This window comes from Mya arenaria, chromosome 3, assembly GCF_026914265.1.
Source record: "Mya arenaria isolate MELC-2E11 chromosome 3, ASM2691426v1".
NCBI lineage: Eukaryota > Metazoa > Mollusca > Bivalvia > Myida > Myidae > Mya > Mya arenaria.
The window spans coordinates 88,370,663-88,435,075 of record NC_069124.1 but is presented as its reverse complement, the minus strand read 5'-3'; the positions used below and the strand labels follow the sequence as shown (position 1 = coordinate 88,435,075).

General features: G+C 38.2%; 2 protein-coding genes and 1 long non-coding RNA gene across 3 annotated transcripts; 1 reads left to right on the top strand and 2 right to left on the bottom strand.

Annotated features, from left to right (window-relative positions):
• Nucleotides 1-6,915: 6,915 nt before the first annotated feature.
• On the bottom strand, nucleotides 6,916-10,579 carry LOC128226932 (uncharacterized). Its single transcript, XM_052937050.1, has 3 exons — nucleotides 10,245-10,579; nucleotides 9,792-9,932; nucleotides 6,916-9,567 (listed from the first exon to the last, which is right to left on the bottom strand). The coding sequence occupies exons 1-3, from the start codon at nucleotides 10,437-10,439 to the stop codon at nucleotides 7,450-7,452; spliced, it is 2,454 nt and encodes an 817-aa protein (XP_052793010.1). The 5' UTR covers nucleotides 10,440-10,579; the 3' UTR covers nucleotides 6,916-7,449.
• Nucleotides 10,580-13,080: 2,501 nt separating this feature from the next.
• Nucleotides 13,081-31,516, bottom strand: LOC128228676 (nucleoporin p54-like). Its single transcript, XM_052940120.1, has 10 exons — nucleotides 31,360-31,516; nucleotides 27,765-28,217; nucleotides 27,431-27,648; nucleotides 26,362-26,549; nucleotides 22,671-22,867; nucleotides 20,390-20,538; nucleotides 19,510-19,617; nucleotides 17,552-17,671; nucleotides 17,190-17,300; nucleotides 13,081-15,180 (listed from the first exon to the last, which is right to left on the bottom strand). Exons 1-10 carry the CDS (start codon nucleotides 31,415-31,417, stop codon nucleotides 15,070-15,072), a joined length of 1,713 nt encoding a protein of 570 aa, XP_052796080.1. The 5' UTR covers nucleotides 31,418-31,516; the 3' UTR covers nucleotides 13,081-15,069.
• A 20,163-nt stretch (nucleotides 31,517-51,679) lies between these two features.
• LOC128228800 (uncharacterized) lies at nucleotides 51,680-57,097 on the top strand. Its single transcript, XR_008259984.1, has 4 exons — nucleotides 51,680-52,157; nucleotides 52,390-52,504; nucleotides 53,041-53,197; nucleotides 53,936-57,097. It is a non-coding gene; the product is annotated as an uncharacterized LOC128228800 (long non-coding RNA).
• Nucleotides 57,098-64,413: the final 7,316 nt, after the last annotated feature.

Sequence of the window (64,413 nt, the reverse complement as noted above, 5' to 3'; positions counted from 1 at the left end):
GTTTCTGTTTAGATTTTAATAACATCAGAAGTTGTTAGGGGGGAAGACCTCAGTTTTGAGGGTAAATACTGAAAAAAATGGCTTCTTAAAGCTGCATTTAAAAAAACAAAAACCTGAAGCTTTTTTCGCAAAAGTTGTGTTTTTTTTCTGGCTAAAACTGCACAAAGGTTCGCAATTTTTTTTTATTTAAAACGCAGTGCTTCTCAAAAGCTGCGCTTTTTCCCCCAAATAGGCACAAAGCTTCGCAAAAGCTGCGCTTTTTCAAACCAAAAAAGGCCAATACCGCACAAAGCTTCGCAAAATCTGCGCTTTTTTAAACAAAAAAGGCAGCTTTTGCGAAGAGCTGTGCTTTTTTGGCCAATACCGCACAAAGCTCCGCAAAAGCTGTGCTTTTTCAAACAAAAACACAGCTTTTGCGAAGAGCTGCGCTTTTTTGGCCAATACCGCACAAAGCTGCGCTTTTTCAAACAAAAAACACAGCTTTTGCGAAGAGCTGCGCTTTTTTGGCCAATACCGCACAAAGCTGCGCTTTTTCAAACAAAAAACACAGCTTTTGCGAAGAGCTGCGCTTTTTTGGCCAATACCGCACAAAGCTTCGCAAAAGCTGCGCGTTTTCAAACAAAAAACAGCTTTTGCGAAGAGCTGCGCTTTTTTGGCCAATACCGCACAAAGCTTCGTAAAAGCTGCGCGTTTTCAAACAAAAAACAGCTTTTGCGAAGAGCTGCGCTTTTTTGGCCAATACCGCACAAAGCTTCGTAAAAGCTGCGCTTTTTCAAACAAAAAACGCAGCTTTTGCGAAAAGCTGCGCTTTTTGTGGCATAAAGCTTCGCAAAAGCTGCGCTTTTTTTGGCCAATACCGCACAAAGCTGCGCTTTTCTGGTAAAAAAAACCGAAGGAGCTTCGCAAAAGCTGCGCTTTTTTAAACAAAAAAGGCAGCTTTTGCGAAGAGCTGTGCTTTTTTGGCCAATACCGCACAAAGCTCCGCAAAAGCTGTGCTTTTTCAAACAAAAACACAGCTTTTGCGAAGAGCTGCGCTTTTTTGGCCAATACCGCACAAAGCTGCGCGTTTTCAAACAAAAAACAGCTTTTGCGAAGAGCTGCGCTTTTTTGGCCAATACCGCACAAAGCTTCGTAAAAGCTGCGCGTTTTCAAACAAAAAACAGCTTTTGCGAAGAGCTGCGCTTTTTTGGCCAATACCGCACAAAGCTTCGTAAAAGCTGCGCTTTTTCAAACAAAAAACGCAGCTTTTGCGAAAAGCTGCGCTTTTTGTGGCATAAAGCTTCGCAAAAGCTGCGCTTTTTTTGGCCAATACCGCACAAAGCTGCGCTTTTCTGGTAAAAAAAACCGAAGGAGCTTCGCAAAAGCTGCGCTTTTTTGAAAAGCTGCGCTTTTTCAGTGAACAATTTAAAAGCTTCGCCAATACCGCATCGTTTTGCGAAGCTTTTAGGCTTTAGCGTCGTTTTGCGAAGCTTTTAGCACCGCTTTTGCGAACTTTTTTTGACACGGGCGGCTGTCATTTCGGTCCATGCTATTTCATTCAATTGCCCAAACATTCCTGACAACATGGCGCTCATTGGGTATAATGTTTGACAAACGTCTCTTGTTTTTATGAACTTCTCTCCTCTTTACATATAAATTAACAAATAATATAGTATCATTACAATACACATACACATTATATACTTTTAAGCAAAGAGCCATTCTTATATAAAATTATTAGAGACGAATGTAAAACAATATATGTATTAAAATTGTATGTACATTAAAAGTAGTTCAATGAGTGGAGGAGATAGCTCCACCCATTCGTAAACTGACTAGGTTTTTTACCTTATAAAATACTGAATTACATTTAAAATGTATCGACATTCTAGTTTCCCGTAATAGTAAGTTAATAACATTCATAGAAATATGTAAATTATACAAACTTTCTTAACTACAAGTTATTATATTGTATTAAGTTTTGGAATCAATTCTAATTACATTAATTGAGTCACAAGCCATCATGCATGATCATTTTACAATATTGTTCATGGTTTGAAAGTTAGCATATGTAGAATTTAAAATATCTTTTAGGATTTCATCATATATTGGACAATTTAAAAGAACTTTTTTTTAGATTTTATACATGAATTACAAATGAAACAAACACGTTCATTTTCAGGAATATTTTCAGCATATCCGGTTTCATTGGTGCTAAGCCGCTTCTAAATATTGAACAAAAATTGAGCATTGAGCATTCTAAATATTTTTCTTAATTAAAATGTCTCTATATGTTCTATATATTATACTTATGTGCGAAATTAGTTAAACCCTTGCCCACATCTACTTGATGTAGCATCTATTTCATTTTCCCACTTTTCAGTATATTCAATCTGCAATTTACGGTGTAGACCTTAATTAAGGGCCGTTTTATCGGGTGATACAAATTGGTTTTCTAGTCCCTATTTTTAGCTCACCTGAGCACGAAGTGAGCTATTGTGATCAGTCTTTGTCCGTCGCCCGTCCCTCAGTAAGTCCGTCCATTTGTTCGTCCGTCCATCCGTCAACAATTGCTTAAAAAACTTCTCCTCTGAAACTACCTGGCCAAATTAAATGAATCTTTACAGGAAGCTTCCTTGGGTGACCCTCTACAAAAATACAACAAGGGGTCAAGATTTATCAACAACAACAAGAACAAAATGGCCGACTTCCTGTTTCGCTTTAAAAACATCTCCTCTGAAACTACCAGTCCAAATTCAATGAAACTTTACATGAAGCTTCCTTGGGAGACCCACTACAAAAATACAACAAGGGGTCACGTTTGATTAACAACAAGAACAAAAAATGTGCAACTTCCTGTTTTGCTTTGAAAAGCATCTCCTCTGAAACTTCTTGTTCAAATTCAATTAAACTTTACAGGAAGCTTCCTTGGGTGACCCTCCACAAAAATACAACAAGGGGTCACGATTAATCAACAACAACAGCAACAACAACAAAATGGCTTACTTCCTGTTTTGCTTTAAAAAAACATCTCTTCTGAAACTACCACTCCAAATTCAATGAAACTTTACAGGAAGCTTCCTTGGGAGACCCACTACAAAAACACAACAAGGGGCCATGATTGCTTAACAACAACAACAACAAAATGGCCAACTTCCTGTTTTGCTTAAAAAACATCTCGAAAAACTACCAGTCCAAATTCAATGAAACTTTACAGGAAGCTTCCTTGGGTAACCTTCTATAAAAAAACAACAAGGGGTCGCGATTGATCAATAACAACAACAATCTGGCCAACTTTCTGGTTTGCTTTAAAAAACATCTCCTCTGAAACTACTAGTCCAAATTCACGGAAACTTTACAGGAAGCTTCATTGCATGACCCTCTACAAAAATGCAACAAGGCATTGGGATTGATCAACAACAACAACAACAACAACAAAATGGCCGACTTACTGTTTTGCTTTACAAAATCTCTGAAACTACCAGGCTAAATTCAATGAAACTTTACAGATAGCTTCATTGCATGACCCTTTACAAATATAAAACAAGGCATCGTCATCAGTAAAGATATGTTTGAATTGCATTTTTTTTTATTAATGCTTTATCACAGAGTTGTGGCCCTTTGCTTAGGTGAGCGTTTTAGGGCCATTATGGCTCTCTTGTTTACTACATTGTACATTGAAATATCAATTTTTTACTACTTCCTCCAGATTTATTATAAATCTATTTGAACGAAAGTAACAATGTTTAACGTCAACCATTCACGTGAGAGAAAAACAACAGAAAACCACTGCGGTATGACGCAACACCAACATTTATTTTACCATTGTAAAGCATTTTTAAAGTTAATGTTAAGTTAATGTGGCTTTTCATTTCAAAGAACGTTATAACTACTATAAGCTAGTCACGCTGCAGAAAGTTCTGGAAATATACAAACAAATACAAAGCTTAGTCTGTATCTAGTTGTAAAGATGTTAATATTGATGGCTCTATTGAAACGCGAGACAGGTGTTCTACAAGGATCCATCATCGGGCCATTGCTATTTATTGTATTCATTAATGACTTTGTTAAACAAATTCAGTCAGCAATACGTGGCTTCGCGGACGATACTAGCTTATATGTTGTTGTCGACGATCCTGTTGCCGCCTCGATAACTCTTAATGCTGACATTTCAGAAATCTCACAAAAGGCAGAAAAAATGGTTAGATTCAATCAATCCACAAAAACAGAATCCTCCAGTTGTTACAAATAGCACACACATACAAGAGGCAATCGCAAGAATACAATCATACACGCATAAGGACCCACTGTAGTACCCTTGGAGAGCATTTGTTATCAAAAAATAGTGTTCCAGGTCCACACTGTCAATGTGATAAAATCGAATCAACAGAGCATTATTTCGTTCACTCTCAACTCGACCACCACAGATGCAAATCTTTTTTCAAAGTATTCAACAAACTGAACATGTTATGTTAAAGAAGTATATATAACTATATTTAGTGTGTGCTCTAACTAATTATTGCGACACGTAATGTATGTTATGTTATAGAGGTATATATGAATAAAAGAACTACACTGAGTGTGCTCCAATTATTAATTGCGACATGAATAGTACGGATCCTAAACTAGAACTGCTAGCATGCGGTATTGCTTAGGTATTTAACTAAAAAACTCTCCCTGAGCATGTGACACAATATGGCTCAGTTATTTCGTTGTTTTTTTTGTCGCTTTCTATCATTTCTTTGTTAGACAATGAGCTATCTAAACTTGAATCAGCTTGCACAATTATAATTTATACGATTTTCTTTTGAACTCATAAAACTCGCCTATTGCGGTAAAATATGACTTTTTGTAGTTTCGATCACAAACGATCGTTCGTTGTGCTCATCAATCACAGTAGCTCTTTTCAAGGTCTTATCCTAGCTGTGTCAACTACTTTTAAATGTTGTTGCTCTCTAGCATTTCTGTCTAATTTCTTTCTAATGCTTTAATCCAACATACTGTCAGATATATTCTCTTTGACAGTTTTACACGGTGGAGAACGTGATTTCCTGGTTAAGTGCATCTTAAAGCCTAACTGCATTTCTACTCGAGGTATCCGCTACATGATGGAAGTTTCTTTCCTGATACATATTTGAACTCAAAATTATATGAATTGCAAAACATGCGCTGCAAACGCATTGGGATTGTGTGCATTGGCTTTTTAAATATTGATCGCAAGAGCAAATGGTCATTTTCCACTGTTATGACTCGCGCAGAACAATATTGATGGCATATATTGCATCCAAAAACAATTGGCAGCATTTCCTTCTCAATTTCACTCTTTTGAGATTGTGTCAAACTACGTTAAGCATTAGCAGGCTGTTCTTGAAACAAAACAGCTCCCATTCTATGACTAGAAGCATCGCATTGTAGCGCTTACGGCTTCTTTGGGTCTTCATAGGGCAAATACCGTGTCACTACATATGAGTTCCTTCATTATCTCAAATGACTGGATCTGTTATTTCCCCACGTAAAACCTATGTCTTCGTTCAGTAATTCACTAAATCGGGCTGAGATAGCTTATATAAAATACCAGATAGCTGGTTTGGTATGAACCTTAAGAGGTAATAAATCATGACAAGAACTGGTTGTGGGTGTCCTCATGTTCTGAATTGCATTCATTTTCAAGAGTCGGCCTTCTAGCTCTATGATGTAAGAACATGGCCGAAGTATGAGATTTTGGTGGACCCAACTTTTCTTGGAGTTAAACCTAATTCCTATTTCAAGACCTCGGTTAATGCCAGGTCTCAAACTCTTGTCGTGACTGCCTTGTTGGCCCATATATGCAAATGTCATCAACAATGGTTACACTACCTTGCAACGCTTCCTCTAGAACATGCACGAGAAATGCACCCGATATGATCAAGCCATATGAACAAGTACCTGAATGTACCGAGCGGACTGTTGAATGCAGTCAAATGTGACAACTCTTCAGATACTTTGATAAATATGCGAACGTTAAGGCTAGCTTGCTATAAAAGTTTGCATTTGCAAGCTATGGCAGAGCATCAACAAGAGTTTTGAGAGGACAAGACTCTCTTTAAAATGAACGAGGATCCAAACATAATCGAATCTCACCGCTCGCCTTCTTTTCATTTTTTTTATTATTATGTATATAAGTTTGTGTCACGGCTTGGCCATATAACTATTTATACCATTGGAAATGGCCAAAGGCAAGATGCCGATTTGACAATAAACTTCATAATTCCAGCATTAACTGTTAACCGACGTACAAATGTAAATAAAAGGTCCCGATTCAGGTAGGATATTTTTTTATTTAAAGACCATAAGCCCCGCAACAAATAGCACTTTCCACGGTTATATAGAACTTTCTCTAAAATCGTAAACCTTTTCTGATAATCTTGACCAACTGATTTATCGTAGTTAAAATTGGGGTTAGCCGTAAGTTAATCATACGATAATCATATTTTCAGCAAGATTTATGCATTTTGTAGGTTTCAGAGTCTATATGGTTTTATTTCTTTTAGTTATTTCAAAGGAAAAATGAGCTAAAAGAAAATTGATAAAGTGCACGGACATTTTATATTTATATATTTTATTTTCTCCAACCTTCAGTCCATATTCTTATTATTTTACATACGGGCGCTAAAATGAATTATTATAAATATATTTCTACTCTGAACAACTCGTAATTGAACTAGGTCTCTGTTCGAAGCAGACGCCTTGTAATACATTCGGACTTACGGAGTCACGGCAACTGATGAGCTATTTTTCATGTAGCAATAAAAATGTGTTATTACACTAAAATCCAGTCGCGTCTTTCAACAATACAATCGCAATTTAATCGTGAATAAGAAACCACTCTAGCTTTGCTCCGCTCCGCTCTCTAAGGCTACTTATACACGAAGAAGTTTATTAATAAACTCTAACCTATACTTAAACACTATTTATTTTTTGATTCGACTATTCCATTTTACTAAATAACTATTTTGAAATACAGCAGTCATGAACACTGGTAATACAGTCGCCATTTTGATTCTCTTTTGGAGTAGGATCATTCCATTCGCCTACTCCCCCTGGAGCGCTCTGTGCGCATGATTAGAATGAACTCACATGGTATGGGACCGCATTAACAGTTTGTACACTTTTGCAGTTAGGAGTTTATTTGTAAATAAAATATAGTTAAGGACAGTTCACGCATTATTACAATAACATGAATGTAAATGAGGCAGTTTAAATACCCTTTCCCTCGACATTAACTCACAAGTATAACACAGCAAATACGATAACATTATTTTTACAATTCCAATTCAATGTTTTCTGCCCGTAACTTTTGTCATAATTTCCGTTGTCCAATTTGATGTAACACAGCGCAAGCGTTCTCTACTGTATATAAATTGCAGCACGCAATATACAATTTATAAGAGCATTATGATCGCAATCCACTGGCGCCCTGCACCCGTCCGCTTACACGAGCCTGTATATCTGCACGTAGTTCTGACGTGTGGCCGTTGTCTCGGTGACGGCAAACCGCTCTCCGAACGGCTCCGTGCAGATGGCCAGCGGCTGGTTGAGTCCCTGCAGGATGATCTTAATCAAGGCACCCCCTGGTGAGATCTGGTGCACGTTTGAGGAACGGTAACCTGTCACATAGATGTTACCCTGGTGATCCACCGCAATCCCACCGGCAGACTTCAAGATGTCATTGGAGTACGAGTACAGCACGTCGAAGTCAACTTTATCGTCCTGGTCTCGGTCGCTGATGGTTGACCTGGAGTCAACCCGTTCTATTGGAGAGGCCCGCGCCGTCCCATCCAGGTCTAACGTCTTCAGGGAACCCTGGGAGGAAGTGTTCCTCTTGTCCCTCTGCGGTGTCCCTTTAGATTGCAGCTCGTAGGAGTCTTCCAAACGTTCATCAAACGCATTGTCCATCATGTTGATCGGGGAGCTTACCGAGTCTCTCAGTTTTGTCTGGCCTTTGTTGTGATCCTCGAAAATTGGAAGTGTCTTAGACAACTCGCTTCTCGCTCTGTTATCAGAGGGTTGGTCTTTTCCATGTCCGAGAACTGTACTTGATCGAATTTTTGGTCTTGCATTCAAATTCCGTTTTGGACCCTGATCTTCCAGAATGGCTGGTTTGTCAAACCTCTTCCTGAGCACGAGAGCTACGACAGTGTCCTTGGTTCTGTCAGTGACGTAAACTTCCTTTCCAGACACGTTGGTTGTGACATAGTTTGTCTTGATAAACAGTCTCCTTCCTGTCGGATCGTCCTCTATCGTATCGATTTCCACACCGTCAACAGTCAAAAGTTTCAGATTGCCTTTCTCAGGCCCGATGCCACCTACTATCAAGTTGTTTTTCGCGTATGTGATCCCCCAACATTCGTCCATCATCCGAATAGTTTCCAAGTTCTTAAGTTTGTCTCCAAGATAGAAAATCTCGACCTTGCGCTCTTTTGGAAGGGTTACAGCAATCTTGTTATCGCCAATCTCGGTAAAATCACGCGGCCAAGTAGTGAACGTCTGTTCGTAGACAAGCGACCCATCGTCCATGAAAAGTTTAATCTTCTGGTTATTCTGATCAGCAACGAGCAGTCTCCTATCGGACAGGAATAATACAGAGGACAAACAGCAGTTGCGCGTATCCGAAGGAGTTTTGCAATTGAATTCTACTTCTTTCTCTGCAGAGCGATCTCGCAATAGCTTGAGTCCTGGGGCCGACGGTATCCACGCACGACGGCGATGTGTGCGGATGTTTCCAAACGTTTCGACGGTGATTAGCGACTGCAGAAACATCTCAAACGCAGAGTCGATTTCAAAGCTGAAATCAATCAGTTCGAATTTCTCCGACTGTTCCTTAGCCAGTTGATCCTCGTACCTGATTGAGCGCTCGATGCACTGCTGCACAGTGATGAACACCTGGGCATTCGAACAGTGCCTGTTGGTGACCGTGAGTACGGTTTTCGCATTCTCCACCGCGCTCGTCATCGCCTCACACCAATCAACCTCTTTTTTCAGCTTGCTCGTCTCTTTCAAGTGGATTGTCTCGAACTGTTCGGTAAGCGTTGTCTCCAGTTTTTCCAATAGAAGTGTGACGTTTTCCTTGTAGTTTGCTATCTGTTCTAGAATCTCGTTTTTCTTATTGTTCAGTGCATCAACATTTCCTTCACGGTCTGCCTTCATAGTCTTCAGGTGATCCAGGTAGGAGTTGAGCTTATCGACAAGCTCTTCGGTTACGGCGCCCTCCTCAAGCTGCTTCGCAAGTTTTTCAATGGAAGCGACCTTCTCGCATCGCCGGTGTTCTGTGGCCACGCACATGACGCAGCAGAGCGTGTTGTGGTCCGCGCAGAAAAGCTCGATGTCCTTACCAACGTGGTCCGGGCACGGCTGCGGCACTGACAGGATGCGCTTCGGATGTCGTTTGATAATGTCCATCTCTTCGATCTTGTGTCTGCGAGAGATCTTCATTAGCCTGTGATACTTGAGACAGTTGTCGCACAGGGGCTCGGCACAGTCCCGGCACCAGTACGAGGCCAGGGTGTTGTCCCCGCCCTCCTCACACGTGCCGCACAACTTGTCGTCAACCTGCCATATACCACAAGAGTTCTTTTTAACATCACAAATACATTTGCTTAAAATAAATAGGTCTCAAAGAATATAATGAAATAAAAAGTACTATGTATAATATGAAGTCAAACTGCGTTTAAATATCTGGGTATTCGACAAGGCGGAATATTCGTTTTGCATATCCATCTAAATCATTCTGGCATCATTTTCCTGTGATACCATGTAATAATTCTGGCCCCGACCTGGAGTGATATGGACTCGAGGAGCGCCTCCATCATAGTGTTGGCCGGAAGTGTGTCAGCCCACTTGTCCAGCGGCAATTCCGGCTTCACCACATTCGTCATCGTGTGGCATTTCGGGCAAGGAAACTCGCGGTGACTAACCTACATAGACGGAGGACGGTTTATGAGAAGAAACGATTATAATCGAGAGAAAAGAGAAAAAATATTGACGGTGGATATACTTTTGTATTTTATTTGTTCGGGATTAACTTGTGAATCATGGTGTCAACTAGCAGGATAACATATTACGCGCACTTTGTCTTGATTTTGCGTTATACAATGCCATTCAAAATAATAGTTTCAATGTTGTGTAGCTTACAACGTTAACAGACGAAATTGAAGATCTAAAAAGGCATATAGTGATCTGTTTTTGTTAATTAAATGCCAAGTTTTATATTGACTGTGCGTACGTACTTGTTTGTTCCTTGCTGCGTGCTGTATGTGGACAGTGATGCAGTGTTCACACAGCGTGTGGAGACACTTGAGCAGCTTGGGCCTCGTGTAACGCTCTAGGCACATCGGGCACTTGATGAACGTCTCATCTACTGCATGCGCAGTCAACCCCAACACCGCCAGCTCCTTCTGACGAGATGCGGACCGCTCACCCATCACTACCGCCGATATACCAAGTCAACACAACTATTGGCCTGTAGAAAATCTAGTTGTGCGGTTACATAGAAAAGTCGTGCCCTATCCGAACACTTTAACTTATGCAAAGTTTGTGTCCCGATTTCGTTATCGACAAAGACTGGAATTTCACCTCTCACATGAGTTTCTTTTTAAACGATATAGGGTTTTAAATGGTTATGAATATCAGGTGTTGGCTATCATGCATGGACTCATGTCAATGCGATATAGTCAGCCACAATAACCCCATGTCCAGATAGTTTTTTAAACAAAAGGCTCCCTTTTCATTTCAAAGTATCAAGTTTCACTTCCATTGTTTCACTGCAATAATCATTAAATATTTGGGACAACCAGCAATTATATCGGATCCATTACAGAAAATCACCAGACTGTTGACCTGAACAGTTTCTGTTCATTAAAGAACCGATTGTAACAATTCTTTCCGTAACAATGAATTATGCCCACAATTGATTTCTTAATCAAAATCAAATGTTTTACATGCAAGTACCATGAGAAAAACTGACAGCCTATAGTGATGCAGGCCAGATTCTTTCAAAGGTTATGATTAACTTTCATGTTCTCACTGCCCACGAACTATTGAAAGGAAGACTTCTACGGCGACAAAGAACTGGGGGAACCTGCACAAGCAAATATGCCAAAACAAATATAACACCATCAATGTATTTCATTTACAGTCAAATCAAAAAGCAACATGAAGGTAAAAGTATGTTCATGCTTCAAAAGAAATACATCTCCTACAGCCATCACAGGATGTGGTAAGAGCACAGACTAATAGCAATTTCTTTTACTTTTGTATTTCTTTTTATTTATCTGTTATGATAACCAAACGGTTTGTGAATATAAACTAAGGGAATATGATCATCAGCATACACAAGTTTTGATACTCGTGGATAATTTATGTAGGTTTTGAGGTCTGTGAACAACAAAAATTGCGCTTATTTAAAATAAACTGAATATTATCTTTGATTTCAAACGATCCGGTGTTGAGCCGACAACTATAGAATTATTTCCATTCATGCTATCAATACCCCAGGTAAACATACCCTCAATTCCAATGACATGAATGGAAAAATAAGGGTAATGTAACCATGAGCAGGGTTATGTGACCATGAGCAGGGTTATGTAACCATGAGCAGGGTTATGTGACCATGAGCACGGTAATGTGACCATAAGCAGGGTTGTGTGACCATGAGCAGGGTTGTGTGACCATGAGCAGGGCTGTGTGATCATGAGCAGGGTTGTGGGACCATGAGCAGGGTTGTGTGACCATGAGCAGGGTTATGTGAGCAGGGTTATGTGACCATGATCAGGGTTATGTGAGCAGGGTTATGTGACCATGAGCAGGGTTGTGTGACCATGAGCAGGGTTATGTGACCATGAGCAGGGTTGTGTAACCATGAGCAGGGTTGTGTGACCATGAGCAGGGTTGTGTGTGACCATGAGCAGGGTTATGTGACCATGAGCAGGGTTGTGTGACCATGAGCAGGGTTGTGTGACCATGAGCAGGGTTGTGTGACCATGAGCAGGGTTATGTGACCATGAGCAGGGTTATGTGAGCAGGGTTATGTGACCATGAGCAGGGTTGTGTGACCATGAGCAGGGTTGTGTGACCATGAGCAGGGTTATGTGACCATGATCAGGGTTGTGTGACCATAACCAGGGTTGTGTAACCATAACCAGGGTTATGTGACCATGAGCAGGGTTAGGGTTGTGTGACCACGAGCAGGGTTGTGTGACCACGAGCAGGGTTGTGTGACCATGATCAGGGTTATGTGACCATAACCAGGGTTATGTGACCATGATCAGGGTTGTGTGACCATGAGCAGGATTGTGTGATCATGAGCAGGGTTGTGTGACCATGAGCAGGGTTGTGTGACAATGAGCAGGGTTATGTGACCATGAGCAGGGTTATGTGACCATGAGTAGGGCTGTGACCATGAGCAGGGTTATGTGACCATGAGCAGGGTTGTGTGACCATGAGTAGGGTTGTGTGACCATGAGCAGGGTTGTGTGACCATGAGCAGGATTGTGTGATCATGAGCAGGGTTGTGTGACCATGAGCAGGGTTGTGTGACAATGAGCAGGGTTATGTGACCATGCGTATGGCTGTGACCATGAGCAGGGTTATGTGACCATGAGCAGGGTTGTGTGACCATGAGTAGGGTTGTGTGACCATGAGCAGTCATTTTGCAAAACTGTGTTGTTGGTATCACATCCATTTTTCTTTTGGGGTTTTACATGATTAAACCAATAAAAGGGCAACATTTTACACCAATACTGAGTTTTTGTGATAAGCAGTCCTCATGGCATGCAAAACTTTCAATGTTAGGGTTGTAACAGGGTCATTTATTACATTATTGTGATGACACCTTAAAACTAACATTTCAAGGTTCAGGAGATCGCATAATGGGGACTACTTTCTTTACTTTCATTTTCCTATGTATTTACATGTGTGACCTCAAGAGTGATCTTCAGGGCTTGGTATGGTTTTAGATGTTCGTTTTCCATTGGCCGATAATTATCGCCGCTTTTCTTAAAGCGTGCTTTTGTGACAAGTTTGTAATTCAATTACATTTTGTTGTTAAACAGAGAAGCATGTTACTAACATTTTAAATTTATTAAAATAACAAATTACAACACCGCACCTGCGAGATTGAATATAATGAATGTGCTCAGAACCACATACTGGTAAGATATTTATGTATAATTGTCATGTCATGTGTACTTTTTGTCATGTAATATATTTCGTTGTATCATGTTTGTATTGTTTTATGTTATATGTGATTGATTATGTATTATTAACGGGCGATCGCTTATGGTTATTGCGATTGACTATTGATTTATATTGCGATTCTTAATATATTGTTTAAACTTGTTCTTTCAGTGCAGGAGTTTTCGTGTTAAACAGCTTATAGCTGTTTTATAAAAAGAATAAAACGAACCCTCAATTAACGCCCATATATTCCCATAACGACGAATAGACAATAAGAACGTATTACAGGGCTCAAGGTGATAAAAATGTCTTTGATTGGTATGCTTTGTAAGAAAATTTCTCATCACTGTTTTAAAAAGTTGTCCGAGCCAATGGAGGTTGTCAACTTGCACGACATCTAATCATCCTATTTATAAATATACCAAGGACTCATAATGAGAGACAGGTTTTAGTTCTAAATTGTAAACGTGAGAATATTTGTTGATGTTTCTTTAATGAAAAAGAATCTGAAATGATTCATTGCCTATTATCTTGGTTAAAAAAAGTGTGTTTTTTCCAAAATGACTATTTTTTGAAATAGGTAACTAGGTTTTGCAAGATTGACGCTTAACAAAAAAAACAATACACAGTATTGCCGCCATTAATAATTCAAGTTTAATTTATTCTTATCCAAAACTTCATGTTCTGATGAAAAGTAAATTCCTTTGCTTAAGCACTTGATGCCAAGGGAGGCAATTTGATCAATGGGACACAGAGTAAGAGTTCTTGAAATGAGCATGTTTGACATATAACTGCTTTTAATAAATCTTTCAATTTTCAATAACTTCTTTCAATTTATAGAGCTGAAACATTTTATATATCAAGAGAGACACTATGGGACACACAAGTTAAAGTTTTACCATGCATTAAGTTTCATTCAAATTAGCCTACAGTGTAGGCTAATTTGAATGAAACTTAATGCATGTGTAAAACTTTATTCAACTTACAACAAGAGTAGCTTTCAAGTTATCATGAAAATGACATTTGTTTGTTGAATTGAATAAGGTGACAAAGGGGCATAAATCTTAAAATAAGTTTACAGAGGCACAAACATCTGACAATGTTTATATGAGAGTTATGTAAGTTGCCGTAAAAGAGTGTATTGTATCTATGATTGAATGTACATGTATTAAGTTTAAAGTTGATATTTTGGATACCAAGCACTGATGGGCAGACAGCCAAGGTGATGACTATCAGAGCACCTTTAAAGATGCAGTCTTATTCCGAAATAAGATTTTAAACAATTAATATTATTGTTTTAATATACCATAAAGGATGAATAAATATCGAAAACAATGGTTATTATGAAGGATACTGAGTTTAATTTGAAAGAAAGGTGCAGAAAACATGGTATTTCAACCTTATAAGCCGATAGTAGATTGCAATCTTTTAGCACTCACCAATCATTAAATATTTTTGCGTTTTCAGCTATTAAGTTCACAGTTACAATCTTGTTACAGTTATTAATATTTTCCATAAATGCATTATATAGGAAGTAGTTAAAGGTTTATTACTCAAATCTTATGTTTTTTACATGTATTGATTTTGAATAAGATTGTCACTTTAAATTGGTTGCGTGGCTCCAATTTTTATTATTAAAGACTTGCCATACAAATTTATAACAGTACATTGAAATCACCAAATTATATTCAATTCAGAAACCCACAATGACATGCAATTTCATTAACAAAGCTCAAGTAACTTGTCTTCATTAGTCTCACACAGCTTATATATGCTCACAAGTTCAACACTAACAGTATGACATGATATTGTTCACAATGCACCATAATTTTGAGGCCCCTCTACATTTGTCGTCTTCTCCCAGCAATGTGAGGCCGGTCATCTCCTGCCTGTGTCGGTGAGGCCATGATCTATAATGTTGAGATCCTGGCTGTCCTCCTTCACAATGTCTATTAGGTGAGTTAAACCCTCCTGCTGCTGCTTTAATAACTGCAAAAGAAAACAATGTGATAACAAATGCTTTTGCACACGCAGCTAAAGCTATCACACAACTGATAAATACCTCAAGATGACGCCGAACACAGCAGTGGTTAACTGCCATGTTTTGGAATATAAGAATAACAAAATACAAGCGTACACATATACAGGTCAACACTTTCCCATGATGCCTTATGAAGCTCCATGTGTGTCCGTGACATACTTAGCTGCATGTGTAACAAGAATTTTCAGATCATGTTTGTAGCAAGTCAAGGCCTATAATGTAAAGGCTATCTGAAATGTTATATAAATGACCAATGCACAACTGGCTATGCTGACCAACATTCTGTGAATTTTCATATGTGTAGATGAAATATTTTTGGAGCTACATTTGACAAATGTTTTCAAAGATGTGACTGGTCAGGACAGAAATTGATAGGACATGCAACTTCAAGATATCTACATCTGGGGTTATATGAGGGACAGTAGAGGGTTAAATGTGGCAAACGAAACTGTTGGTATTCCATATATGATATTTATCATGGGAAAGAACTGACGAGTCAGTCGGGATCAAATTGAGTGTTCAAAACGATACATTGTTCGAAGGACATATCTTTGAATCTTGTCTTCATTTCTGCCAAATACATTTCACCAACCAAGATAAACATGTTATTCACTGACAAATACAATTTGAACCATGTGCAATATGTGGCTTATTTTGTACAGCATATCTGAACAAGAGATGTTTGTCAAACATTATGCCCCCCCTGAGCGCCATGTTGTCAGGATTATATGGACAATTGAATGAAATATGCATGGACTGAAATGACAGCTGATTTGTCACTAACATTGTATGCTGTTGAGGCAGTTTTAAGATTATGACCATTCAAAGTTTGAGGATAGAGTGTGTTATGACCATGACCTTTGACCTCAAAATCCATAGTAGTCATCAGCTGGTCACCAAAAATCTAAATGTTAAGTTTGAGGGCCATGGGTGCAGGCATTGACAAGTTATCACACAGACAAGCATTTTTTGTTCAAGGTCACTGTAACCTTGACCTTTGATCCAATGACCCCTTAAATCCTTAAATTAAAGGGGTCATCTACAGGTCAGACACAACTCCAAGTCAAGTTTGAGGGCCATGGGTGCAGGCATTGTCCAATTATCACTTGAAACATTTTCGCATTCAAGGTCACTGTGAACCTGACCTTTGACCCAATGTCTCCTAAAATCAATAAGGGTCATCTCCTGGTCAGGCCCAACTTACATGTCAAGTTTGATGATCATAGATTCAGGCATTGTTGAGATATCACTGGGAGAAGATTTGTTAACTTTTGTGCGTTAAAGGTTACTGTGACCTTGACCTGATGACCCCCAAAGTCAAGAGGGGTCATCTACTGGTCAGGCCCAACCTTCATGTCAAGTTTGATGACCATAGGTCCAGGAATTGTCGAGTTTGCTTTCAAGGTCACTGTGACCTTGACCTCTGACCCCTTAAATCAATAGGGGTCGATTTAAGGGGTCATCTACTGGTCAGGCCTAACCTCCAAGTCAAGTTTGAGGGCCATGGGCGCAGGCATTGTTGAGTTATCACTCGGGCAACCTTTTATCGTTCAAGATCACTGTGACCTTAACCTTTGGCCCGATGACCCTCAAAAACTATAGGGGTCATCTAATGGTCAGCCCCAACTTCCATATCAAGTTTGATGACCATAGGTCTAGGCATTGTTGAGTTATCACTCGGACAAGCTTTAAAATTATTTTACCATTAAAGGTCACTGTGACCTTGACCTTTGACCCGATGAGCCCTAAAATCAATAGGGGTCATCTACTGGTCAGGCCCAACCTTCATGTCAAGTTTGTTGACCATACGTCCAGGAATTGTTGAGTTATCACTCGGACAAGCTTTGGTCTACCGACAGACCGACCGACCAACATGCCTGTGCAAAGCAATATATCCCTTTTCTTCGAAGGGGGGCATAATTATTTAAATTTGTCAAATAAACGAACTGGCACATACAGTTTTTATTTCCTGTAAGACCGTTGAGTCCATCTGGTAGTTGAAATCGGATCGTGATGCAGTTAGGTGATTCTGCATGCGGATCTGGGACATCAACTCATTCAAACGACCCTGGAATGTCAAACAAACACAATAAAAGCTTTCATTAACAAGAGTTAAGTCTGATCCTGATTTTTTAAAATAAAACCAACAAATCTAATGTGCTTGTACGACATTTGAATGGGCATACAGATAAATGGGTGAATACAGTATCAATGATGTTGTTTAACACTACTAATGCAGTCTTTTACAGGTTTAACGCATGGGAGACAGGGATTAAATTAAATTGCATTCAAATATCTTGTGTATGTTTTTACACATACCTTGAACTGTGTAGGGTGGTTGAGCTCCGCTTGGAGGGCCTCTAGCTGGACCCGTAGCTGCTCCTCGTCCACCTGTATGGCAAACCCTTGCTTCCGGTAAACCTCCTGCTTCACGATCACCTGACACAAAACAAAACAATAGGGCACAATAAGGATTAGTGCATTTAGAGTTTTAAATATCACTTGATGTCATGGTAGTCTCTTGTTCCATTGTCAACTGACACACTGTCATGTTTTTTGTAATCAACCTGCGATTCATTTTTTTGATTTTGTTTATTTTGCCAAATGTTATTACGTAAAAAATTTGCAATGCCATTATATTATCAATTTCAGCATGGCAATAATCAGAAACAATATTTGCTCCCCGATGGGTTGCTTATTGAGTTATGCAGTTATAATGAGGGAATGGTGGACAAAAGTATCCATCATTCAGTTCAATGTTTAGAGGGTTCATGTCAAGTGCTTTTATAATCATTCATATCATTTTTTGAGTAAAACAGCAGACAAAATGACATAATATGAGCATATCCTCATGAAAGTAAAGCTTCCCATAAGTTTAATAAGTTCAACCTGGTAGTTGGTGAGAAATAGCCTTGCCAAGAATATATCACACTGCATAGAAATAAAAAGGGCCAGGCCCTATAATATCACAAAAATACCTAAGTCAAATCTAAAATCTCAGACTCATTTTACCACATAACACTAAAAATTATTACAGATCATACATGTTTTTAAAGAGGTGGTAAACATATCCGATTGTTATGAAGTATTGCAGTATTTTGAGTGAAAGATCAGTGGATTTGACCAGATACTCTATCACTATGCCTTTATCTGAAAAAATATTGTATTTTGTATAAGGATCTTCACGCAGTTATTTCTTATAATTAAAGATGACTCATGTTCTGATCTGATCAAAGCAATCAAAAAGGACTACTTCATAATACATTTAAACTACTCAAAAAGCTTCAAAAACAAGCAAAGTCGTTGAATTGATATCACCTCCAGATTAGAGGAGGATATTAGATCCTAAGCAAAGTAGATGGCATGCAAATCTCATGTTGGGGAACTATTCCAACCAAAACATGCAAACAGCTGTAGAGTGATGAACATTAGATATATTTAAACATGTGAGGTTGTTTGCAACTGTTTGAATTGAAAGGGTAAACCCTAACCCTATTGTTTATAGTGTAGCATTTTGATTTGACCTAGTAACCTAGTATTTAACCCCACAGTACCAAGTTTAAAACTAATAAAATATCTAGGCAAATGTTCTGATTAAGTTTTATGAAGATTGGACCACAAGTAACGCAAAAATGTAAGATTGTAGTGGATAAATTGCCTCTGTTCAGAAGAGTTGACATAATGACCTAATTCTTAAACCCATGTGACCCACTATTAGAATCTACCAAGATTACATCAAGAGGAACATTCTGACCACATTTTGAAGAAAGAATGACCCATCAATACCAATATATGGTTCTGGACATGATTTTTCAAAGATTCAAAATAGTGACCTAGTTTCTGACCTCATTTGATCCAGTTTTGAACCAGTCAATGATTTCATGAAGGAAAATATTTTGACCAGATATATTGCCAAATATGATGTCAGTGTTCAAAAGGTTTTTTTCTCTCTAAGATTTGACCTAGTGACCTAATTTTTTACCCTTTGTGTCCCGGGGGGGGGGGGGAACAAGGGAACATTCTAAGTTTGAACATTATTTGAACAATCCCTACCGAAGGTAAAAAAAGTGTGTCAGATGGATGGAATAATAGACCAAGTCATAACAATATTGTTCTCACTAAACCTTTGTATTAACTGCTGTTTATTATATTCAAAACTGCTGTTGCCAGGTAGGATAGAAAACATGGATCATGGAAAGCCTTTTAGTTGAAATGAAGTTTAAGAGCTGGACCATCTTATTTGCACTGAAAAGCTGGAACCTACAGTTTGCACATACCTGAAGAAGTCTATGACTGAGTTCCAGGTGCCGCCTCTTGTATTCATCCAGTTTTGCCAACATGTTGCTCTGCTTTGTTTGAAATTCACTGAGACCTTCTGCCATCAACTAAAATACATACAACATTAAATGTCGCTCCAGTTATTCACCAGCAACTGACAGTATCTTGTTTAAAAGAAACTCAAAACATGTGGCCCATGGGCCTATGCTCTACTGGCATGGGTTTTGGGGATGGTTTTTGAATGGAACCTTGATTAAGTCATATTTAACAACTGAATACGTAAAAGGAAACATCCGATAATAAATGGAAGCTCTATTGTGTTCACAAGCTAAATAATAGCAATTTTGACAATTTTAAGGACCATAATCTAGTCATGCATGGGCGGTTCTGGTTGTTTTTTGAAAGGAACTGAGATCACATCAATGTTTAGCAACTGTGCTAGTTTGGTAAAGATCAGAAAATAAATTGAGGCTCTATTGTGTTCACAAGACGTATTAAAGCACTTTTGACAAATTCATGCCCATCCAGAAAACAGGTTGTCTCTCTTAACTGTAATATTTCACATGGCTACGTACAATAATAATTTTAATTTTTCAAGGGCCATAATCCAGTCATGCATGGGTAAATCTGCTGGTTTAAAAAAGAAGCACTGAGCTCTTATGGATATCTGACAACAGAATATGTGTGATTAAGGTACAATTCAAACTGAAGACTGATTCTGTTCACAAGCAATGATTTACAGCCTTAGGCAAGTACAGCTAAAGATTATTTTATCATCTGCTACTGAAATCAAGCAGAATTTTCTAAATTCATGTCCATAAACTATCCAAGATTCCACAAGTTTGAGCAGCAAATTGAGCGATCTTGTTTGGTACTCACATCTAGGCGCTGCTGGTGCAGCCGTGTCTGCTGGTCCTGGAACTTGAGTCTGCGGTGGAGCTCCTTAAAGCCAATCATGGGCACAGGGATGAGCTGCTCTGGGTCTGGGTTGTCCAGGATAGCCTGCTGCCACAACATTGGGTTGATCCCTGCACAAACAGATGTGTGTGATTGTGCTACTTTATTCATAATGCATGTACAATTTTACTCAAGACAATGTCTCTGTTCTCATTTTAACCACAGAATAGACAGGTGTATAAATAGGCCGGGCGCTGGTAAAATCACACAGTGAATGTGCATCCTCACCAAGCTACTTTTCCTGCAGCAAGAAAAGAATACATTTATTTATTCACATCTGTTGAAAACCTCGACTGTTCTTTTTGAACAACGATGTGGGTGCTTTTCAAAATAATGAGGCAAAAGTGTGACATGGGGGTTGAAAATTCAAACCCAGTTTTCATGATTGTCACCTATTTTACATGAGAGTAATTACTTCAAATTACACGGAAATAACTTTGGGAAAGTATCAGGAAATCCAAATAAAAAATATTTTGACCTTAAATCCAAATATTGCAAACATTTCTAACAATATGGGTGATCTATAAAAGTGTCTTATGACAAGAACCTAGCATAAATCAGATGCTTTTTCTGAATTTTATAATCAGTAATTGGTACCTGTGTGTAGTCATGTGCATAATAATTCAGTTGTTTAAGAAAAATAAAAAAAAAATTAACACATTTTGTCTAAATTTGAAACCAAAAATAAATTGTTACCTCACAAAGTTTTTGCTGTAATTAAAACAAGAATTAAATAAGGGAAAAATCTACATTTACTTCACCTTATGGATCTTTAAAGACCACATACCAAATTTCAAGAATGTATTGTAATGTACAATTGCCAAATTTTTCTTTTCAAAATTGAACTATTTTTCGGTGCACAGGGGACACATATTGAAAGCCAATATAATATGCATTTATATTCACTTTTATGTTAATAAAAACATTATTTGTGATCAACTTAAGACATTTCTGTGTATATGTTAGAGTGTATTCCTCAAAATTTCTTCAGTATCACATTTTTCACAACAATTTCCTCAAAATTCAACAGCATGTAATGATGCAAATGGAAAATAATGGCTAAGAGAACAACTTACAGCAAACAGTCACATAATATATAATATTAATTACTTACAAATTGAGTCCAAAAATAAGAAAATATCATCAATGGTAGTATAAAGTACTAGAATTCATACATGTTTAGTACTTTGTTATGTAATGGAAAGGGTGTACAGGGGACAAATCATAATGCCAGTAATATTTTTTTTAATTATGTAATTATTTTTGTAACTTAACTTTTCCTGGTTAACATTTTTACAATAAGAGGAACTGCACTTTAAGTAAAGCTTGAAACAATACTGTAAATGTTTGAAAGATTACATTTAGCCTACAAAACTAAATTTCTAATCAATGGAATAAAATATGTCCACAGAGTGGAATAAAGTTTTTGGTCTCAATGCACCTGTTACCATTAAACACTTTTGTGAACATGTCTAAATTAAAAGATGCCTCTGCCTTTGGCATCCTACTCAATAGAATAGTATCTGTTTTATTAGGCATTATTCAAGAATTAAATTCAAGAAAATTCCCAACTTTTGGTTTCCACAAGGATTTTTTCCTGATTTAGTTGGTGTGCCTACTTTTCTTATGACTATGACTGACAGACATCACCAATTGTGTAATTGGTCAAAATATTGACAGAATACACATTGCGAAAATGTGTGACATTTCTATGTGATCTGACATTTGATCAGGTTTTTTTTTGAGGGGGGAGTGGGGGGGGGGGGGGGGGGGGGGGGTAGGGTTTCGCCTGGTCCGGACTGATTGAGGTTCCTAAATTTTAGAAGCCCTGATATGAACCTAAACTTAGTCAATTGTTTTATTGAGATTGATACTTTTATGTAAAAATGTATATCTGGATGAAATTAACTATTGAAAACATGCCCAAGAAGACATGATTATTGTGTTTCCCAAAATGCTAGAATTCAGTTTTGGTCACCTACCTTAGGGTTATACCCTGAACTGTGTGAAGCGCAATCGAATATTGAACAATACTTTTTGCGCTATACAAATGTATTTGTATTTGTATTCTTCAAAACATAACAATAACTCTATTGTATTATGAATGACAAACAATATAATGGCAGAATTCAAATCATTATAAAGACAGAGCAACAGTCTAAAATTCTATAACAGCAAATCTTGTACTGATGCTGTAGGTTACCTGCAGGTGGGTTGTCAAGGTACTGTTTAAGCTGTTCCTGAGTTAGCACCTTGGCTGTGATGGTCTCGACGCTTAGCTTTGTTGTCACCTGCTGCTTGAGTGTGGAGGAAGACAGGGCAGTGTACAGGTCACTGGCCAGCACACGCTTTGCCGGGCCCATCTGGGGACGTTCCATCACATACACCACCAACTCAGTCCTGTAATTACAATGTGTAGCTCAAGCCCTATAGTCACTAACAAAGTCACTAACATCAGTCTGACTTTTAGACTCAATGCTTGAAATAACAAATCTTAATCCAATTATATTGCTACTTATTACAACATTCATTATGAACGTTTCTATATATTTATTAAGTTACTAACAGCAGGATGTACAATTATGTATTTGTCTTTTCTCGAAGGAGTAATAAAAATTATTGTTTTTAATACAATAAAATAATATATTTGAATCTGAGTGAGAGTCTCAACATGTTAATGTTTATAACCTGCTTATATTATTCAGCTCTTCATAACTTTCAGACAAGTCATAATCTATTCCCATGCTGTTTAGAGCAGAGGTTTCAGCATCATGTGTAATAATACTCTATACTTGGCAGACAAGTGAACTCAATTATACCAAAATAAATATATTGAGTATGCATTGTGGAAATATTAAATTATGTCTGAACTGCATCTGCAAAGCAAAGAAAAACAAAAAGTCAAGGTATATAATTTGCTTTAAACTTTCTTCTGTACTAAAATATGGTAATTGTTGAAATTAACCAGAGGGCCGTGAGCAAACGCCAACACTCTGTTTTCTTCAGTAAAACTAAAAGAATAACTCAACAATTATAAAAAATAGAGTTATGGGTCTTGCTATATATATATAATTGTATGTATCTAGCAACATACAGTAAAACTGTGATCACTCGAGGATGCCAGAGGATGCCGGGGGTCTGAAGCTAAAACCTCGAGGGATCTGACATTTCAAATGACCAAATTTTCCATTTTGCAGTCTGTTATGAAAAGTGTATTTTAAGTTTGAAGTCATCGAACCGATTTTTTTACTTCCAGCGATTATGTATTGCTTTGTGGAAATCATATTTGTTCAAAGGCTGTCGTATACTAAATGTGTAAAAGAAAACCAATAAATGAATAAATAGTAAAGTTTATTTTTACAAAACCACATTTTCTAAACAAGCAACAGGGCTCGAATTTAAGCTTGCATACTTGCTAAATTCAAGTCAGTTTTGCTGATAGCGACCTCATAAAAAATCTACTCGCTAAAATTCACGAGTCCCATATTTCAAAACAAAATACTCAAGGACGAATGGTAATAATTTAGCAACGAACAATATGTCGCTAAGACACTTTACAACGCATAATAGGTAAGCATTAAACGCTTTTGTGACACTGATTGCTTGTGCTGATCTGATGACGTAATACACAAATTCCAACACCGTGATCTCCCTTAACAAAGCAGAGAAGAACAGCAAGGGGAAGAAACCACTGACATGTCTGTTTGTGTGTGCCATTCGATACCATTTGTTTTTTTTTCCTGAATGTTACACTGACATTGTTACACAGAAGTTTTATTCAGACTAATTAAATAATTCGAATTGAAAAAATGTGTATTGTTCTATTGATTAAAATAATTTTGTCATGTGTTCTTACGAAACAGTAATATTAACTAGAACTCACTTGTATGGACTTTTGTAACTTATTTTTTTTGCATATAATGTCGACTTAATGGTCATTTGTAAACAGTGATAATCATTTTTTCACACCTCATTAAATTTTCTTTCATCTGTCATTGCAATTTTTATAACTTTTTAATGAAAAATTTTAACACCTAGCAATCATTTGTTTATTTTGGATCACACTTTCGGGAAATTATGTGAAAATGAAGACCTCAAGGGAGACATAAGGTTTTGTGCATGATTTGTGTATTTGGGACCGGCAATGGAGCTTTACTCCTTGACTTCGATGCAGCGTCAGTATATTTTACATGAAAATAGAAGGAATAATGTTCAGGACAAAGCTTCGACCTCTACCAACCGCAACCTTGAACAACCACCTGTTTGAACGACCGCAGTTTTACTGTAAACACCAATTTTCAATTAAATATCCTGAATGTTTTTTTAATAAGGCCCTTATTTAAGCTTTTTCATGACCAGGGCTGCCTCCACTTTTTCTTCAAAAAACAGACAAACTAACAATTATTACCTCTAAACAAAGAAATGGTTATAACTCCAGTTTTGGAATTAACGAGTAAAATGTAAAAAAATGAGACGACTATATAGTGAAAAGGTTCATGAAAGCAAAATGTCGGTAATAACTGTCACTGCCTCAGCGGTAGTTGGCAAATCCCATACTGATATTTATGTCACATAACATTACCAAAAGTCGGCCATTTTCTGATATGCAATCATGATGTTGATTGCCGTGGATAAACAAATAATTATGATACGCCCGTAACGGCATTTTATTACAACTGTTTTGATCGGTTCTTGGTTTGCAACAAGGTACAATCAAAATTGTCATTACTCAATATTCTTCGTCTACATTAACAGTTAAAATAGCGGCGGTTGGTGGAATTGTTGGAAAACCGTAAGACCTAAATGGCAGCAGTGTTTAAATATTTTTTACGAGACTAATCGTGTTTATTTTTTACTAAATGACATGTCCATGTAGTGTTTATGTAGTTGTTTTTGTGAATTAAATCAGAAAAGCATTGAAACAAGTTGTCATTCATATTTTTACTCTTTCGTATACTATGTTATGACATATTTGTTCGGATAGGAAAATATTTTCTGGACAGGCAAAAACTTCCAATGTGCCTATCCGGGAAGACTGCACCAAAAGAATATTTCCGTGAAATTATTTAAAAATCGGGCCAATGGATTCTGAGGAGGATATTTTCAGTTTTTCATACAGACATATAGTAAAATATAGCCCTGCCCATTGGCTGCCATGTTGTTTAAGAATCAACATTGGGTGAAGGAATTCAATAGAGGGTCACCAAAGAATTATTTTTTAATTATTTTTGGATTGGTCCAGAGATTCTGAGAAGAAAAGTTTTCAATATATCAGTTGACATATCCAGTATTGTGGAAAGTAGAAGTGATGTATTTTTATGAATCACAAGGGGTGTTGGAATTTAATACACCTAAGGAGAATTTCTGCGAAAGTATGTTGAAATCAGGCCAAGAGAAGAAGTTTTCAAAGTGTTTCCTTTCTGTTGCCATGGCAACCAGAGTTCTGCATGGAACCACTTTTACTGAAGGAATCTGGAAGAGGACCTTCCAAATAACATTCCTTTAAGTTTGGTTATAATTGTTCCAGTAATTTAGGAGGAGAAGTTGTTTAAAGGAAAATATTGACGATGGACAGACAATGACGGACAAACACCCTAACACAATAGGTCATGCTGAGCACTTTGTATTCAGGTGTGCTAAAAAGGAGGATTACTAAACAATTATTCAAATTTCAGAGTTAGGGACCCACCTACAATAACTCAACTCTTTTCTCAAAAAATCAAAAGACAAGTTAAAGAATAAAGAAATTAATATTTTCTATCTTTTCATTTTCTATCTTTTCTATAGTTCAGTCTAAAACAATTTGTGCTTCACTTAGGTCATCAAAATTTCTAACGGTACATCTTGTTATCATTCTGACAATTTCTTCTCGTCAGTATTTTAGACAAGCTCACTTGTTGTCTGGGAGGGGATTGAGAGCCTCTGCACAGACTGTGTGTTGTGTCTTGCTGCCAAGGATGATGTGCAGTGTGTCGAGGGCCTGCTGCTGGTGTTGTTTAACCTCAGCAAGGGGCTTACCGATGATCAGCGACACCAGGCCGTCTTCATTCTTCCCTGAAGGCATACAGTTGTAACCCACAGCCTGGAGGGGATAGAAGTAAAACATGGGATTTAATATGTTAACAGAAACAAAATGAATATGAAGACTTGACAAAAAAATGTACAGGGTAAACACAATTGTTTAAAATGATATTAATTTTTTATCTATGTGCATAAAAAATAGCTTTGATTTATTAATTATTATTATGCGTAGTGATATCTAATATGTTTCATTCCAATAAAAGAAATACATTAAATATTTTAAAACAATAATATATTAAGAAAACTAATACTGTTTTTTTTCTATATTGAAAAAGAAGCCAATACTCAACTCAACTTTATTCAGTACATAAAGGCCTCCGGCCCAAAATACATACTACCAGTATTATAATATATACATCATTAATTACAATACAGTGGTGTAATACTCATTGTATATAAATTTTAATATTAATCTGCCATTTTTAACAATTAAAAAATGAATATTGCCACTTGTCTTATAACAAAACCATTTATATCTGACAGTAGGAGTATGTGAAAGGCATGTAGGTCAGAACGACACATGTACCAGCTATATTAATACTGATTTCTTAGAGTAAAGATATTTGACCATATTCATAATTTGAAAGATTCCATTTTTTAATTGTTTAATTTCCTCCATTGTTTTGCCATATTTAGCATTAATACTGACAATAATAAACATTAGAAAAGGGGCTTTTAAGACTTTTACATTGACTTGCTGAATATGGCAAAACAATGGAGGAAATGGTTGCAAAACAATGAACAAATGGTGAATTTTAACCTTTGATGTTTTTGAAGTTCTGGCTTTTTCACATTGAATTTTCTTTATTGTGCTGTTATTTTTCAATTAAAAGGTTCTTGCCTCATTAGCAAAAAGCTAAGAAAAACAACAAATAACCATACCTTAAATTTACAAAAGGGGTTGTCAGGTTTAAATTGAACACACTGTGTTCTGTTGAAGTAGCCTTTGCCCTTTCCCCAGAGTGCCTGTAGCTGGTTCCATTTGGCAATGACAGCGTCCCTCTCATCCCCGAATATCTGGGGCATGGAGACAGCCTGGGCGATCTGGGCTAGCTCCTGGGCCTCTGCATCCACGCCTGGGGCTTGTACCTGTTGACTTCCTGTTGCAGGTAAAATAAATGAATACGTACAAGCTGAATTTTACATCTATGAAAAAAATGTGTCCAGGTGAGATGTCTTTTATTGATGATCATGAAGAAGTTAAGTCTAAACAAACCTCCAAACAAACTGCCAGTGGCGGTAGATGTTGTTCCTCCAAAACCAAAACCACCAAATCCTGTTGCAGCACTCGTTGTGGCCGTCCCACCAAATCCAAAAGACGGTGCACTAGTCCCAGTAGATCCAAAACCAAAAGAAGGAGCACTTGTTGTTGATCCAAAGCCGAATGCTGGGGCACTTGATGCTGTTGAACCAAATCCAAATGATGGTGCACTAGTTGTGGTGGTTGTACCAAACCCAAAGGCTGGAGTGCTTGTAGCAGTAGAAGTTCCAAATCCAAATGATGGTGCACTAGATGTGGTGTTTGCACCGAACCCAAAGGCTGGAGCACTAGTGGCTGTGGAGTTACCAAACCCAAATGAAGGTGCAGCTGTAGATGTTGTTGATCCAAAACCAAATCCAGTGGAGGCAGTTGTTTTTGCTTGGTTTCCAAATCCAAATCCACCAAATCCTTTAATGTCCAAAAAGACATAATTTATACATGTATACATCATTGATCAGTATATTTCCCGTAATGAGGGTTTGGTACAAAATAAATAACTTAAGCAATGGTTATTATCAAGAGCATTTTGATAGGAAAGGCAAATAACTTTAAGGATAGAGAAATTGAGCTACAGGTTTTGTTCTAATTTTCATAGCAATGAAGCCATTTTGATATTTGTGGGAAAACACTTAACACACATGATCTAGAGACTGAAGAGATCCAATAAGTCAATGACAAAGCAAAATCACAATGTCATGTCCATTACCAATGCACCCACAACAAATACAAGGTATCTGGTAATCTTATAGCCTAGTTTTGCTTGACTTTGGATCCGAAGATAAATATTCTTTCATGGAATTTTGTGAGTTTAAGAAAAAGTCACTCTTAACATTTAAGCCACGATACTACTTCTACGTTTTACAGTTTTTAACATTTAACACTAGAATTCAAAATAGAATGTGAACTTCATGTATGAAAAGCAATTAAACAGTCCTAGAGCAAAATTGGTTAAACATCAACGAACTAGAGCTGTTATGGAGACAGCATGTTCAACTAGTCACCTGCTATAGAGTTAAAGGATTGGAAAGTTTTAGTGAAACATGAATGGAACAATAAAAAATAAGATGAAATGCAAAACCTTAACCAGAACTTCTAAGTCAAGTGATAAGTTGACAAAATTTGTATTATATGCAACATAGAGTTATCATACTTGATTGCTAATAAAAGTTTCAATGCAATGCATCCAGTATAATATATGCTGAGTAAATTACCAATATATCTTTACGTGCAAAAACCTTAACCAGATTTTCTATGTTAAAAGAAAGGAGCAACATTTATATTATACATTTACACAAAACCTTAATCAGAATTAATATGTTGAATAATTTAAGGCAGTTATTTGCATTATGTGCATGATGGAGTTATCTTTCTTGATTAAGTTAGAATGTTGGATGTTTCAAGGCAATATATGATGTACTTGCTGACATTTAAATGTGGTTACAGGCCAAACCTTTTAAAATCAGAATTTATAAGTTTTATGGTAAAGGGTCATTATTTGCAAAATAAGAGTTATCTGACTTGGTTATTCAAGAGGGTTGGATGGTTGAGTATGTTGTATAAAGTATCAATACAATTCATGAAGAAGTTGCTGAGATATTTTTCTATGTGTGCTTACATGAGTAACGTGAAAGACCAAAGACGCAACAGATCCCTTCAGAGAAAAGCATGCTCGACCCCTTCAATACCTTCAAATAAAAGCCTAAAGTGTTCGACTGGTCTTATATACTGGGCAGTTGCCTAATTCAGGATTTGCCTAAATATTCGGAAATCGTTTAAAAAGCGTTTCGGCGACCGTGATCAATATAGAATGATCACAGTCTACGCAACTGACCTCCATAGCAACAGAAACAACACAAAAGTGCAGCTATTTGAGTATAACCCCAAAATAAATACCTCTAAACTTTCGCTTTCCTAAATGTCAATATTAGTCACGTGGGGGATGACGTCACACAGTGCGAGCTTTTATATTGAGGTTCGACAGGGTTATCTTTAAACACTAGACCTATTATACGATGTTTATGACTTATCGTAAATCACGAAATACAATGCCAATTACATATAAAGTAAATAAATTGACGATGTCATTGTTTTGTGTTGTGCAGCATTTGATATGAAAATGAAGCAAAAATGAAGCAGATTCCTACTTTCAAAATTATGCAAATTCGGACAAATTAGTAGTTCGGATACGCCGAAAATACACGTACAAATACTTCTGAGAAGTATAAAATTTATATACAGGTTAAACATTTAATACATGATGTTCATTTAAGTAGCATTTAAATATTTGTATTGACTTGATAATAATTATTTAGGCACTGAATGCAGGTTTTTGGACGTCGTTTATGCCCTTATTTCGTACTGAATATCATATTATAATTAATTGTTTTTTCTTTTGTTCTTTTTCCATTTTGGTTGATATAGTACCCAACATTTTTCTATTAAAATTTCATGCACTAATGTTCAGTAATTATGACAATATTTTAAGAAAACTTCAAAATTGATCCGGAATTAGGCAACTGCCCAGTATAGTGTAACGTGCGAGCCAAACAAACAATCACCAGATAGCCGAGCTTTCTGGCGTAATGAAACAAACACCAACAGATCCCTTCAGGGAAAAGCATGCTCGACCCTGAAGGGGTCCACTGGTCTTTATATACACTAACTTCTCTATTCTCGATCCCGGGCTTTGCTAATTTGCATATTACCAACCAAGTTCACATCCGGTATGAACGTACTTCCGTTTTATACTGATTAATATTATGAACGCACCTCCGCCGCCTACAGCGGACCGTTACATTACTTTCCCCTCCGAGAAGACTCGTCCCGAGTCTTAGACTGGGAATCTTATGGGTAAGGCAACTCCATTCCAGCAGTTGTCATTATCCCACAGCTGCCACCATTTGTAACGTGAGAGCCAAACAAACAATCACCAGATAGCCGAGCTTTCTGGCGTAATGAAACAAACACCAACAGATCCCTTCAGGGAAAAGCATGCTCGACCCTGAAAGGGTCCACTGGTCTTTATATACACTAACTTCTCTATTCTCACAGATCCCGGGCTTTGCTAATTTGCATATTACCAACCAAGTTCACATCCGGTATGAACGTACTTCCGTTTTATACGGATTATTATTATGAACGCACCTCCTCCTCCTACAGCGGACCGTTACAATAGTATATTCTCCATCCACATTTGAGACCTGGTTATGCCAATTTGCATATAATCAAATACTACGAACGGACTTCTGCCTACAGTGGAACGCTACACATGAAACCTTAACCAGAATTTCTAAGTCAAATAATAAAGGCCCATTATTTGTGTGTTTTATATCCATACCTTGATCTGAGCTAATTGTATTGATAACTGCTGGCATTGCTTGGACTGCTTTAGTGGGAAGCCTGGACTAGGCTTACCATCATTAAAAAAGCCTGGACGGCATTTTAGAATGACTAGTGGGAAGCCCTGGTTCGTATATGTGTATCCGAAAATTGGATAATCCGAACATCATTCGAAAGAGGAAACGAAGTTTCATCAATGATTAAAACATACCAGCAGGTGTTGAGCTAAATCCTCCCGTCGTTCCCCCTCCAAAGCTAAATCCAGACATGTTGATGCTGTGTTTATTTTCAAATTTTTAAACTGATTTTCCAATATTGAGTTTCTATTTCCCCTCCACACGCAAAATGTAGCAGACCACAGATCACAAAATTTATGGAGCAGCTCACACTTTATTTGAAATCACCAACTTCATCGTGTCCGTCTTCAACAATGGAAAAGTCAGAAAAAGATATAGAAGTTATTTCTGGGCTATTTTTATGCTGAAAAATGTTGACTGATTAGATGAAACGAAGTTCATAATTGTAAGCCCGGGATGTCGTGTTTCCTCAGTTTAGACATGTTCTCCTATCAGGGGAACTAGTCATTTCCGATACCCTGACCATACTGTATCGTTTACATTGTTTGTAAAAAGAATGTTTTTACTTTTCCAATTTCTTCGACTTTTTTTAAATCTCTTTCCTACACCTTGAAACATTCTTTCTGATTATAATTCCTAATTGGTGAGTAAGTGCAGAAATTGCCATTGTTTAAATGTTATTTTTGTTTAGTGTTACGTACATTCATTACAATTTTGCATACTTGTACGTTTCTTAATAACATTTTGCGCCTTTTGATATATTTATATTTTTCATTGAGGTGAAATCTTTTCAATTCCTGTTCAGCGTCCCATTTCTAAATGTTTTATTTCAAGTTATTGTAAAGTGCGATCCTAACAAGGCCAACAGATCCCTTCAGAAAAAAGCATGTTCGACCCTGAAGAAGTCCACTGGTCTTTGTATACAGTAAATTCTCAATGCACACGGAGCCCGGGCTTTGCTAATTGGCATATTACCAACCGAGTACATCAACGTACTATGAACGCACTTCAGCCGCCGGGATCTGGCCATGTCGTTACCTTACCACTAACAGAATGGTTACGAAATAACCAACATTGAGCGGTTACGAAATGGAAAGGTTACGAAATGACCATAATTCCTTCCGCCTACAGCGGAGTTACATAACCTTCCCCACCGAGAACACTTAATTGTCCCAAGTCTTGGCCTGGAAACTCGTGGGTAAGACAACTCCCATTCGGCAGTTGTCTTCATCCCACCGTTGCCAACATTTGTAACGTCCACCGCCAACAAGGCCAGCAGATCCCTTCATTTTTGGACATGCTTATCTCTGAAGGGATCTGTTGCGGCTTGTGGAGTTTTGTGCTGTTCTTCCATGTTTCTTGTTTGTGATTTTATGTTATACATGTCTTTGGCATTTACCCTGTGCCATTAAACCGGGTTTATGTTTAAACGTTTTGCTACTGAGCTTGTTTCTGTAGCTTTTCGCATAAATTTTGACGTCGCACGTTACATTATTTACATTTTTTTAAGTATTATTTGTCTTAAATCATATTCACTCTCTTTCATATTTGTTTGACTTAATATATATTTTTTACTACAACATTTCAATAACTTTCCATATGTGTTTTTGATAGGCATATATAATAAATAAATACACGTTTATTCTCGACCTGCGGTCTCGACGGATACGTGTTTACACACCGAACTCGACGTGATACAGGTCACCAGAAAAGCGTCCTATCACAGGATATATATGGTTTCTGTTTTAATCTTTCACACCTCTCAGTAAATTTGTGTGTATCAGCTGGTTGTAACATTATTATTGGTACCAGGTTTAAATCAATGACAATACCTTGTATACACATCTTAACAGCTTGTCAGTGACTCATCAAGCTAAACTATTTTCCCACGCTATCAGTGATGTACTTTTAGCATTGTTTACATTACAGATTCCGCTGTTTAAAATTTAATTGGTGTTTAACTAATTATTCTCTTATTTCATAATTTCAATGAAATTGATATGGTAAACATAACGCATAGGTCTTATTTACAAATACAATTCATAATTTAGTAATCCATAATATTTCATTTATGTAATAAGTCATTTAGGCTAAATTTGTCATTGATAAAGTATTAATTAGCGCCTTTAAAATATTCTTAACTTTTCTTATTCTGTAGTTATATAACACTCCTGTTGTTTTCACTTTAAAATGTCATAAATCCCAGTGTAGGTAAATATCCATTGACATTATTTTTACTCATTGGAGTGTAGTTTTTTCTTATTATGGATCCTAAAGAGGACGTTTTGGGAGCAGTTGGAGGTTGGGATGAAGCACCTCCTACTGTTAATCAAACATTAACGGAGGGGCAGATGCTAGCAGTGTTTTCAAAGAAAAAAAATCATTTTCTCTGAAAGAACCAAGCCCCAACCTTTAGCATCACTCATACCTTAACCAGGTGCATTTCAATTTATTCCAGGGCCTTCACTAACAACCCCTTCTGCTGTTCTGGTGTGGCATCAAGTTACAAAATATCTGAAATACCTCCCATTTCTAGGAATGACCCTTATCCAAGGTCTGAAATTGGATACTCTGAATGGTGACGTGAAGTACGCTGCGTGCGACATTACCCAAACATTCAGCCAAGCCAGCTACTTCAAGCTATTCGGTCGTCCCTTCGCAGCACTGCCCGTATACCTATGCCTTACCTTGAAAATACAGTTTCCTTAGACCCCATTCTACATAAGCTTGTGGTTAATTATGGAGAACCTTCCCGGAAAGGCATTACAATGCAGAATTTTATTATACAGGCCAGCGTTTTGACGAATCTGTCACAGCATTTGGTTGTAGGTTAGAATCTATTCTTGAACATGAGAATCTAGACCTTCGTTCAGGATATTGGAACATTGAGATGAATCCAGACTCCAAACAATACACTGCCGTTTCTGTTGGCTATCTTGGATTTTATCATTGTGAACGTATGGCTTTTAGGATGGTCAAAAGTGGTGCCTCTTTCCAAAGAACAATGGAAAAGGCCATATACGGTCTTTTCCTTCGCGAATGCCTTGTCTTTATCGACGACATTATCATTTTTCAGTTTTTTGATGAGCATTTTGTCCGGTTGGAGAACGTATTCCAACGTCTCTCCTCTCATGGTCTTAAGCTCAAAGGTTCTAAATGGTTATGAGAACTATTTAAGACCTCAGTGTCATATTTAGGTCACATAATTTCAGAGCACGGTATAGCCGCTGACCCTTCAAAAGATAGTTCAATCACAATTTGGCCAATCCCCACCAATGTTTCAGAACTAAGATCTTTCTAAGGTAATGCAGGATTCTACTGCCGTTATATTAAGAGTTACGCCAAAATTGCCCAGCCCCTCAACAAGCTGCTAGAAGGTCATGGCGAAACGGCAAAGTCGAAAAAGTCCAAGAAAAAGCAGAAGTCTTCTACTAGTTGATCATGGGGTTTTGATTGCCTTAAGGAAAACATAACCTTTTTAGCCAAACCCCTTTTTGTCCATACAGATGCTAGTGATTATGGATAAGGCGCCGTTCTGTTGCAGAAGCAGGATGACGAAACAGAGAGAGTTATTGCTTACGCCAGCCCAATGGAGCGGAACTACACAGCCCATAAGTTGGAATTCCTTGCGCTTAAGTGGGCAGTAACACAGTCACAACGGATAATTACCCGTTAACCTATGTCAGGACAACAGCAAAGCTCGACGCAACTGGTTATCGCTGGGTCGCTGCTTTATCAGCATACAATTTTGATATTGTGTACACGTCCGGGAAGCTGACCGGTGACCGTAATGGCTTGAGTCGCCAGACCAAATTGTTCTCCGAAGCTATCAAAATGCTCTATTATTCTATGGTACTTTCTATTTCTTAAGCCGAGTGCTTATCAGGATCCGAAGCTACCACGATATATGAAGAGCTCCTACCAACGGCAGCTTCAGTAAATCCACCAATCCACCGGTCTATAGAACAGGCACAATACCATAATAACGCGAAGGCTATTTCCATCTTGCAGTACGGTTCTCAATGTAGGGGGAAGGAACTGCCGTAAGAATTTTTGTTCGTGACAAATCGCGTCTTTTTCTTGAGAATTATGTTGCGGCGGTTGATGGTGAAATGGTCAAGCAGCTCGTCATTCCTGAAACCCACCGTACTCTCGCATTTAATGGGGTCCACACATATGTCGGCCATCCTGGCTGGTAGAAGTCTCTGTGGCTTGCGCTTCAGCGGTTTTTCTGGCCTGTGATGGGAGCTGAGTTTAAGAGACATGTGTCCTTATGCAGGTCCAGCGTTTGTAGGAAGACCCCACTGCTTGCGACAGAGCTCACACCCATCCAAGCCAATAGGCCTATGCAGTTAGTCTGTATGGATTACTTGAAATTGGAGAAGTCCAAGGGTTGGTATGCGGCTGTTTTAGTTATAACCGACCATTTTACGCGGTACGCAAAGGCTTTACCCTAAAGAAACCAGAAGGCAACAACTACAGCGCGAGTTCTGTATGAGAACTTTATAGTCCATTACTCCTTTCCAGAGCAGCTCCACTCAGACCAGGGACGCAATTTCCAGAGCCGCTTCATTAAGGAACTCAGTAAGCTTGTCAATGTCAGAAAGACCAGAACAACCCCCTTCAATCTTATGGGAAATCCTTCGACTGAGAGGTTTAACCGCACTCTCATTCGTATGTTAGGTACATTGGCTGATGACCACAAGTCCAATCGGGCTACGTTTATTCCTTCTCTCGTCGAAGCATACAATGCAACGAAGAGCAGTTAAAAAGGGTTTAGCTTCCATTTCCTGATGTTCGGGTGGCACCAACGGCTCTCTGTAGACGCGTACTTAGGCACTGCACTGGTGAATGGAGACGGTGCAAACCGTTCTTCATATGTACCACAGCTGCAGGAATGCCTGAAATACGCTTACAAGGTAGCTGGAGAAGCAGCCAAGAAGAGAGCAGGCCAACAAAGCTCAGAGAAAACACCATTGCATAGGGAGATATTATTCTTGTATGCAAAGTAAATTTGCAAGGGCGACAGAAACTGGCTGACAAGTGGGAGAAAGACCCATATGTAGTGCTTAATATTCCATAATTTATTAAGGTCAGCCCTGGTGTACGAAGTGCAACTCGAGTCTCGCAATGGACCAATACGCACTTTACACCGAAATCCCCTGCTTCCTTTAATCGCTGTGCCCCAGCCAGAAGATACCGAAGCTGGTACCCAAATACCCAAACCTGTCCGAAAAATCAGGACGCGGTCAATACCTGTTCAGGCCCCCGAGTCTGAGTACCATGGAGATACGAGCTCCTCTGATTCATCCTTGTCTGGAATGTATATCATTGCACAGAGGAGGCCACTGAACCACAGACAAAATCCTAATCCTTATTTGCTTGAGTTATTGTCTGAGAGTGTAAGTCGTAGACAAGGATTAAGATCAGCTAGTGACCCTGGTATCAAGTATGATGTACCATTTAACAAGAGAACAAGGTTTAACGATAGAAGTTTTTGCACAATCGGACCAAAACTATGGAATAGTCTGCCATTGTATATCAAGCAGTCAGTGTCTATAGATGTGTTCAAGAAAAACCTCAAAACTCACTATTTTACACAGTTTTATGACTTGTTTTAAAACCGACTCCGATAAGAAATGTCTGATATTATATTTGATTTTTTAGAGTCTTAGAGTTTGTTTATTTTCCATTTTTTATCGGTTGCTTTGACCAATTGTGTTTTTACTTCATGTACATATATTACTACTTTAGTCAATTAAAATCTAATGAATGTTGCAAGTTTTAATATATTATTGTTTAACTGCTTTATATTGTCTTATATCAAAATATGTTCAAATATTATGTTGGATATATAGAGTATGCATGTATTGTACAACGCCATTGAATATAATGTATAAAAATAGGCGTTTAATCAAATAAACACGTTTAACGTTTAACGTTTACGTGCTGTGTAGCCTTTTTGCAAATTATTTTTGGCAAGCATTTTTACTATATATATATATATATATATATATATATATATATATATATATATATATATATATATATTATGCAAAATCCTTCAATTATGTTATGTCTGGATGTTGGTTTACCAGTTTTGCGTTTCGGTTAAATATTGAAAAATATTTAATTTCCTTTTTTTGTGTGTATTCATTGTTCATTTAATTCCTGATCCGAAAGAATAGTTCTTTGTTGCAAATAAATAAATAAAAACAAATCACTGCGCATAGATTTATTTTCACTGCAGCTTATTGCATAATGATATTTTCCGTATTATTTTGTTGAACCTATATTTGGCAATTGAAACTGAATTGCTATTTTTGATGATTTTGTTTCAGTTAGAATCCAGTGTTTACAATTTATGCACCAGTCAATTGTAGGTACGGCCCCCAGGTCCGGGGATTAGCGGGGATTTTGACAGGTAAAATCCCCGCCCTGCACGGACAAACTGCTGGTAAAATCCCCGCTAAATACCCCCGCACCCCGGGGACATCTTAGGTAAGGCCGTTTGTAATATACATATTTAAAGCAAACGAGCATATCTCGCGAGATCTCGTTAAACACCGGGGAAAGCTTGTATAAAACGCCGACAAATCCCGTTGAAAGAACGGATAATTCCCGGCATAAAGCCACGGCTCATTCCCGCTATTTTTGGCGCGAAAACAAAGCCACCGCATTCACTCGGCACTGCGGGGCCACCTGAAAGGTAAAACACGGACCATATTCCCCGCTATCCCCGGTATACCTCCGGACCAGGGGGTGGGGGCGTGGTTACAATTGACTGGTGCATTATTTCAGTGTTATTGGTAGAAAATGTCAATATGTGCTGAAATTCATATATTTATTTTTATGAAGATTTATTTTGGTAACTCTTTGATTTGGTATTCAATGTTTCAGATTAAGTTTAAACTGTGACCTTGCCTAAGTTATGTTTATTGCTCAATTCATAATTATAACAGTGCATCTGCATGTTCTGAATAGCAGATATTTTACTGTATTTATAAAAATAAATATATATTTAGTTAATAGTATAAGGGAGAATACTCAAATATTCTGTTTACATTCACTGCAGTCCAGTACTAGCCCTTTTTATATATTGATATTACTTATATCGTATAAGTTTCATTTCAAATTCATGTTAAAAAAAATAACTTGAACTTCTCGCAAAATTTTGTAGTTTGAATACACATTTAGGTGTTTTAGTTAATTAAAAACGTCAAGTCTTTCAGTTTAAGGAATTAGGAGTCTTCATACTTTCTATAAGTGTTTTTGGTTAATTTAAGGTTTTGGAAAATATCGGAGTCATTTCAACCTGATAGGGAAGTGTGTAGACAAGTGTATTATTTCTCCCCTACTTCTAAATTGCAGTAATATTTACATTTATACACGTCACATGACAACTGTCAAAGCCACATGATAACTGTCAAAGTCTCATGACTTTGGTATACATACTAAGGTTATTGTTTTGCATGTGTATATGTGCCTGTCCACCATGTGGTCAAGCTCTGTCCTTGTCCCTTGTCCAATCTGATGTGTTGTTTGTGTGAATGCTAGTTTGTAATTGTATGAAAGTGACCATAAGATCTAAGACTCCTTGGTTTTCATCTTCTACACCCCTAAATTTCTGTCTTACAGATGTTTTACGCTCTTCTTGCATTATTACTTTAACAATGAACAATTTATTACAAATTTCAAATATTTGAGATTTATCTTTCGTGCATTCCACGTGCACCATTTTATGCCACATGTTATTACTTTGTAATATTGTATTGCTTGAATTGGTTATTGTATGTGAATTTTGTAGTAACGCATATTATATAGGTTTTTAAGTGTTTTTTTTAAATGAAACAAAAGAACCCGAATACTGTTTGCTCCTGTGTGGTTGCGAGTGACCCCCACCCCACCGTTATGACTAACGAAATACCTAGCTACATGCATATATTGTATATTGTATTAGTTTGCACCTTACAAAAAACAGTTATGGCTTTATAACTCAAACTTTTAAACAAACCAGGTAAAACAGAACAATACAATATACCGACAACACCAGGGATCTTTAGCCGATAACCATACCTTTATTAGGCAATAAATAGCATGCCACACCGAGATCTGTCATCTGATTATATGTCACCTAATCCGGTGTCGGAAAGTGATACCGGGTACCGGGAGATAGGGTTATCGCACCATCCATCATTTTGGGGCTTGACATGGAGCGTCTGAAGATTTTGATGATTATGTAAATTAAAAACATATCAGGATTCACTGTTTTTCCATAGTAAATATAACATTATCAATGTATAATTGTTTTCGAAGACCCCAATTAACGTATCCCTTTTGTCAAAAGTTGGATATTCCATGGAACGGAATGTTTAAATTATAAAAAATACACAAGTGCGCGATTTAGGGCCTTAAGTTAATTGACCTGTTTAGCTACAATTATGAGCGTTCCGGACAGCATAGATATAACATCGTCAAAAGACTCGTTGACGGCCATTTTAGGTTGACTATGATACTCTTGGGAAAACTTGAAATAAATACTTTTATTAGTTTACCCAGGGCCAGACATACCGATCTGAACTAGAACTACATAAACATTTCCAAAACATGTAATTTGATTTACAGGAATTGTTTAGTCCGAAATGTCTCCAATTCCTGTGATCATTTGGTTTCATTAGTCCTAGCCACAGCAAACGTAAAGGACATGTTTATGCAAAAAATAACAATTTATTTTCAAAAACACATTCATAATAATGATTATAAACCAGACTGTCTTTATTGTTAACTCTATCACTGACAAGCACCTGCCCATCCCAAGTCTAATATAAGATATTTTCTTTCATTTTGATGTCTTTTCCTAAAGAAACACTTAGCCGTGTTTGGTTACAACATTTGCATTGAAAAGCTTAAGGTATATTGTAAAAATATGGAACACTAGCTGCGATGATTAAGTGAATGGCACGGACTGCTAAACATCGTGAAAAGACTCGATCTTAGTGTTTATACATATGGACTAGATTGAGCCCCAAACCATTTGAGGCTGTAATATGTGTCAGATTGCTGAAACTGCAATTATCACAAAAATCTAGCATTATGTAAACATTGTATTACTGTCTAGCGGTTGTGATAAAAAAGACATGCAATCCTTTACAAAGTTTAGTTTGCAACCATATTATGATAATGACAATAGTTTAAGCCCGGAATTATAGTTATTCAGGTTTTCCCAGCCTAATCCTCCGGTACAAACAAAATTAAACCGTTGTTATATACAATTGTTACTTCGGAGACAATTGGACTGTTACATGAATTTCAATAGCTCGATATTCACCTTTTATTTGTACCGGCATGGGAAAACCCAGTTAAGTTAATTTCGGGCTATATATATTACAGGCGCGTAGCTGCCTATACGCGATTACGCGCCTGAATCCACATGAATATGACAATTTAAAAAGAATAAATCAGCCAAAGTTGCAGTATGCGTATTTGACTACATGATCCTAAAACTATCCATTTTTCAGTACTAAATAAAGCACCTCAAAATGCCCAAAATGCACCAGAGTGCAGCATGGCTTTCAAATCTTTCCGAGGGGGCATGCCCCGCCCCCTTACACAATTATGAATACACATGAATAGAGGGCTAGCTATGGCCCTGGATTAATGTCCATTTGCATTTATGAGCATTTAAGTACAATTAAGGCCAAAAGTTGATCATTTTTCTACAAACCACTGTCGCGTAGCTGACTGTACGCAAATACGCAGTTGCGTAATGAAATTTTAACAGGTCAAAGTGTTTGCCATACCAAAACCCCCGAATTTGAAATAAAAACAGAAGGGGGTGAAGGGGTGAATAAGCTGTCTGTCATCGATCTGCGTAATCCCAAATTGGCCCTGGCTATGCACCTGACTGTCCATTATATACAGCAGCTGATCAGGGAGTTCTGTATATTTTTAGTTCGACTATTCGATGAATGAGGAGGGCTATACTACTCGCCCCGTCGTCGGCGTCCGGTTAAAGTTATAGGGCAACCTGGGATTTTCACTTATTACTTCAATACTCTTCATTCAATCAAATTCATACTTCAAACAATTGTTCAGGTCCATCGAACTATTAGGTTGCACTACTCCATATTATCCTAAATACAAATTATGGTCCTTGATCGACTTAGAATATTTGGTTGAAGTTTTAGGTCAAGTTGGGATTTTCATTCACAACTTCAATACCCTTGATTTAATTCAATTCATACTTCAAGCAGTTGTTCAAGACCATCACCAAATTAGGTTGAATAACTCCATATCATCCTAGATACAAATTATAGCCCCTGACTGACTTAGGAACTAAAAGGTTAATGTTTTAGGGCACATTAAACTGTGAACAGTTAAAGTTTTATGGCAAGTTGGGATTTCCACTAATTACGTCAATACCCTTCATTCAATTCACATAGTACTTTAAACAGTTCAGGACCATCACACAATAAGGCTGCATTACTCCATATTATCCTAAATAAAAATTATGGTTAAACTTCTTTCAATTAAATTCATACTTCAAACAGTTGTTCAAGACCATCTCACAATTTGGCAGCATAACTCAATATCATCATAGATAAAACACCCTTATCATTTTTACGCTTATCATCAGGTAAAAACGGTATGGCTGAAATACGAAGATAAAGTTATTTTCGCAAAAAAAATACATTTACTGAAGTTTTTTTTCGCAAAATAAGATTTTAAAAATACAACATAAAAAACGTATATTGAAATATATTTTGTTCTGAGGAGATCGTATTTTGATAAAATAAGAAACAGTTGGAAACATGTGCTACCAAAGACATTTAGGCTTTCGCCAGTAGGACATGTACGGCTAAAATACAGTGTCCGTATATGCATGACCCCTGGTACCCACTCGTCAATTACCCGCGTGTATCCGTATATGCATTAATCCTGATACCATTAACCCTGGTACCCGTTTGCCAATTACCCGCGTGTATCCGTATATGCAATTACCGTGGTACCCACTCGCCAATTACCCGCCTGCTTCCGTATATGCATTAACGCTGGTAACCACTCGCCAGACACCGGCGTGTATCCGTATATGCATTAACCCTGGTGCCCAATTGCCAATGACCCGCCTGCTTCCGTATATGCATTAACCCTGGTATCCACTCGTCAACTACCCGCGTGTACCCGTATATGCATTCACCCTGGTACCCACTTGTCAATTACCCGCGTGTACCCGTTTATGCATCAACTCTGTTACCCACTCGTCAATTACGCGAGTGTATCCGTAAATGCATTAGCCCTGGTACCCACTCGTCAATTACCCACGTGTATCCGTATATGCATTGATCCTGATACCATTAACCCTGGTACCCACTCTCCAATTACCCACGTGTATCCGTATTTGCATTAACACTGGTACCCACTCACCAATAACCCGCGTGTATCCGTATATGCATTAACACTGGTACCATTTACCCTGGTACCCACTCTCCAATTACCCGCGTGTATCCGTATATGCATTAACACTGGTAACATTAACCCAGGTACCCACTCTCCAATTACCCGCGTGTATCCGTATATGCATCAACACTGGTACCCACTCTCGAATTACCCACGTGTATCCGTATATGCATTAACACTGGTACCCACTCACCAATTACCCGCGTGTATCCAAATATACATAATTCCTGGTACCATTAACCCTGGTACCCACTCGCCAATTACTCGCGTGCATCCGTATATGCATTAACCTTGGTACCCACTGGCCAATTACCCGCGTGTATCCGTATACGCATTAACCCTGGTACCCACTCGCCAAATACTACCATGTATCCGTATAAGCATTAACCCTGGTACCCACTCGCCAAATACACGCGTTTATCCGTATACGCATTAACACTGATACCTACTCACCGATTACCCGCGTGTATCCGTATATGCATCAACTCTGGCATGTACTCGCCAATTACCCGCGTGTATTCGTATATGCATCAACTCTGGCACATACTCGCCAATTTCCCGCGTGTATCCGTATACGCATTAACCCGGGTACCCACTCGCCAATTATCCGCTTGTGTCCGTATATTCATTGACCCTGTTACCCACTCGCCAAAAACACGCGTGTATCCGTATATGCATTTATCCTGTTACCCACTCGCCAATTACCCGCGTGCATATTCATTAACCCAGTTACCCACTCGCCAATTACCCGCGTGTATCCGTAAATGCATCAACCCTGGCACTTTCTCGCCGATAACCCGCGTGTATCCGTATATACATCAACCCTGGTACCCACTCGCCAATTACCTGCGTGTATCCGTATATGCATTAACCCTGGTACCCACTCGCCAATTACCCGCGTGTATCCGTATATGCATTAACCCTGGAACCCACTCGCCAATTACCTGCGTGAATCCATATATGCATTAACCTGTTACCAGCTCGCCAATTACCTTCGTGTATCCCTATATGCACTACCCCTGTTGCCCACTTGTCAATCACCTGCGTGTGTCCGTATATGCATTACCCTTGGTACCCACTCGCCAATTATCTGCGTGTGTCCGTATATGCATAACCTCTGGTACCCACTCGTCAATAACAAGCGTGTATCAGTATATACATTAACCCTGGTACCCACTCGCCAAAATAACCGCTTGTATCCGTATATGCATTAACGCTGGTACCCACCTGAAAATTCCCGCACGTAACCGTATATGCATTAACCTTGGTATCCACTCGTCTACCAATCGCGTGTGTCCGTATATGAATTAACCCTGGTACCCACTCGCCAATTACCCGCGCGTATTCGTTTATGCATTAACCCTGGTACCCAACTGTCAATTCCCGCGCGTTTCTGTATATGCATTAACCCTGGTATCCACTCGCCAATTACCCGCGTGTGTCCGTATATGCATCAACCCTGCTACCCAGTCGCCATTTACTCGGGTGTATCCGTATATGCGTTATCCTGGTACCCACTAACCAATTACCCGCGTGAATCCGTATATGCAACAACCCTGGTACCCACCTGTCAATTACCCGCGTGTTTCCGTATATGCATAAACCCTGGTACCCACTCGCCAATTACCCGTGTGTATCCGTTTATGCATCAACCCTGGTACCAACTCGCCAATTACCCGTGCGTATCCGTATGTGCATTTACACCTGGTACCCACTCGCCATTTACTCGAGTGTATCCGTATATGCATTTACCCTGGTACCCACTAACCAATTTCCCACGTGAATCTGTATATGCATTAACTCTGGTACCCACTCACCAATTACCCGCGTGTATCCGTATATGCATCAACCCTGGTACACACTCGCCACTTACCCTCGCGTATCCGTATATGCATCAACCCTGGTACCCACTCGCCAATTACCCGAGTGTATCCGTATATGCATCAAACCTGGTACCCACTCGCCAATTACCCGCGTGTATCTGTATATGCATCAACCCTGGTACCCACTCGCCAATTACCCGAGTGTATCCGTATATGCATTAACCCTGGTACCCACTCGCCAATTACCCGGGTGTATCCGTATATGCATTACCCTTGGTACCCACTCGCCAATTACCTGCGTGTGTCCGTATATGCATAACCCCTGGTACCCACTCGTCAATAACAAGCGTTTATCAGTATATACATTAACCCTGGTACCCACTCGCAAAAATACCCGCTTGTATCCATATATGCATTAACGCTGGTACCCACCTGTCAATTACCCGCGCGTATCCATATATGCATTAATCTTGGTAACAACTCGTCTACCAATCGCGTGTGTCCGTATATGAATTAACCCTGGTACATACTCGCCAATTACCCGCGCGTATTCGTTTATGCATTAACCCTGATACCCACCTGTCAATTTCCGCGCGTATCTGTAAATGCATTAACCCTGGTATCCACTCTCCAATTACTAGTACTCCAGTGTATCCGTATATGCATTAACCCTGGTACCCACTAACTAATTACCCGTGTGAATCCTTATATGCAACAACCCTGGTACCCACTCGCCAATTACCCGCGTGTATCCGTATATGCATTAACTCTGGTACCCACCTGTCAATTACCCGCGCGTATTCGTATAAACATTCACCCTGGTACCCACTTGCCAATTACCAGCGCGTATTCGTATATGCATTAACCCTGGTATCCACTCTCCAATTACTCCAGTGTATCCGTATATGCATTTACCCTGGTACCCACTAACTAATTACCCGTGTGAATCCGTATATGCAACAACCCTGGTACCCACTCGTCAATTACCCGCGTGTATCCGTATATGCATTAACTCTGGTACCCACCTGTCAATTACCCGCGTGTATCCGTATATCCATCAACACTGGTACCCACTCGTCAATTACTCGCGTGTTTCGTATATGCATTAACCCTGGTACCCACTCGCCAATTACCCGCGCGTATCCGTATGTTTATTTACACCTGGTACCCACTCGCCATTTACTCCAGCGTATCCGTATATGCATTAACCGTGGTACCCACTTGCCAATTACCCGCGTGTATCCGTATATGCATCATCCCTGGTGCACACTCGCCACTTATCCGCGCGTATCCGTATATGCATTAACCCCCTGGTGCCCTCTCGCAAATTATCAGCGTGAAACTGTATATTCATTAAGCCTGGTACCTGCTCGCAAATTACCCGCGTGTATCCGTATATGCATCAACCCTGGGACCCACTCGCCAATAACCCGCGCGTATCCGTCTATTCATTAACCCTAGTACCCACCTGTTAATTACCCGCGCGTATTCGTATAAGCATTTACCCTGGTACCCACTCGCCAATTACCAGCGCGTATTCGTATATGCATTAACCCTGGTACCCACTCGCCAATTACCCGAGTGTATCCGTATTTGCATTAGTCCTGGTACCCACTCCCAAATGACCCGCCTGTATCCGTATATGCATTAACACTGGTACCCACTCGCTAATTAACCGCGTGTATCCGCTTATGCATTAACCCTGGTACACACTCGTTAATTACCCGCTTGTATCCGTATATGCATTAACTCTGGTACCCACTCGCCCATGACCCGCGTGTATCCATATATGCATTAACCCTGGTACCCACCTGTCAAGTACCTGCGCGTATCCGTATATGCATTAACCCTGGTACCCACTCGCCAATTACCTGCGTGTATCCGTATGTGCAACAACCCTGGTGGTACCCACTCGCCAATTACCCGCGCGTGTCCGTATGTGCATTTACCCCTGGCACCCACTCGCCAATTACCCGAGTGTATCCGTATTTGTATTATCCCTGTTACCCACTCGCCAATAACCCGCGCGTATCAGTCTATTCATTAACCCTAGTACCCACCTGTCAATTACCCGCACGTATTCGTATAAACATTCACCCTGGTACCCACTTGCCAATTACCAGCGCGTATTCGTATATGCATTAACCCTGGTACCCACTCGCCAATTTCCCACGTGTATCCGTATATGCATTAGTCCTGGTACCCACTCGCCAATGACCCGCGTTTATCCGTATATGCATTAACCCTGGTACCCACTCGCTAATTATCCGCGTGCATCCGTATATGCATTAACCCTGGTACCCACTCGTCAATTAACCGCGTGTATCCGTATATGCATTAAACCTGGTACCCGCTCGTCAATTACCCGCTTGTATCCATATATGCATTAACCCTGGTACCCACCTGTCAAGTACCTGCGCGTATCCGTATATGCATTTACCCAGGTACCCACTCGCCAATTACCCGCGCGTATCCGTATGTGCATTTACCCCTGGGACCCACTCGCCAATTACCCGAGTGTATCCGTATATGCATCAACCCAGGTACCCACTCGTCAATTACCCGAGTGTATCCGTATATGCATCAACCCTGGTAACCACTCGCCAATTACCCGCGCCTATCTGTATATGCATTTACCCCTGGTAGCCACTCGCCAATTACCCGCGTGTATCCGTATATGCATTAGCCCTGGTAGCCACTCGCCAATTACCTGCGTGTATCCGTATATGCATTAGCCCTGGTAGCCACTCGCCAATTACCCGCGCCTATCCGTATATGCATTAGCCCTGGTAGCCACTCGCCAATTACCTGCGCCTATCCGTATATGCATTAGCACTGGTAGCCACTCGCGAATTACCTGCGTGTATTCGTATATGCATTTACCCTGTTACCCACTCGCCAATTACCCGCGTGTATCCGTATATGCATTAGCCCTGGTAGCCACTCGCCAATTACCTGCGTGTATCAAATATGCATTAGCCCTGGTAGCCACTCGCCAATTACCCGCGTGTATCCGTATATGCATTAGCCCTGGTACCCACTCGCTAATTACCCGCCTGCTTGCGTATATGCATTAACGCTGCAGAATTAACGCCTCGGTCCATTCACCTTCGGGGACTGACTGACCGGTCCTTATAATGCCATATGACCCAAAGTGGTGTGTTATATTTCTTATATTATACCGAACATGTTTCATTACCATTCAATATTTTAAAGCGATTTAAATGTGTTTTATTGAACAAAGGTAATAATGTTTACTCGCGACAAGTTTTCGCCGTTGTGAAAATAGCAAGCCGCGTTGTGAAAATAGGAAGTCGCACTTACCAATTGTATGACGTCAGCGGTCCATTTTACATTAATATTGTATAATAGTTACCACGTAATCTGAAACGACACGGAATCGGCCATGAGGTATTCGCGAGTTGAACTAGGTGATACCGTACTTAGTTTTGAAAGGTGTCCGAATTGCCTTTAATTGGTTTCCGGTTATACAATTTCATATTGAAGGGTCGCGAAATATGTTTTTATCTAACTGTATGTGGGGTTTTATTGACATTGACATCCATTATCGGCTTAAAACATTCTAATTATACTTAGATTACATGTTTTGCATTCACATGAGATCACATAATTTACGCACAGCGGGCATTACAACGATAAAGTTTTCCCATGTACATAGTGGCTTATTTATAAATAAAGTTAAAATTGGTTCAAATTTACTTTATCGAGTGTAACTTTTAAACAAAGTGAGCATATCCAACGTTGATTATAAAACAACCATCAAACAAGTGACCAAACGGACCCCGATGTCACGATGAAACAAGGGGCGACTATGTCAGAGAGACAGACATACATGTATTAACAGTTTCATGACAAAACGTAATTTGTTTCAGAATATTGCTTCAATTTTACCTAAGCGCCTTTCATAGTTCACAAAACCTCTTGTTATAAGCGAATTTTGGACCCCAAAACCTTTCATTCGTTTAAAAGTTTAGTAAAATGGAAATGAACTTGTTCAACTCATTCATTTCAATTAATTTTAATGGCGCTTTTGCCTGAGGGGATACCATTACGATCAGATAACAACGTAACACTATCTTAGTAGCAAAGAATACCATGTTAAATATTATGGAAGCCCGTCTGTCAAGCAATAGGTTATTCGAAGCAATTATATTGTGAGCAGTTTTTGAAATATCACCCAGGTGCGTTTATCATGATCAAAATAGGTGACAAATCTAGCCATACCATCAGCGAAACTGAAACCTTTCCGCCCGGAGTTTTTTGTAGACAGAAATATGTCATTAAATTTGAACCGAAATTTAATGACCGTAAATTTTACAAAAGACAACTCAAGTGTTTGGTTTGCAACTTCAAATCTGATGACAACCCCGATAATAACAGGTACTTTAAAAATAATGAATTTCTGTGTTCTTTTGTTCGTGATTGCTAAACGAATGCAATAATCTTACAAAAAATACCTGATGGAATATAACCATGTCATTTAACTTTTCTAAATGTCATCCTTCAAAAGTATTTGATCAACTTCAGTTGACAAAGTACAGGTTTGCAGCGGCGGCCAGTGAGCAGGGCAAACCAATTGACATTGTCAACTTGGCTCAACACGGGCAAACAAACAGGCACATATTAAAGGGGCTGCACTCCGGATGATGAAATAGCGAAAAAAGAAAATTGTCGAAAACTGACATAAACTTGGTATCGATGTGTGCAATGTATTGAAACTTACTAACTGAAGTACCACACAGTTTACAAGTAATTTATTTTCGCAGTTTTTTCGTATTTTTTCCATTCAAAAAGATTACAACTAGGTATGTCTACCTAGTAGAATTCATTCCTAATGCGTGATTGGCTAGTCGATGTTATCACGTGATATTACAAAGTAAGGTATATAGCTTAAATATTCCAATCGTTCACCGTCTCCGTGGACAAGTGGTTAAGGCGTCCGCCTATGGAGCGGGAGGTCGTTGGTTCGATCCCGGGCCGCGTCATACCGAAAGACGTAAGAAGTTGGTACAAGTAGCTCCCTTGCCTGGCACTCGGCATTCAAAGGGTAGAGCTTGGAAAAGTGGTGTACTCAGTACTGGTTCAACCCAGGAAAGTTGTATCCCGTGTATCGGTGCTTTATACCGAGCACGGTAAAGAACCAAGAGGTCTCTTCGCAAAGAGCTAGGGTATCGCAGCCCGATCTCTTGTATCTCACTCTGTTTCTCCAAGTCTTCCAATGTCTGGATTTGACTGCGAATTGCTGTCACGTCTATCTCATGTAACTTATGGCATTTAAACACAATTTAAGTCGTGATGGCGTCACGGCGGGGTCAAGGCATAATGCAGCCAATTGGGGCGGGCAGACCTTGATAAACTCAAATAAAACAAACGTTTACTGTAAGCCTTCGTAGCACAGTAGATACAACCCTTGATTGCAATTTTGGCAACACCGGTTCTAACCCGATTTTTTTTTTACATTTTGGTATGTTTTACAATTATGATGACAAAGAGTAAAACATTAAGTTAAATAATTGTGCTGAGATTCGTTACAGAAAAAAGTTTTTTTAGGGCCAATCTGGTGTATAGTCCCTTTTAAGCTGCACTCTCAAAGATATACCATTTTTGCAACTTCATTTTATCTTGGAAAGAGCATTTTTTTGCGTAAATATCTACAAACCAATGATATAAGAGTGCTGACAAAAAACAGATCGTAGATTTTCATATTTCCGTTCGAAAATAAATGTTTTATGCATAAACCGTTACTAACGGTTCAAGAAAAATGCATAAAACATCAATTTTTGAACTTAAGTATAAAAATTTGCGATCTATTGTTTTGTTAGCAGTCTTATATGACTGGTTTCTACAACAAAATGGCTCGTTCGAAGACAAAAAAAGCTGTCAAAACGTTTAATCTGTGAGAGGGCAGCTTTAAAATGGAAAGTGCTTCCAAACAGGCACATATTAAAGTTGCTTTTTCAAGATACCTTTAACTTTTTTAACAGGTTACCATTACATTAAATAGTTGCAAGTGTGCTATTCAACTATACTTTATAGAGGGAAAATATTTTCGTTCTTTTTTGTAATTCAATGTTGTTTTTTTTTCCATAAAATAAGTAGGGTGTATGTTGTTGTGTTTTATCTGCCACCAAAAAAAACAGAATCTAATATGAATTTTGAAATTCAGAATTTTAGGCAAAAAATCGACTATAATTCAATAAAGTTTGAACGTCTTTGTGTGGTCATCAAACTTAGTAATAATATTGGGTATGGTAAGTAGATCGATTTATGGGTCAAAGATCAAGGTCATGGTGTTCGTGACTAGAAAAGTTGTAAGCGCTTGTTTTTTTGAGCAATTACTTTTGAAGGACCTTGTGTAGAGTCTACAAACCTGGTATGGACATTGTTCATGGTGACCTTTACATGTAAAATATGTCACTAGCGGATTCGAAAGAAGAGGTAGGGGATTCTCGCGGCGCCAACCCATCAATATTTGAATCTTCAATCTTTCACGTTATAAACAGATTCTAAAAACATTGACATATGTGAAGAAAAAAAATATTTTGCCGAGATTTCCGATGAATGGATAGTAACCGTTATGTACTATGTCTTCCCAAAAAGAGGGTTGAAGACATTTTTGTATCTGTGCTGGCCAACTGATGAATGTCAAAAAAATGTTAACACTTAATACCTCCAAAACTGCTCGTGGGCTTTTGAAACTTCACAGGAATGACAAATACCAACCATTGTCGTGCATTAATATTGGCATAGTTCGCTCAGGTTATTGTTGTGGCCATTTGACTATTTACATAGAGTGCACATACTCTGTCCACGCTGAATATCCAAACCTTCTTGATGAATTTTAATAAAACCTGATAGAAATGATAATGCAATGACATCGGAATGTGCTTCTCAAGTTATGAGCCTTTGATGTTTTACATAATTATAGTGCACCGCACGTAACATCCAGAACATGAGCTTATAAATATCCGTCTACCTTCGCACATGACTGAACATTATGAATAGATGAGTGCAAAATAAATCGTTTTCAACTGTAATTCAAACAAAAACTGTCGTTTACGATGTGGCATAAAAAAATAAATGGCGTGATCATACACGATACAAAACTTACAAAACAAAAGACTGGCGTCCCTTAAAACTTGTTTTTATTGCGCGGGCGCATCGGCGCCCGGCGCATATATTGATTGTTTTAGAAGTGTCCCTGGTGCAATGGGCTTGCGCATGCGGCGTTTTCATTGTTTTGATCGCGCATGCGCCGTTTCTTACCGTCCGCTCTCGGATAATTCCGACGCAGTTCGCCATTAGACTGGTTCCTGTTCGATTTTGCAATAGAAGATTGGTAATCATCTAATATGTGAAGCTTTGAAAATATAAGGCAAATTAAAACCAGAGATTTTTTTTTAAATAACTCTTTTAGAGAAAAAATATCATAAATGCACAGTTGTTGAGAAAACTTCTCTTTTTTATTTAAATATTTTTACATAAAAGAATAAACCACGAATGCGCAGAATGTATCTTACAATAATCTTAGAAAATTGGTGAACCAGTCTATTATCTGATTACCCGGTTATGACATGTACGGATCAGATGCAAGCGTCCAGTATAGGGATATCGAGGTCAACACGCTGGCGGTTGGGGAAAGATATTTTCATTTTCTTTTTACGTAGTGAACTGAAAAACTATTGTTATTTTATATTTATCATTTTAAAAGCAGGTTTCGTGTCTTTCGATTTAAACAGTAGCACGGTTTTTTTTTGCGGTATTTCTACTTTCATTTTGGACAATATTTGAAGGCTTTTCCAAATTGCGTCATTAAAACCCAGGAATGATAGCCGTCCAATGAAAACGCTTCTTGCATTTCAGATATAGGGGAGTGTGCGGTCAAGGTCAAAATTGCGAGAGGCTGATTCGAAGTGAAATACCGCAACAAAAACGTTCGATTTGGACATTAACGGGTCTAACTGAATGAGTCACAATGGTAGGGATGATATTTCAAGCCCTTCTTTGTAATGCATGCGCAAAGTTTGCATGTCAGTCTGTATGTAACGAGTTTAAGGTGATTTGTTCGTAGTCATTAATTAAATTTTTGCATCGTTTTCATTATGCTCCAGTTATTATTTTAGACTAATGCATCAGTCAATTGAAACCACGCCCCCCGGTCAGGGGAATAGCGAGGACCCTGACCATAGGTCCAGCCAATCTTGGCTAAAATCACGTCCTGCGGGGATGAACAGATGGTTTAATCTCGCCAAATGCCCTGCACCCCAGGGGCCCTAGGCATGGCCCATTCCCCGCTATAATTAAAGCGAGACACAACCATCCCATTCACCCGGCAATGCAGGGCCACCTGAAAGTTAAAAACATGGTCCATTTCCTTGGCTATCCCCGGTATACCCCCGGACCTTGGGGGTCGTGGTTACAATTGACTGGTACATTAGTTTAAAATAATAAACATGTTTTACGGGATTCTGTCTCAATAAAATGTATATTTATATTTATCATCCTACATTCCAGTTTCTACCACAAGAGTTGTAAATATTGAACAGATAGGGCTTCATCTTCAAGATGACAAAAGACAGCACCAACAATAATGGGCCAGGACTGAGGAGTTCCAAGAAATGAGTATTCTTCAGCCCACAAATATCAGTGCTGCCCCGCTGCCCAAAACCAGGTTTGTTCTCTTTCTTAATTTCCTGTTAACTTTATGGTTTCAGAACAATAGCCAGCATTCATATTAAAAATGAAATCCCAAACCTTCTGCATTTTGTGTTGTTATGTAACACAACTAAAGTTGGGCAAATATTTTGCTAAGTTTTTAACTGCAACTTTAAATAGCATTGCTTTTGGTATTAACATTCAACCTTTAATAAAACAAAAACATATGGATGTTTCAATGCATTTCAATAAATAATTGAATGTATTTACAATTATTAACAATTTCTTATAATGTTTAAAAAAAATAACTCTACAAGCTTACATTATTTCACAATATAATCTTTTTTTAGACATCATTTTGATATTTATTTCGCACAAAATACATGACCTATAAACAAGCCTTCCTAAAAATTAATAACATTTTTTCACTTTTTCTAACAAAATTGCTTAACTCAATAGCTGAATAAAGGAATGAAATCATTACTTGTATATAAATACTTAATCTTAATTATTATTCTGCAATTCATGCATCAATGTTTGATTTGTATAACCTGATTCAGAATTGACATCAAATTGCAATTACCTGTCAATTCACATTTCGAATAAAGCTTATGAAATCAACCTTGAAACCTAACAAATTCACCTCAGTTTAATGTTTAGAGTTATTTTATTTCTCATGTTTCATGTTATCAGGTCTTCAGTGCTACATTCACTTATCATGGTATCATAACAAACTCCTTTCATATCTTTTTAGAGTGTGGCAACAAGTAAATGGACCTTGACAAATGTCCTCTTTGTTAGAGCCAGTCCCTTACACAAGTGGCCTACTTTTGCACAGCTGAGGTTGTTATCAAACGCAGCAGTAGGTATGAAATGCGGAAACTGTTCCAACTTGATCTTCAACAGTTAAGTTACTCCTCTTCACAATATTTGAACTGAAAACAATCGGTGACGATATTGCACTTCACTTCTACCTCACAGTGCTCTTCCCTATAAACGCTAGAGGAAAGTTTGAAAATGAAAAACTTGTCATTGCAAGTGTGAAAGGACCAATTGATTCTTAACGAAACAACCTGCCTCACTGCTTTAGCTGACACTACATCAAGTCAACACAAGGCAATTTGTTTTTCTCGCAACCTGACCGATATGTTTAATCTGATCAAAATTGTACACAACCACTGGTATTCGTTAAAGTTATACATATTGTGTGTAGTGTAGGTAAGATCAATGTCAAGGTTATTTTGGCTATAAAAAAGGAAAATGATTCTTGATTCATAACATCGATGAAATAGCAAGCCTTAAGTATTTTCGATAAAGTGATACATATATTTTGTGGTGATGTCATAACCTTGTTTCACTGTTTTTGTAGAGAAAACACATGTTATAAATATATTATCACATTTGTGTTTTTTTTAGCTCGACTATTTTAAGAATAAGGTGGGCTATACTATTCGCTCTGGTGTCGGTGTCCGGTTCAAGTTTTAGGGCAAGTTGGGATTTTCACTTATAAGTCCAATACTTTTCATTCAGTTGACTTAATACCTCACACAGTTGTTCAGGGCCATCATATAATGGGAATAGATAACTCCTTTATACAAGTTATGGCCCCTGATTGACTATCAAACTTAGGTTAAAGTTTTAGGGCAGGTTGGGATATTTATTAATAACTTCTCTACCATTCGTTCATTTAACTTAATACTTGACACATTTGTTCAGAACCATCACACAATGAGGTTGCATAACTCTGTATTATCCTCAATACAAGTTATAGCCGCTGATTGACTTAGGTTAAAGGTTTAGGGCAGGTTGAAGTTTTAGAACAAGTTGGGATTTTCACTAATAAGTCCAATACCCTTCATTCAATTGACTTAATACTTTACACAGTTGTTCAGTGCCATCACATAATTAGGTAAGATAACTCCATATCATATTTTATTCACACAATGGCCCCTGATTGACTATGGAACTTAGGTTAAAATTTTAGGGCAGGTTGATATATTTATTGATAACTTCTATACCCTTCATTCACATTATCCTTAATACAAGTTATGGCATTATCCTTAATACAAGTTATGGCCCCTGATTGACTTAGGTTAAAGTTTTAGGGCAAGTTAAAGTATTAGGGAAAGTTGGGATTTTAATAAAAAAGACTTCTATACCTTCATTCAATGCACTTAATACTTCGCAGAATTATTGACGACCATCTTACACTAAGGAACATAACTTCATGTTAACCCTAAATACAAATTATTGCCCTTGAATGTTTTTTTTTCTTCTCTTCTTTTAATTTCTTTTGAAAGGCACATTTTTATATTCCTAACCACATTTTCATAAAGGGAAAACAAGATATTTGAATGACCTGTGTCATTGTTCGGGCGGGCTGGTGTTAGAGCAGCGTCAAAGTCACCTTATGTATCGAATAATTTTAGTTAGGTTTGACATACAGAGACCAAACTTGGTATATGCAAAGAGTTTATGGAGACCTTTTATGGGAATGCGTTTGAGGCCCCTATGATCAAGGTCAAGGTTACAATTAATAGAAAAAGGGTTGGTTTTGAATAACTTAAGTAAGGGTCTTCTAATTGGTACCAAATTTGGTATATAGGAAGAGTTTATAGAGACCTTTCCTGAGATTGTGTTTTTGGCCCGAGAGTTATGGTCTAGGTCAAGGTCAAAATAGAAATATGGTAAGTACTGAATAACTCAAGTAAGGGTTGACATAGTGTGACCAAACTTGGTATATAGGACAAGTTTATGCAGAGCTTTAATGGATGCTTTTTGGCCCCCTAGGGTCATTGTCACTGTTACTAAAAATAGATTACTGTTTCAGTTAAGGCTGACATACTGTGACCAAACTTGATATGTGTAGGAAGAGTTTATAGCGCGGACACGAGTATGTGTACTCTGACATTTAAATATCTCGTGTGACTTTGATCTTTGAGTTATGGACCCTGGTCAATTTCACTGCTCATCGTCTCAATGAGGACAACATTTGTACCAAGCAATATGGTAATCCATCAATGCATAAGTAAATTATAGCACGGACACGAAATGTTACAGCCAGACGGACAGACAGACTGATGAAGTGTTTCTGTAATCCCCTCCCCACTCCGTGGCGGGGGATTTGAAATTTGATATTTATAAAATAGTGTACTTCCATTTTTGCCATTGTTGTGTTTTACCATTCTGTCAATATGTTAAGTGACAGTTGTGCCAATATCTTACAGTCACAATATATGACTTTACAGAATCGTAACATTATTTAATAACCTCATCATAATGATTACTTATCTTCCTATTGTTTTCTTAAATGTTCTGCAATTTCAATAATTATTTACAAAACATGTTCCTAAAATCAGAGACATTTGACAGTATTATAAGAATTCTCATTCATTGTTTTGTCTATCTGAACACTGATGTTTGCATAATGCTCTGTAGATATCACTATGCTTTTGCTAAGTTTAATTCCCATTAATGTTTAAATTAATTTCTCATATGTACATATATATTTAACAATGTTCTGTTTTTCAACATCTCACTTAAACAGTTACAAAATGTTAATTTACAAGAAATACTTGTATTTTTATCACTATGTCATTTTGCCATGTCACCCTTCTTTACTACCTGTTATGTTTAAAGCTGCACTCTCACAGATTTACCATATGTACAACTTTTTATTGTTTGTCTTGGAAAGCGCAAATTTTGTTTTAATATCCGCAAACAAATGATTTAAGATTACAGACAAAAGATCAAATCACACATTTTCATATTTCCATTTGAAAAATAATGTCTTATGGCTTAAGCTGTTACTAACAGTTAAAGAAAATTGCATAAAACATCAATTTTTGAACTTAAGTATAAAAATCTGCAATCTTTTTTGTCAGCTGTCTTATATAACTGGTTTCAATGGATTTTCGCAAAATATGGCTCGTTCTAGGTCAAAAAATGAAAAAGTTGTCAAAAACATTCAATCTGTGAGAGTGCAGCTTTAACTCTGATGAATATATCATTCAATGACTCTTTTATAGGCACTGACTCTCCATTTACAAACATTAGAATTCATAATGCTTAAATAAGTATGCCTGTTACAACTTCTCAACTTACCCTGCTTTTTTTTGCATGACCCTTAACCATTCTATTGTGTGTTGTTGTTTTTCATTTTCGTGATTTATGACTTTTCAAACTTTAAAAAATAATGGCCTTTTGGCTATTAACCATATCAGCAATGCTTATACTGATAATATAAAACTCCAGGCATATCATTTATAGTTTTGGGTTTGAAAACTTTCAACTTTTAAGTTAGTAAATCATTTAACAAATACACCTACTTTCAACCCAATTCATTCCAACGTAACCACTGAAACTGAGTCTTTTTAAGCCCCCCCCCATGAAAAAGATATTTATCACCCTATAAATAGTTTCATATAAATACTGTGCATTTGCATACTAGGTACATATTACTAGGTTTTCATGCATTTTCATTTATATTCTTTTCTTTCATACCTGTTCTATTTCATTGCTTATGAAATAGTACCAGCATGTATTTTAGTATTCTATTAATTTGTCTGTGTGCATTCTTATTCCAAGTATTGGTCGCACTTACACCAAATTATAACAAATATTCTTTCTATTGTTAATTACATTTCAGTACAACTCTACCATTCCCAGCATACATACTAACTCTGTATTTTTTGTTATCATGCTTATTACTCTTTGTTGTATACAAAATGTATATAAAATGTCATATTGCTCATGTTCTTTCTTGTTTGTACATATGTTCACATTTCAGTAATACTCAATGCAGTATTTATTCTTATATTTCAATGTCATATTTTAAAGAATTGAGAAGTTTTACAGGCAAAATAACATTAACACATTTCCACCAAACTTAGTACAAATACTTCACTTTTCATGTATTAAAACATATTCCTCACTTCATTTCATTGTAACCTATGATTTTCAGCACTTTCTTCATAAATCTTTTGTGTCATTATATTTCCATACACATTAAGTGATCAACTTCCTTGTCATACCACTATCAACCTGCATCACATTCTGCTCATCATTCTTATATCTTATGCCTTAAAAGTGCATAATGCATGATGATTACATAATGTTTATTACCTATAAGTGTAAACTTGTTTCCTTTGTTTAAAACATCCTGCATGCCTATAAATCATCTACGCCACAGAACAAGGAAAATGACATTAATAATGATGACAGACTTCTTTCTTTCAGCTCATGTATAACCAACTTCTTTTAGTTTATGTTAAATGTAGTTTTTAATTGTGTTAAAATCTGTTACATCAGCAAACAGTTTTATGTGTTTTTCAGTTAGAAACAATGGCTTTGTAACACTTAATTATAACGGTCAACTTGTTTCGCGGATTATTAGCCAACAGTAAACATTGTTTTAAGCAGATGTCCTTAATTAGTTTTTTGGATAAACCTTTGGTGCTACTCCTGTTTAAAGTCAATATTTCACCAAAGTACTTCAAATTCTCAACGTTTCGAACTTTGCCCAGAATTTACCAAATCATGTTGGCATATTTAACATTTCAGCTATCATATCAGCCACTCCAAAAGAAAACCACCACTGTGGCCATGTTTTCTTTTATAAATGTGTGTATATTGATACAGTTCACGAATAAAGTTATTTGATACAATTATGGTTTCTGTCATAGATATACCATCAGTTGTACAATTGTTATTGTGTCAAGTCTTATTTTCATTTCAAAACAACAGCCCACTTCTGTCATCTTTTAATCAACTTTAGTTTACTGACATCTACAATCAATGTTAGTCCTTACTTCATTTACTTCGTTCTGACCCTACATAAAGACTTGCATAACCAATAGTTGGCCCGCGCTAACATCCAATTGCTGCATCCTGCAGCAACTTTTGTACTTGTTTGCATTATTTGGCTGTTCAATGCTCATGTCCGTAAAATGGGCAGCATGGCAGCGTAATGTTGGTTCCTGGTAGCGAAATGTTGGTTTCTGACAGCGTGATGTTGGTTTTTGGCACCGTGTATTTGGTTTCTGGCAGCAAGGGTACTCCTAGCAGCGTGATATTCTAGTCTGGAGTTCTTCACCCTAACACTATCGAAGTCTAGAGTTCCCTGTCCTAACACTATCCGTAATGTATGGAATATCAGTACGCAGGGAACCAGACAACGTGATCCTCGTTCATGTCAGTGTAAAGTATGTCTTTAAATTACACGCATGCTTGACTATCGGTAAGCAGAGAACCAAACATCGTGATGTTCGTTCCTGTCAGAGCGAGATATTTTGCAAAGTATGCTTTTAAATTACACGAATGCTGGAAAATCAGTAAGCAGGGAATCAGAACAACGTGGTGTTCGTTCCTGTTAGAGTGAGATGTTTGAAAAGTGTACCTTTAAATTACACGAATGCGTGGAAAACACAGTATATAGTACAGTCTTTAATATAGGCACGATTAAGTAAATTGTCAGCATGACATACACAGTGAAGCATTGAGCAGCCTTGGAAAGCCTGGCGAGCCAGAAGCGATGAAATAGCCAAACTGTCAATAAGATTTTTATATTTCATGCCATTAGATGCAGTGAACACCTTGGCAATATATGATTTGTTTGAGTCACTGTTGATTTCCGTTTTTCATTTATTGGCATTTTAATCAGTTGTCACACAAGGGTTTGGCACAGTCCTGGTACCAGTACGAGGCCAGGATGTTATAATGCATTATAATACACCGTACATGCATATATTTACGTTCTGGCGGATGTAAAACATGACTTACACTGTATATGCATATGTTAACGTTCTGACGAATGCCCGACATGAAATACACCGTATGCATATATTAAAGCTGCACTCTCACGGATTTACCATTTTTACAACTTTTTTAATTTTTTTTTCTTGAAAAGATCAAATTTTTGCTTACATATCTGCAAACCAATGATATAATACTGCTGACAAAAGATCAGATAGCAGATTTTTATATTTCCATTCGAAAATTAATGTTTTATGTCTTAAACCGTTACTAACGGTTTAAGAAATAGGCATAACAAATCAATTTTTGAACATGTTTATACAAATCTGTGTTCTAACTTTTTGTCATCAGTCATATATAACTGCCTTCCATGGATTATCGTAAAATTTGGCTCGTTCCAAGACAAAAAATAAAAAGGTTGTCAAAATGTTCAATCTGTGAGAGTGCAGCTTTATTGTTCTGACGGATGCCCGACATGAAATACACCATAAATGCATATGTTAACGTTCTGACGGATGCCCGACATGAGATACACCGTAAATGCATATGTTAACGTTCTGACGGATGCCCGACATGAAATACACCATAAATGCATATGTTAACGTTCTGACGGATGCCCGACATGAGATACACCGTAAATGCATATGTTAACGTTCTGACGGATGCCCGACATGAAATACACCATAAATGCATATGTTAACGTTCTGACGGATGCCCGACATGAAATACACCATAAATGCATATGTTAACGTTCTGACGGATGCCCGACATGAAATACACCATAAATGCATATGCTAACGTTCTGACGGATGCCCGACATGAGATACACCGTAAATGCATATGTTAACGTTCTGACGGATGCCCGACATGAAATACACCGTTATGCATATGCTTCGTTCTGACGGATGCCCGACATGAAATACAACGTTATGCATATGTTAACGTTTTGACGGATGCCCGACATGAGATACACCATAAATGCATATGTTAACGTTCTGACGGATGCCCGACATGAGATACACCATAAATGCATATGTTAACGTTCTGACGGATGCCCGACATGAAATACACCGTTATGCATATGCTTCGTTCTGACGGATGCCCGACATGAAATACAACGTTATGCATATGTTAACGTTTTGACGGATGTCCGACATGAGATACACCGTAAATGCATATGTTGACGTTCTGACGGATGCCCGACATGAAATACACCGTTATGCATATGCTTCGTTCTGACGGATGCCCGACATGAAATACAACGTTATGCATATGTTAACGTTTTGACGGATGCTCGAAATGAAATACATCGTATATGCATATGCTACGTTCTGACGGATGCCCGACATGAAATACACCGATATGCATATGTTGACGTTCTGACGGATGCCCTGCATATGCTACGTTCTGATGGATGCCCGACATGAAATACACCGTTATGCATATGTTAACGATCTGACGGATGCCCGTTATAGAATACATCGTAAATGCATATGTTGACGTTGTGATGGATGCCCGACATGAAATACATTGTAAATGCATATGCTACGTTCTGACGAATGCCCCACATGATATACACCGTTATGTTTATGTTGACGTTCTGACGGTTGCCCTGCATATGCTTCATTTTGACGGATGCCCGACATGAAATACACCATCAATCATATGCTGCATTCTGACGGATGCCCGACATGAAATACACCATCAATCATATGTTTACGTTCTGACGTATGCCCGACATGAAATACACCGTTATGCATATTTAACGTTCTGACGGATGCCCGACATGAAATACACCGTTATGCATATGTTGACGTTCTGACGAATGCCCGACATGAAATAAACCGTTATCATATGTTACGTTCTTGCGGATGTAAAACATGTTTTACACCGTTATTCATATGTTAACGTTCTGACGGATGTCCAACATAAAATACATCGTAAATGCATATTCCACGTTCTGATGGATGCCCGACATGAAATACACAGTTATGCATATGTTAACGTTCTGACGGATGCCCGACATGAAATACACCGTTATGCATATGTTGACGTTCTGACGGATGCCTGACATGAAAAACACCGTTATGCATATGTTGACGTTTTGACGGATGCCCGACATGAAATACACCGTTATGCATATGTCAACGTTCTGAAGGACGCTGGACATGAAATACATCGTTATAAATATGTTAACGTTCTGACGGATGCCCGACATGAAATACATCGTATATGAAAAATACTTCGTTCTGACGAATGCCCGACATGAAATACACCGTTATGTATATGTTGACGTTCTGACGGATGCCCGACATGAAAAATCACCGTTATGCATATGTTGACGTTTTGACGGATGCCCTGGATACGCTACGTTCTGACGGTTGCCCGACATGAAATACACTATCTATCATATGCTACATTTTGACGGATGCCCGATATGAAATACACCACCAATCATATGTTTACGTTTTGACGCGTGCCCGACATGAAATACACCGTTATCATATGTTTACGTTTTGATGGATGCCCGACATGAAATACATCGTATATGCATATGTTACGTTCTGACGAATGCCCGACATGAAATACATCGTATATGCAAATGCTACGTTTTGACGAATGCCCGACATGAAATACACCGTTATCATATGTTACGTTCTGACGAATGCCTGACATGAAAAACACCGTTATGCATATGTTGACGTTCTGACGGATGCCCGAATAAAATGAATCGTATATGCAAATGCTACGTTCTGACGAATGCCTGACATGAAATACACCGTTATCATATGTTACGTTCTTACGGATGCCAAACATGAAATACACCGGTATGCATATGTAAATGTTCTGACGGATGTCCGACATGAAATACACCGGTATGCATCTGTAAACGTTCTGACGGATGTCCGACATGAAATTCAACGTTATGCATATGTTATCGTTATGATGGATGCCCGACATGAAATACACCGTATATGCATATGTTAACGTTCTGATGGATGTCCGACATGAAATACACCGGTATGCATATGTAAACGTTCTGACGGATGCCCGACATGAAATTCAACGTTATGGATATGTTATCGTTGTGATGGATGCCCGACATGAAATACACCGTTATGCGTATGTTTATGTTCTGACGGATGGCCGACATGAAATACACCGTTATGCATATGTTAACGTTGTGATGGATGCCCGACATGAAATACACCGTTATGCATATGTTAACTCTCTGACAAATGCTCGACATGAGATACACCGTTATGCATATGTTAACGTTCCGGCGGATGCCCGACATGAAATACACCGTTATGTATATGTTGACGTTCTGACGGATGCTCGACATAAAATACACCGTAAATGCATAGGTTAACGTTCTGATGGATGCCCGACATAAAATACACCGTTATGCATATGTTAACGTTCTGACGGATGCCCGACATAGAATACAGCGTAAATGCATATGTTGACGTTGTGATGGATGCCCGAAATGAAATACATTGTAAATGCATACGCTACGTTCTGACGAATGCCCCACATGAAATACACCGTTATGTATATGTTGACGTTCTGACGGATGCCCTGCATATGCTTCATTCTGACGGATGCCCGACATGAAATACACCATCAATCATATGCTACATTTTGACGGATGCTCGACATGAAATACACCATCAATCAAATGTTTACGTTCTGTCGTATGCCCGACATGAAATACACCTTTATCATATGTTACGTTTTGACGGATGCCCGACATGAAACATACCGTCATGCATATGTTAACGTTCTGACGGATGCCCGACATGAAATACACCATAATGAATATGTTGACGTTCTGACGGATGCCTGACATGAAATACACCGTTATGCATATGTTGACGTTCTGACGGATGCCCGACATGAAATACACCGTTATCATATGTAAACGTTCTGACGGATGCCCGACATGGTAACGTTCTGTCGTATGCCCGACATGAAATACACCGTTATCATATGTTACGTTTTGATGGATGCCCGACATGAAATACATCGTATATGCATATGTTACGTTCTGACGAATGCCCGACATGAAATACATCGTATATGCAAATGCTACGTTTTGACGAATGCCCGACATGAAATACACCGTTATCATATGTTACGTTCTGACGAATGCCTGACATGAAAAACACCGTTATGCATATGTTGACGTTCTGACGGATGCCCGAATAAAATGAATCGTATATGCAAATGCTACGTTCTGACGAATGCCTGACATGAAATACACCGTTATCATATGTTACGTTCTTACGGATGCCAAACATGAAATACACCGGTATGCATATGTAAATGTTCTGACGGATGTCCGACATGAAATACACCGGTATGCATCTGTAAACGTTCTGACGGATGTCCGACATGAAATTCAACGTTATGCATATGTTATCGTTATGATGGATGCCCGACATGAAATACACCGTATATGCATATGTTAACGTT

Bases quoted from the DNA above. Each gene is read 5' to 3' on its own strand.
- LOC128226932 (XM_052937050.1), bottom strand. From the start codon at position 10,439: ATGGGTGAGCGGTCCGCATCTCGTCAGAAGGAGCTGGCGGTGTTGGGG. The intron at 9,933-10,244 runs GTACGTACGCAC...CCGTCTATGTAG, and splicing joins ACGCAGCAAGGAACAAACAA to GTTAGTCACCGCGAGTTTCC. The intron at 9,568-9,791 runs GTCGGGGCCAGA...GGTATATGGCAG, and splicing joins TCGAGTCCATATCACTCCAG to GTTGACGACAAGTTGTGCGG.
- LOC128228676 (XM_052940120.1), bottom strand. From the start codon at position 31,417: ATGTCTGGATTTAGCTTTGGAGGGGGAACGACGGGAGGATTTAGCTCA. The intron at 27,649-27,764 runs GTTTGTTTAGAC...TACCTGCAACAG, and splicing joins CACTGGCAGTTTGTTTGGAG to GAAGTCAACAGGTACAAGCC. The intron at 26,550-27,430 runs GTATGGTTATTT...TATCCCCTCCAG, and splicing joins ACCCCTTTTGTAAATTTAAG to GCTGTGGGTTACAACTGTAT.